Here is a 72,089-nt window from a genome sequence, read left to right as displayed (position 1 = left end):
TTTAAAATCTTCTTTTTAATAATCCTAGTTAAGCGCTTTCACCCGCAAAAATGTGGGCTTCATCAGAACATCTCAATACTGAAACTTTTGCAGTTTAAATACTGCATTTGGTGCCAATACAAAATGTATTTAAAGTGACAAGTGCGCCCAACAATTCCATACATAAAATAAAATAATATGATTCATACAATTCATTCAAACATCAGTTCAACTACATGTGTTCAATTCATTGTACAAATTGAACATCCTCTGTACTCATCAAAAAATATAAACATGTAAAAATAAAAAAATATATAAAAATATGTACAAACATTTAATGCTGGTAGAAATTACTATCATAACTGCATTCATATGATAGCTAACTTATAAATTATATAATCATTTAGAATCATCTCACAAACAGCAAAACTTTACCCCCCTGTAATATTCAACAAGCATTAAAAATTACTATATAAAACAACAACTATGTTAAACGAAGATAATCTTCCTGTGGCTGTGTGCAGAAAATTTGTAACAGCATCTATCCATTGGGCTCGCCATCTGTTGTTGGCGAAACCCTGTTAGTATTCAGTAATGGATGATGCAGTACCTATTTTATAGATAATAAAAGTTTGATGGTTATATAATCATTAAGCCCCGTTGTAGTTGAGGCATCAGTAAATAACTGCCACCATAATTCTTTGTAAGCCAAAGTGGCCTTAATATTACCCCCTCTGGGGTCAGAAACTATATTTTCAAAATGGCAAACTTGAAACAATGCCCTTCCCCATACTTTTCTATATGCCTATAAAGGGCATTGTTGGCATCCTTTCTCCTGATGCTATATAAATGTGCATAAATGCATTTTTTTAAATTTCTTTCAGTCTTCCCTATATAGTATCCTGGGCATGTCCACCATTTTGCCAAATATATAAATTTGGAATTACAATTGCTTTGTTTAAACCTTATCCTAATCCTATTAACATTATTCAAAATAATCCCTTCTTCTTCATTTATTGCCCGACATTGACTACAACTACTACATTTCTTAGTATGCTTCTTAGCACTGACAATTCCTTTAACTGCTGTCCATCTTTCCAGATACATCTTAACGTTACAGCCCATTTTATAGACAAATGAGGGTTTGGGACCCAATATTTTTGCTATGTCTTGGTCAGCCATCATGACATTCCAGTTGCTAATCAGAATATTCTTAATTTTATTTGTGTATGGACCATACTCTAATACACAAGCTGTGTTATAATTCCCATTTATGCCTGTGTAATTAGAACCATCCCGTTCCGTTATGTTATTAGTCCTTTCTTTAAAGTTTAAACCTAGTAGTGGGATGTATTTGTGTCCCCATTCCTTCATGACATAATTCCTCACATCCTTCATCATAGTCATATTATAACCCCTTTCTTTGAACAATTCAGTGATGAAATCCACTTCTTGTACCATCTCTGTGCATTGTGAGGTCATTCTTATAGCCTTAATACACTGTCCTTTATATATGTTGTATAACAATTTCCTGGGGTGGTTACTAGTGTATTCCAAATATCCGTTGGTGAATGTGCTTTTTCTATGTATTCGGAACTTAAAACATTTGTCCCCATTGGATATATAGGTGTTTAAATAGGCTATACCTTCATTGCTACTAGATGAAGTGAATTTGAGAAATTCACTTCTTTGGTTTAAATAATCCAAAAAATGATTCAGAATAGCCTGACTACCATCCCATAAGATATATATATCATCTAAAAAAACGGGAATAGTATCTGACATATTTATAATAGTCACTTTTGAACACAACTTTTTCTTTCGAATCTAGCATGACCAGATTAGCAAATATGGGGGTACATGCTGCCCCCATGGCTACTCCCTTGATTTGTCTGAAATGTTCACCCTCATATAGTATATAGTTGTGATCTAAAACTATAGACATCAAGTCAAGAATCAAACAGACCCTATCCCATTCTAGATCATTGTATTTTCTGATACTATTAGTGTAGGCTTCCATACCTTCCTCCTTGGGGATGCAAGAAAATAAATCAATAACGTCAATAGTAATGTATATAAGACCCTCTTTCCATATATCAACAGGAAAGTTCTTCAAAAACTCTCACGAGTCCTTAACCATGTGTGGGATCTTCCCATACATATGGTTCAACATGGTATCCACTGCAACTCCCAATGGGAAGGTTTTAGATTTACTGCCTGAAATTATAGGACGGAAGGGTGGGTTGTTTACATTTTTATGTACCTTGGGAATTCCCACTAAGGTAGCTAGTTTGGGCTATTCAACTTTCAAAAAATTATAGGTGCCTTCAGTAATTCTTCTATCTATAAGAAATTCCTCCACATGCATGTCTATGCATCTATACGCAATGTTGATTTTGTTAATATAAACAATTTCATAGTTACCTGACAGGTGTAAGATCTCATGCATTTTGGAAGTGTATTCCAAACTATCATATATTACCACTCCTCTTTCTCCTTTATGCGGCTTCATTACCCGAATGCTCCTGTCTTCTCTCAGGTCCTTCAAGATTTTGATCTCTTCCATGGGAAGGTTGCTTTTTAATATTTTACCCATTAAATTATTCTGCAGTTGGTACATCTGCTTAATTACTAATTTGTCATAGACTAATACATTCAGGTGCATAGGAGGCACATAACATCTTTTCTTTTCTTTTTAAGTGTTCCTATGCCCCTAGCCTTATGCTCAATACCTACATGAGTGTCCTTAAACATGATGGCTAAGTTAAGTTTTCTAATAAATAGTTTGAACTCACTTAAACAGTCAACTAATCTAAAGCAGGTTGTGGGAATGTATTTCATTCCTTTAGAAAGCAGATCAAAATGTGCTTTGTCTAGTAAGAGGTCTGTATAATTGTATATGTTAAAGTTGTTATAACTGTAAGTGATGCCTTCTTTAATAATACCCTGAACACTGTCTGAATGTAAAAATTTTGAAGACAAATTGTTGTTCTCCTCCAAGAATACCTCACTTCTCCCCCCTTCCCTGGTGTGTTCTTGTATCTTCCATACGTTTGATGTGGATGATGTTTCTTCCACTTCCCTTCCCTTTTCCAATATAAGTGCTGTTCCTGTTTCCAACCTCTTTGCAAATTTGATCTACCCTCCAGGTAATAAGTTTCCTCATACTCATATGTTCCATTGCTGTATCTGTAGTTATCCCTAGCATTACTGGATGTATGTTTGCAATCTCCCAACTGATAGGCATGCCCTTGCTGTACTGGTCGATATCTCTTTTTAACTTTTTGCATTTGTTGTTATAAACCTTCTGAGTTTTATTGTCAGCCATATCAAATTGTTGTACATATAATTTCTCCCATTGGGAGAACAGTAAGTCATTTAAAATCATCTCATTCAACCGTTCTACTTCATTCATACATTTACACAATTTTTCATTGTTGTACTTAATCAATAACTGCATATACTGTAGATGAAATTGATCAAATAATTGATTAAATTCATCTTTGATATTATCAGATAAGTCCACCCCCATAGGGTGCTTAAAAAAATGCAGCCCCACAGGGACAATTTTTAAATTGATACATTTGGTTAAGTATGCATTGTCTAATTTTAAGCTATTAATTACTTTTAATTTTTTCCCCAGTGCAAAAATAAAATCCCTTAATGTGCCCTTCGGTGCTGATGGGTTAGACTGCTCATCTACTAAATCACTATTCACTTGATCAAATACACAGTTATTGTCCAAAAAATTCTTTAAATGAGCATCTTTATTGCCCCTACGTCTTTCCCCATTATCTGTGGCACCACAATAGACACTAGGTTGAACAGTACCTTTGTCCACGGTATCCTTAACATAGACATTAAAATAAGTTATCATAAGCTGCGTTCTCTTAGGCTTGGTACCTGTTCGTGTTGCCTCTTCATCCAGTTCCCCAAAAGAAAAATCAAAAGTGAAGTCGGAAAAACCCAACTTACTACTATTTTGAGGCTCCACTTGAGACTGAGTCGATGGTAAATCAATAGCTGCTACACTTCTGTGTCCAGTACCCTGTCCATTGTGGATCCCCAGTGAAGAGATCACCACAATGGAATCATCATTGGGTTTAAAAGAACCTTCACTGTTGCCTACTTCATGTGAAGAGGCATGTCTGGTATCTACTTTGCCATTAAACAATAGCATCCCTTTGCCATTGTTAAAAAAAAGAAAGGAATTGACAGTGCTAAGAAGCATACTAAAAAATGTGGTAGTTGTAGTCAATGTCAGACAATAAATGAAGAAGAAGGGATTATTTTGAATAATGTTAATAGGACTAGCATAAGGTTTAAACAAGGCAACTGTAATTCCAAATTTATTATATATTTGGCAAAATGTTGGACATGCCCAGGATATTATATAGGGAAGACTGAAAGAAATTCCAAAAACACATTTATGCACATTTATATAGCATCAGGAGAAAGGATGCAAACAATGCCCTTTAATAGGCATATAGAAAAGTATGGGGAAGGGCATTGTTTCAAGTTTGCCATTTTGGAAAATATAGTTTCTGACCCCAGAGGGGGTAATATTAAGGCCACTTTGGCTTACAAAGAATTATGGTGGCAGTTATTTACTGATGCCTCAACTCCACTGGGGCTTAATTATTATATAACCATCAAACCGTTATTATCTATAAAATAGGTACTGCATCATCCATTTTGAATACTAACAGGGTTTTGCCAACAACAGATGCGAGCCCAATGCACACAGCCACAGGAAGATTATCTTCGTTTAACATAGTTGTTGTTTTATATAATAATTTTAAATGCTTGTTGAATATTACAGGGGTGTAAAGTTTTGCTGTTTGTGAGATGATTCTGAATGATTATAGAATTTATAAGTTAGCTATCATATGAATGCAGTTATAATAGTAATTTCTACCAGCATTAAATGTTTGTACATATTTTTATATATTTTTTTATTTTTACATGTTTATATTTTTTGATGAGTACAGAGGATGTTCGATTTGTACAATGAATTGAACACATGTAGTTGAACTAATGTTTGAATGACTTGTATGAATCATATTATTTTATTTTATGTATGGAATTGTTGGGCGCACTTGTCACTTTAAATGCATTTTGTATTGGCACCAAAGCAGTATTTCAACTGCAACAGTTTCAGTATTGAGATGTTCTGATGAAGCCCGCATTTTTGCGGGTGAAAGCGCTTAACTAGGATTATTAAAAAGAAGATTTTAAAGTTAACCAGGTGGTTGGTGTGCATTTATACAGTAATTGTATAGCCCAACTGCCAGTTGTCTGCTTTTTGTTGGTGATTCATCGGTGTCTCAGGAGTCCGTGGAAACAGTGTTCTCAAGCTTTTGGTTTGTTGTTATCAGTTGACAGAATGCTCTTTTGGTTCTGGAGTCGTTTGCCACAGAATAAAAACTGTGGTACATTTTGTTGAAAACTCATTGCATTGAAACTATATTTCATTGAAACACATTTTATCGGAAATTGTGTATGCTAAATATACCTCCAAAATTTTTTTTTACAGAGGGCAAAGCCGCCTATACCCTGCCACACCCCCCAAACACGAATATACTAACTCCACTGTCGCACAGCCATGGTGAAAAGAAAATGCTTTTCTCAAACTGTATCACTGCTGGCTCACATACATGAAGTTCGACAGATGGCGGCAGGGCACAAATACTGATCAACACTAATTTACATTCTAATTCCTATGCTCCAAACCACAGCACCAGACATTTTCTATACCAATAAAATGTTTTCAGTGAAATGTGTTTCAATAAAATATAGGTTCGATGAAATGAGTTTTAGACAAAATGAATGACAGATTTATTTTGTTTGTTTGTTTTTGTCAATGAAATGAGATGTTGATGACATGAATCAAACCCTCTGATAGTCTGTAGTGGATATGAAATTATCTATGATAGGATTTAAATGAAAAAAAATCTCCCTTGTTATGAATAAATGGTGCTATGGGGATGAGCAGCAGCCAAACCCTGTGTCTCTGGGCAGGTGGATGGGGTGCACATAGAGCATGTCTATTTTTGCATTGCACTGAGGGTGTAGGTTTTCTGAGATGTGTCAGCATTTTGTAAATGGTGGCCTTACAGCTTAGCAATGCAAACAGCCCTTGCTGTATAGTGTATGGCCAGATGAAAAAATCATCCAGAGCCAGAGACAGACTGTATGACTAAGGAAATGGGGTCATGTTTGGCAAGGGAATGTGTTTTATCTGCTGAATGGGGTGCAAGCCTTTTAGTGTAAGATCACATTTTATTAATAAATTATATTAACAGATTAAGCTACAGGTAACAAACAAGAATAAAATAAAAGGCATTGATTCTTAAAAAATAAAGTATTCGCCAGATAAAGACTGCAAAATTAAGAATAGAATAATATGTCTCAAATACTGAAATGCCTTAATTAGATTTTGTTAGTATATTAATTGGTTTTAAAAATCTTTTTAAAAAACATAATGTTCAAAATAAAAGAATTCACAATATATACTACATTGAAAATATTTAATTAAAATGGGGATGGAGGCATCATATATAACTTATTTGTTAAAAACATAAGTGATGGTGTTATATAACTAGTTTTGTTCATCTTAGGCAAAATAACATTCCACACATTTTTTTCATTCCCATCATGTTCTAAAGGTTTGAACAGCCATTTTCTAACTTTGATCTTTGCCTGCCCAATATAATCCATTGGACAAAGACAAAATAGAGCATAAATAAAGTGGGTAGTATGACAGGTATGAATAACACTAGTGACATATATGACCACTAATGTAGTATCATTCCTGTATGTAGTACAGCTTAACATGGTTCTAAAAACAGATGCCTACAAAGACACAAGTTTCAATTGGGTAGTCTCTTTAAGATAAGATCCTTAGCCTTCTAGCTGTGTTTCTCTCTTAGCATTGTTCCCAAATGAAACACAAGACATGTTTGCAAGTGTCACTAATTATTTATTGATAATCAAAACACATACTTAAAGTCTGTCAGAAATTGAATGTAAATATCAACATTGTAAATACCAGAACTTGAACTTTAAATCTTAATTGAACCTCTATAACCACAGGTCTATGTTTTTGGATGGTTCATAGGTACATAGGTTCATAGGTAAATACTAGGCTATCTGCCCTAGGGCATTTATAAGCCTAGCCAGAGTGTATTGGCTTCCGCCTCCCTATTAGATTAGACTACTGTGCCTCTGTAAAGTAGGTCACAGAAGGTACCCTTTTAAGATTAGTTTACTGTGCCACTGTCTAGCAGGGACACAGAAGAGATCCCAGGGGTGAATTTGCGATTTCCCATCCACGCGTCCAGATTTCGCTTGAAGAGGGTCAGGGGCAGGGCCGGCTCATGGTATCGGACTGCCGGACTGCAGCCCTCCCACCTACAAAAGAAAGAAAAAAAATCTGTTAAACTAAAAAACAAAAAAAAAAAACACGAGTCCAGACTGCAGTCCAGATAAAGAAACACAGGTACCCAGCAATCTTTGCTGCAAATGCACCCAGGAATCATTGCAGGAATGACTGCACAGAAGAGGAGGTCTGGACTGCATCGGCTGCAGGCAAATCCAATCAGGACTAAGAGGTGAGCTGCTCTCGCGGGATTTTCATTGCGCGGGCTCATTCAGGAGGTAGGTGTAGCAGGGTTTGGTCACTGGCTGGATTGCTCCATGTCGCGGGTGGATTTTGGTGCTTGGTCAAACATGATACATCATCAGGTAAGTAAGTATTGCTGCAGGTTGTTCTGGACGGATTTGCTGTTGTTTATGGTCGGTCGCTGCTGGAGGGATTTGCTGTTGTTTATGGTCGTTCGCTGCTGGAGGGATTTGCTGTTGTTTATGGTCCGTCGCTGCTGGAGGGATTTGCTGTTGTTTATGGTCGGTCGCTGTGGAGGGATTTGCTGTTGTTTATGGTCAGTCGCTGCTGGAGGGATTTGCTGTTGTTTATGGTCGGTCGCTGCTGGAGGGATTTGCTGTTGTTTATGGTCAGTCGCTGCTGGAGGGATTTGCTGCTGGAGGGATTTGCTGTTGTTTATGGTCGGTCGCTGCTGGAGGGATTTTATGTGTGTGTGTGTGTGTGTGTGTGTGTGTGTGTGTGTGTGTGTGTGTGTGTGTGTGTGTGTGTTTGCATGCCTGGGAAGTAAGAGTAGGGGAGTCAGTGAGGGAGTAGTTAGGAAGATGTGTGTATATGAGTGAATAAGTGTGTTTGAGTGAGATTGGGCAGGGATAGGGCAGCTTTGCGTGCACTTGTGTGTGTGTATGTGTGCCTGGGAGGTAACAGTGGGGGAGTCAGTGATGGAGTAGGTTTTGAAGATGTGTGTGTATATGAGTGAATAAGTGCATCTGGGAGTGTGATTGGGTGGAGATAGTGCAGCTTTGTGTGCGTGTGTGTACATGAGTGGGCTGGCGTTAATCTCAAACTTCCGCACACCCCTAGACTAATGAGCAGAGCCTGGAGCACTGGGTAGGAAAACCACTAGCCAGCATATCTTTTAAATGCATGGATGAGCAGCGCTTTAACAGAATAGGGATCTGGGGATGGAGTAACTGCTAGCTATAAGGCATAAGTCTATAGCTGTGCCTTAATGGCATACAGGGCTGGGGAAGAAACTAGGATTTACTGTGCACTTTGTGTCTGAGCTGCAGTTAAACACAGTGTGAGTTGGGAGGGAAACCCTAGATGCTAGGGATAACATTCAAAAAAAAAAATAAAAAATTCGATAAAAAAAAAAAAAAAAAACAGTACGAAAGGGAAGAAAGGGATTTTAAGTGTGTAACTTTGATAAAAGAAACACCAGAATTAACTCACTGCAGTCATAAGTTTGGGCAAAATGTTATTTTTGTTCTATATATATTGAGACTTTCAGGCATTATGCAATTCCTACAACAGTTTGTGACCAATAAGGGATAAAGGGAACACTAAGCATACATCTCAACCTCAAAGGAAAGCATAGATAGTCACTTGAATAATAGCTTTTCCCTTGCATGTATTTACTGAATGATCTGAAGTGTTAGACTCAAATATCTGCCAAGGACTGATTGTAATCACTTGTGAATTACCAAGGCAGAGTTGTGGGGACAATGTGACAACTGGCACAGGTATGGGGTATCAAGTATGTGTCTCTCTTACAGTGTGCTTGTGTGTGGGAGAGTGAATGGGGGTGCCTGTGCTAACATGGTGTGGTGTAACTATTACAGGAAAGTGCTGATCTGCACTTGCAGTATTTAATGGTGATTCATAGACATGCAGATTAGCTGATAATGAGATCTTTCCTCATTACATGTAATGAGTCTGTAAATCGCAAAATACCACACCACAGAAGCAGGGACTTTACTGCAGCTGTTAAAATGAGTGGTAGGGTTCTTAATGAATCCTCAGGTTTATCTATCACTGAACTTACCCTGCCTAGATGTTGTGTTTTGCAGTCATATTAAAAGAGTAGCATTACACATGTATACTTCTGTCACACAAATATTATACTGTTATTTATAACACAGTGATAAAAAAGGTGAGCAGTTAGAATACAGAACTGTCAAAAGTGTTTTTTTTCCCCTTAACAATCCTTTCTGTCTACTTTGAAATATCTTTGCAGCACAAAAGATAAGTAAGACATTCTAGTAGCATAGCTGTCAACTTCTTTGCTCAAGAATCATGGAAAAAGTAAAAAATAAAGATGGGCAAAGGCCCCAAAACAGGGACAAATATTAATCTTACTCTAACTAACTCAAAAAGATAAGAGTGACACATTTTATATCAGCATGCATTTTCTGAAGAATAAGTAGTTTGAAACTCTACTGGCATTATTGACTGACTGTAATCCTCAGTGACTTATCAGAAAATTAAAAATGTTGTATGAGGAGCAGTGCACAAATAAGAGGCAAAATCAGGGACTGTTGAGAATTATGGACTACAGGCTGAACCTGCTTAGTAACCTTTTCTTCTTAATATATTTTTTCATTTATCAGGAATGCCCACTGTTGACTTTAACTAACATTTCATATCTACAGTAGTCCTAACATTTTGTCTCACTGAAGACTTGAGAAAGAACTCAATATGCGATATGACTGAATTTTTCAGTTATTTCTCCTCTTTTTCTTCAGAATTCCTCATCAAATCTTTTTCAATTTGGTTGGGAGTTTTTTAATGACTTTTGGTATTTTTTTATATATTTTGCACTAACCAAAAGAAATTTGAAACTTAACACTGTGGTAAACAGAACAGATTACGATATGTTTTTTGTTTAGGCCTCTTTAGTCTTGGATCAATACACCATATCAAACAGTATTTTCATTTTTTTGTTTTGTTATGTTTAGATATAACACTGGTACTCACTGCTGCACATTCACACACATATTCAACAACTTTAGCTTAATAAAAAAGTTCCTTATGATGGTTTCCAGGGAGAAAAATTCAAGTATCACCATTATTCTGGGCATGATAGAAACTCTAAAGTGAAGTCCTCATACCTGTTAATCTCTTAGCACAGGAATTCTGGACAATGCCAAAAATAATGTGTGGGATGCAAGGGCCTAAAATCAGGGACAGATTTTAAATATTGTTATAAACTTGGAAAATTGCAAGAATAATAAGTTTTGCATTTTCTGAAGGATGTGAAACCTGAAACTCTAATGTCTGCCATTATTAAATGACTTCAGTTCTCAATAATTTAAGATGCAAGTAAGCTTTAATAGGCATACTGTTAAAGAATTTATCAACACTGAAAGCCTTTTTGTTGTTGCCATGCAGAAAATATTTACATAACTAGATAATGTATAAGTCTTAGGTATTGAAGTGCACATGACATTATTGTAATAAAGGGCAGGATTACAGTATTTTCAGAAGCTCATTACATTTGTTGGAGACTTGGAGTCATTATTCCAGGCTTTACCCATAAACTAAACAGAATGTCAATCTATCATGTGTGGTCCATAACCTGTGCAGTAATCCTTTAAGCAACTTATCTTGAGCTTGTTTCTTGTTTTCTGTTCATTTTTTATTTTGATCATGTTTTCCCCATGAAACAAGTAGATAGCTGTTGTCAGGTAGCAGGTCTTTTTTGGGTAGTCAGGCAGCAGGTCTTTTTGGGTAGTCAAGCAGCAGGTCTTTTTTGGGTAGTCAGGAAGCATGTCTTTTTTGGGTAAGAAACATTTTTACAAGTGGGGGTATCACAGAGATTGCTACTTTTAGCATGTTACTTGGTACTTTTGTAAAGCTGAATATAAATTATAATTAGAACTGCAGTGCAAAGAGAAGTGGTTTGAGTTGAGTGCTGCTTGTTTTTTTATACTTGATTTTGACTGCATTCCAGTAATGTATTTAAAAAGTAATTTATTTTTTCATGCCTCACAACCTTTTTGTTTCCATCTAGATATTAAGTAAGCTGCCATGTAGCCAATGCATTGAAATATTTTTTTTCTTCTCCACTTAATTTTGTCTTGATTAGACTCTCATAATGACTGTTTAAATACACTGCCCTGGGTGCCAAAGTCCCAGTTTTTGTGGCTTTGAGCATGGCTCTGCCCCTTTCTAGTTGACCACACCCCTTCCCACTGGCCCCACCCATTCAGCTGTCTCCTGCAGCCCCCCTTTGATTTGAAGTCACTAGCCGCCACTGGTCAGGGGCTATGTCTAACATGAATTGGGATTCTATTCCAGAGTGAGGGGAGCCTCTGGGAAATTAATCTGTCCCTCCAGCATGTCCTATTTATTTTTGTGCTGAGGTTTAGGTCCCTGGAGCATGTAGCTCTAAGGGACTTGGATTTTTTGAGGTGGAACATGTCCATTAATTCTGGGTTTGACATGGCTTTGTACGTCAGGTGTTAGATAAAGTCCTCCTGATGGCCTTTAATTGCATTTGATTAAAAAAAATCACTCAAGTCCTGCCATTGCAACTTGGGCCCCATTGCCAATTGAATTCTTTGGTTATAATATTCTAAACAAGAGGGAAGGGGGGGAGTATAAACAAAGGGGGGATGGGACCATAAAGACCACCTAAATGGCAGATATTCACCTGTTCATATTTTTGTTTTTTGTTTTTTTGTTTTTTGAAAAAAAAAAGCCTGTTTAAGCATACAAGCTTCACTAAAAACTTAAATGTGCACCTCACAACTGAATACCTATGAATATTATTCTTAAAATTATTATTTTTTTAATTTAGAATGGCAGTTTTATTCACTATTTAATGATGTACTGAAAGAATCCCAGTAATAAATTTAAATTAATCAATTCCAAGCCAGATTTAAATAAATCTTCTCCATCTTTCTTGAAGCAAGTTAAATCTTTGTTGCACAATTCCCAGTATTCAACTCCAGAAAAATCTAGTACAGCAGCTGCTCTGGTCATTCTGTGATTAACTAGTCTTATAGCTTTTTAGATGGCTGTGGAGCAATGCACACATTTCCAGATTAATCTGGGAATAATAGCTAAGCAGACTTAAAGCATACCAGAGTAAGTGTGTTAGCTGCTAAATCACAAATAATATAAAATATTAATAGCCTCTCGGGGTAAATTCACTGTCATTCCCCCCAACATGCAAAATAAATATGCAGTAAGAGCCTATTTGTTGAAAGTGTTGGGGAAGATGATGGAATAATTGACCCCATTTTAAGCCAGGAACTCCTCTCCAAATTATTTCATACTTGGTTTGATCTAAACTAAGGTTCATTCTATTTTCATGGATTCCAACTGTAACATAAGCTTGACAGATGAAAGAATGTCCAAAGGTGAGGATAATCTTTCTCCCTGAGGGCAAATAAAATGGATTAATTGTTCTAAAACTGTTGAATGTACCTTAAATAAAATTGATGTTCTAAAACTGTTGAATGTACCTTAAATAAAATTTGAAAGACCACCTACCTAGCCTTTTAAGAACTTCTGTGGACTACCCTTTAGCTACCAAGTCAGAAGTACGGCCATTCAAAAAGAATAGGAGGAATATGGTTTGAGGGAAATACCTTGCTGAAATAAAGCCCTTTTTAAGATAATTATTGTTATTGCACAGGAATCTCATTGGGATCTCAAACAAATTTGAGACACCAGCTTACCAAATCTTCTCTGAACAGCATGTGTGAACAATCTTTTATATGAATGGCAGTGACCAGAAAACATGACAGGAATTAACAAAAGAATAAAAAACTACAATGAAAATGCCTGGTTTAAAGGGCCTCAGCTAAGATATTGCTTATATAGAATCATTCTTTCTATCAAAGCATAATTGTCAATATAAATGAATATTTACATTGATTGGATTCTCTAAAAGGCAGATGTATATGAGCTGTAAGATGCAGCTCTTTGAACTGTCAGCCTGCTACTAGGATAGAATTAGCATGAAAGGGTCATAACAGACTGGAACAAAGGGTCACATACACTGACACATAATTTGATGCATTGTAACAACAGTGAATGACTTTTCTATTAGAAGTCTCATAAAAATGTATTAATCAATAACCTTCTATCAGAAACATTCTTAAAACATATAGGTAGAGAATAAAGCAAATGTAAATACATATATATATATATATATATATATATATATATATATATATATATATATATACACACACACACACACACATATATATATATATATATATATATATATATATATATATATATATATATATACATATATATATATATATATATATATATATATATGCTTTTATTCCACATGTTGTCTAAAGAATGAATGACAAGACCATATTTTCTGTCTTGTATATATGTGCTCCACAGCAGACTTGATTATATGAAGTTCTTTTTATTATCTTTTGTATTACTTTGTATGTTGCAAACTCTCATTAATTCTTAATCACTGGATAGTAATAACCAGATATCAAATGCAGTTGTAGTAACAACAGACTTTCTTATTAGCAAGATTAGAGACATTATGTCATGATAAAGCTGAGCAAGAAATGCTTGTGTCTCAAGACTTTACAAAAATATATTGTCTCAGCAGTGTTTTTGAAAATAAGTCTATGACCATATTAGAAAGCAGTGTAGTAACACATTCTTCCAATTCATGGAAGGAAAGATAAAATTATTTTGTGCTTGACAGCATTATGTAAAGAAGAAGGGCAGGACTGTATCCTTTAAGACAGTGTAAATACCTTGTGTCCAGTTGCATTCCTTGTCAGATACTTGGAAAATAAATTGTACTGATGCAACTGTTGTACTTCACTTGCTTGCTTGTTATTCTGTTTGTCATTTTTCCTCATACATTCAGTGCTTCTACAATTATGAAGATCATAACTGGTAATCTCGTAACCAGCATGTGCAATGAAAACTGGTTACCTTAGATCTGATGTTGAAGTTAGATTCCTTAATGCTTTATGCCTATCTACAGGGCATCTATAGAGGGCCATTACGTTTTTGTAAAGAAACTTGATAACCAAGGCTTAACTGGTTTGTATTTGATCTGGAAATCCATATTAGAACAGAATCCTGGGTACAAACTCTTCATATCATTTGAGGAATCTATCAATTCACTAACTCTAAATGCACCAAAATATAGCTATGTGAATAATAAGGCTCAAAGGCAATAGTTGTAATGTGAGTCAGATATGGAATGTAAACCTTGCAAAATAAAGTTCAATAATTTCACACCCATGGGGCAATTTCTGTCATGATTAGGGCCCTTCTCTATAGTCCAGCCTTTAAGTACCCTAACCACTATCCAGTGTTTTGTGAAATCAGGAATATAAAATATTTTAGAAAATAAACTTAATGCTGCTAGAGTAACTCTGACAGATGCTAGAGAAAGGCCTGCCTGATTGCAATGTTATATGTACCACAGCAAAATATGAAATGATCCTTGCTGTACCTGAATTTATAGTCTGTGAAAACAATTGATTCAAATATTTTATTGAAGAAGTCTACACCTTCCTGGTGCTGATAGACCATGATTTCCAAAAACAAGTGGCTCTTCTTCTTCTTCTCCATTCATCCAAACTCTTCATGGAGTAAGAGTAGGGAGTTTGGCTACTTGTGGAGCCATGATTTTTGAACCTGTACTTGAGAAAGCAGATGACCTTTGGTACATCAACGTGTTCTGATGTGAAAAAAGACATACTGGTCTTTAGATATACTGATCTTTAGTGTGACGAGAGCTAGTAATCTTAGTACAGAGCTGACCAAATAAAATTTTAGATGATTTTTTTTGTTAGCATATCAACTACAGCCTATTGGTTTAATCTAAAAATTAAGCATGTATTCTTCAGATATTCCTGCTATATGAGTACTGAAGCCCTGACTGGCATAATCTCTAATAATTTAATGTCACACCTCCTTTGCTCAAACCGATTATTGGGCCAAGGAGCAAAAACCAATGGCCATTGAAACAACTTCCCAGGCCAAATTTACCAGAAGCATCCATGTTCAGCTCTATTGTTTCATTTTCCTCAGTTTTCTTGACAGAAGGATGAACCATTGAACTCCCTCTGTGATCCTCCTGTTAATCTTTGCTCTGTGATGTTTTTGGTGACCTCCTTATAAAAGGTCCATTATTAACCTAATGAATGTTTTACCAGAGAATATAGCTCTGCACGCATAGATAAGTAGCCCTAACAACTCCATACCCTTACCTTTTTGACTAAATAAAATTACTTACTGCAGTCAAAAGTTTTATATTTTTTTCTGCTTGTAAGCAGAAAAAGATTTCAACTGTGTACATCTCCATGCCCAAAAATGTTAGAAGCTTTACAAGTCCTTCTATTTTATCCTGTGCTAAGGGGCCTCCTAGTGAGTCACATAAATCAGTGAAAGACTGGAAGCACTTTTTCTTACTCTAGATTCACTGTCTCCAGTGATTAAACAATCATTGAGATATTAACCACCCCTCTCCCCAATGTGATGGGTTTTGTTGTTTCCAGCACGATAAAAGTACACTGCTGAAGCATTCAAAGACAAAACAGGTGGAAGAGCACCCCAATGGCATAGCAGTGTCAAAAATACATCCTGTTGCATTTCATTCCAAGCAATTTCCAATATTGTGGGCAGATGGGTAACACAGAGAATGCATATTACATGTCCACATGTGGATCTGTAATTTCTTTTATGATAGATACTGCATCATCAAAAGAAGAATAATGAACTTTTGATTTTTCATATTTATACCATCATTCACTGATTTGTCTTTTGGATGTGATAAATTGGTATGAGATGTTATTCACCTGGTTCCTACTTTGGAACCCAGCCTAGCAGGGAAACAGCAAATGATTCAAATTGAGGAAAATTAAATGGGCCATTTATTTAGCTTTTTGGCATTCTTTTGAAAGAAGAGTTTGTAGTATAGATTCTTTGCCTTTCATTGATGATACATTTTTGCATGTTGTAAGAATGCTTTAGGTATTGGATTTATTGAAAAAAAAATTAGTAAAACCTTCAGTGAGTAAATTATCCCCTGCTTGACCTGAATAAGCTTTTAAAAGGTCTTTGAAAACTTCTACTTTAATAGAGGAATGGTTCCATGCGTGGTGGTTTATTTAAATCTGTGAAAGTAGCAGGATCTATTGGAGCCATGAAAAAGTGTCTGCCCTGATCTGATGATGGCTGTAAATTATTTTACACTCTACATTGAAGGTGGCTGGAATTTCACTGCCTATTTTTCTTGTCTTTAAACCAGCATTTCACTGCAGAGTTCCTCATGCCAAACACATTACAAATTTTAGGAATTCTGCATGAGGGCTAACCACAATTTCTGGAACTGAAAGCAGCAGGATTTGTCTTTGCCAACCATATATTCTTTTTGGTGACCATAGTCAGTTTTTGATTTCATCATAACACTAAGCCAAGTGTCAGCATGTCTACCATCCCGTTTTAGCTGTTTGTCCTTTGCTTTTAGTTTTCTAAATTGTTGATAATACTAATACCAAGATATACCACCTTTTAAAACTTAAGCTTTTCTTATGATAAGAAAATAAGCTAAGAGGGGAATAGCCCTAGAAGGGTATTTTTCTATGAATACCGTCATGTAATGTACAAACCCTAAAACCCAATTGTCCCAGTATTTATTTTTAAATTTTTTGTTAGACATCTTCTCAGTGCCACGAGAGCTTCAAATAAGTCTTTGGAACCACATAAACTGCAGTCCATAATTCTTTGGACACCTTCTGCATCAGTAAGGTCAAAATAACAACATAATCTTTTTTTACAAATCTTTCCTTTCGCTGCTTGCGATATGTAGGCAGTAATGTCTAACCCATTTAAATTAATTTAATTTTGGTAGTATTTGATACTTGAGTTAAAATCGTTATGGTTTCCCGAGGCTGCAATTGGTAATTTGTCAAGGGAAACTTCTGGCAATAATGGAAATGAAGGGCTATTAGAAACATCTGTTGATGCTACACTAGTAATACGGCTCCACTCATTCCCCCTTAAAGTATGCTCTAACAGGTTATTTTTAGTATTGCCCATAATTTGAGCAAGCCTAGACCTTCCTTCTTCAAAAAAGTACATCAATAAAAGCACACAAATACTCATCTCTTTGCCCCGCTTGAATATCCCCTTGTCTTACAGTAGCTCCTGACATTTCCATACTTGATGAAATATGTTGGATGTCATTATTGGGATCTTGGACTGGTCCTTCTTTCCTGACTTTCCTTTTGGATCTTTTCAATGCTGCGCCTTCATTGAGAATATCTGTGTCAGTTAGTTGTGTAGTGGATATCTCCAAATTCAGCTTGTGAAGTTTCAGATGTTTGTTTGTTTTCATCAATTCTTCAAAGAATAATTGGCTTCTTCCAAAATTGGGTTGCACCTCTTCTTGAGGACTTGTATTAGAGCCATGCTGAAATTTCTATTAAAAAAAACAAATAGTTAATTCTAAAAATATAGTATTTTTGTATTAAACTACTCACTTAAATGTAAGTCTCTCTCTCTCTCTCTCGATTAGCCAAGAAAATATAAGGAGGTTATAACTTAATGCAGTACTGTTGTTGTAAAATAATTTGTTGTAAAATTAAATTTTTTATTCTAAGATAAAAGAAGTACAAATGTTATTTGTTAAAAGTATTAACTTAAATTGTTATTAAAGCTCTATAGGTGATTTGAACCCTGTGTCTGTGAAATGATAGTACAATTACAAATTCACAGAGCAGATTAGCCAGTAATACACATTCTTTGAAACTAAATGTTTAAAATAAATGTGTGATATGACTTTAAATAGGGAGAGTTACTTAAAGTGTGGAAGTTTATTTTACTAATTTTGCTAATATCTAACCTGAAATATTGGATTGTTTTTATTAAATACCGTAGTGTGAAAGTTGGAGGGCAATGCTCAGGAAGCATGCTTTGTGTAAATTAGGATGGAGGATTATCGAACTGAATTGTTTAGGAATGAAAACAGGAACTGCTGGTAAGGGTAATGACATATTTATTTATTTATTTATTTTATTATTATTTTTTTTTACATATGTGGCTAACAGTGATGGAGGAGGGTTGAATAATTAAACTGGGGATTAATATTTACAATGCCCCACCGTGACTGAGGAACAGTGAGGAAAAATATCTGCAGAAAGCCCAGCAACTATTATGGCTGAAGTAGGGCTAGAAAAAAAAATATGACTGACTGAGATGATGTTCACAAAAGTGAAAAGAAAATCCATTGTATGTCAGCTCCCTGCACTGATGACTCATTTGAAATTTATTCAGAAAACTTCAGGAGAAGTTAACCTGCGATGTTTAACTTGTTTTGCAGTTTACAGTTTTAAAATCGGCAAGGTGTGAAGTAAAAGCTATGCAAGGAAAAAAAGTTGTTGGTTTGGAATGGGTGAACTTTTTTACAAAAGTAAGTGTGAGGATACTACTGTACATGTGTGTTAATGCCATCCCTACATTAATTACATATGACAGAGTATGTGATGTAAATTGTTGTATGAAGCTGATTTGGGAATTTGTATGGGGGACTGCAATCATCATTTGAACATAGTTGTTACATTATGAAAATACAAACCCTTACTTCCCAAAAAAAAAAAAAAAAAACATGAACGGGAACCAGATTTCTCTCTTGAAGATATTATGTTTACTTTTATTTATTTATTTTTTGTTTGTATGGGCTGGAAAGAGATTTAGGGCTGATGAAAAAAGAACCAGAAGGAGCCTTGATTGGAAGGAAGCTCCAAAGGAGACACAATTAAATAAAAAAAAAACACTCACATAGGCTGACCAAATACTTATTATATTAGACTGGAATTATTATTGGATTGACTGAATCTAGTGAATAATAAAAACTTACTGAAAGTAATTATCATCCACAGCCAATGAACAGAAACGCTGACTTCTTCTGTGTAAAAGCTTCTTGTCAAAGTCAGTGTTGCAGTTAAGGGAAAATAATTTATTTAGGAAACTCAAACTCCCTTAAAACTGGGAATGAAGTGAGACAAACTTTCTTGTATCCATTACTGTCATTGTTGGAAATGAGTGAAGGAAGGAAGAAGAGCTGCATTTCATTATGAATGATTTTGGGGATAGAATGAATAAACATGTTCATTTCTGTATGTCTGTTAAACTATTTCAAGCCAAATAATATGAGGGAGAGATCTGGACAAGAGGTATGAATGACAATACAAATAGAAGATTGCAATTTATTCATTAAGTATCATGTTTGAGCAATATTTCTCAAGTGGAGAGACTAGGTTTATTGAAGAGGCTGGGGCTTGTTTTGGGGGAGGAGGTACAGGAAAGTGAAAATGTGTTCTTAAAATATCACCTGTTGGGGTATTCTGTGGGAGCTCTGGCTAAACAGTGAGGGATGACACTCAGTGAATATGTGCATCTCGGTATGAATTAGCAATACAATTATAATGTACTCAGCCAAATCTTGCTTACTGTTTTGTATGCGAGAATATATGGGTGGGTATTGGTTGACAGGGGTTTGGCCTGCTTTAGCACACAGTACAACATAACTTTTCATTAGGTAATGGAGAATGAGATACTTTTCTCTGGTTTGAAGGAGGTTTATTATTACAGAAACCAAAAACTTATTTGCCAGGCCATCAGTAAAGGTCCTGTTAACTGTGGCTGATGAAGGGTTTGTTTGACCTGAAAGCTCTGTTTTATTAAACCCTTGTTCAGTATTAGCGTTGCTTGGTTTATTTTATATTCTATTCAACTGTGGCTGTGTAACAGGAGCCAAAATAAAATGAAGTCAATGAAACTCACTTCTTTACTAAATAGTTCAGAAAGTGCAGCCTTCCCAGTAGAAAAGTGATCTGAATATGATGACACAGGTACATATATGAGTGATCTGGATATGATGGCACAGGTACATATGTACGTGATCTGAATATGATGGCACAGGTACATATATGAGTGATCTGAATATGATGGCACAGGTACATATGTACGTGATCTGAATATGATAGCACAGGTACATATATGAGTGATCTTAATATGATGATACAGGTACATATGTACGTGATCTGAATATGACGGCACAGGTACATACTATATGAGCATAAAACTATACAGTTCAGTACTTTGGTGGTAGCGAATTTACAATTATGTCACCTGTTAGGTTGGCTTCTCAAACAAAGCTATAGAATGCTTATGTTTGATCCATTTAATACAAATAAGACAGTGCAAGCATTTGGGTCTGTATGATATATAGCCTGGTACATAATATTCACCACTATATGAGGCAAGTGATCACGGGAGCCATAAGATAAGCCTTATACACCTTTAAATAGAAACTCTTAAAAAAGTTATTTCTACTCTTTTCAAACACTTAACAGTGCCCACCTCCCAAATCAAGCATGGCCATGCATGATAACCCTGGTGTAAATTTATGTCAGTCCACCAGCGTTAAAGGCAAGGCTGTGCCTTGCTGGACTAGTGGTGATAACTTAATAAATCTTTTCCAGGTGTTAACCTGTGTTGATATAGTTAGAACGTCTTACCTAATTGTGAATGCAGGAAAGAAAAACAAACAGATAACAAATCTCATTTCAGATAAGGGTTTAAGCAAAGGGAAATATATCTAAGACGTTCAGGGAAAAGAGTGGTGGAAAGTAATAGTCTTGTTTTGCTGTTGAACGCACAAGATTAAGGTTTGTTTCCCTCAGACTCCATTTTCATACCTTGTGGCTGAATTAGTGACTTAACTAGACAGTAGTCCCATGTCACATTTAAAAGAAGTCATTGTGTCTATTGGATTTATCTGGTCATCTGGCCTTAAGTTGGTTGAACATTTATCTTGCTATGAAGTCATAGTGAAGGGTTATGCAGTTATGGGTAAGGAGACATCCATTTCTATTTCTATTAAGCATAATTTTAATTCATCTACAAAGAGAACATAAAATTAAATGCAACTCCATTTACTGGTGACACTAGTGCAAGATCCTTAATGTATCATTCTCATGAATTGCATTAAAACATTAACTCTGTGTTTTGAGGCTTTCTCCTTTCTCCAATATATAGTGACCTTTGTGTTAGAGGTCTACGGGTAGCAGCCACCATGTTTGGTAGTGTATAGGGGTAAAACCCATTGTACCAGGCAAAAAACAATTGCAATGACTTCAAAATTCACATTTTGAATACATTAAGAAATGTTGCTCTTTTTGTAATTGGTCTTATGAATGTCATTCCCAAGGATTCAAATTTCTGTTTTGGGGGTGGGGTAACACAGAGTGCTCTCTCTGTCTAATATCTATATATATATATATATATATATATATATATATATATATATATATATATATGGGTCTGCTTCATAACATTGAAATTTCATAATGTTGAATTTTATAACACTGAGACCATCGAAAATTCAAAACACTCAAACCCAAAACATTGAACACTCAGAACATTGAAAGTGTGCTTCATAACATTGAAAACTACATTGCACAAGTAAATAATATCACTTCCACCTACAACAACACCTCACTAACAAACACAGTTTATATGACGTTTCCACTGTAGTGTGATCTTGGAGTTGGTATATTTAATTTATGAGGGGGTGTGGGGGCAGAGCCCCCACATGGGGGGGTGCAGGGGGGAATAGTCGAAAATGTGTTGGTTAGTTATGTGTTGTTGTAGGTGGAGAGGATGTTATTTACATATGAATTGCAGTTTTCTATGTTATGAAGCACACTTTCAATGTTCTGAGTTTTCAGTGTTTTGGGATTTAGATGTTTTGGTCTCAATGTTATGAAATTCAACATTATGAAATTTGAATGTTATGAAGGGGATCCACATATATATATATATATATATATATATATAGTTCCCCTTCAGAAGACTGAAATATTACAATCTTGAAATTCATAAGACTGAAGACCAAAATCCTTCTTCTTCTTCTTCTTCTGGCTTTTTCCCGGTTAGAGGTTGCCACAGCAGATCACCTGTCTGCTCATGATTGGCAGTGGAGTTTTATGGTGTTGTGTTGCCAGCCCGGCACTCAACCTTCCACAGAAGGCACACACATGCACACACTCACACCTAGGGCCAATTTAGAGTGTCCAATCCACCTACAGCATGTCTTTGGGATGTGGAAGGAAATCGGAGCACCCGAAGGAAACCCACGCGACCACAGGGAGGACATGCAGACTCCACACAGAAGGCACCCCAGCCGAGGATTGAACCGGAGAACCTCTTGCTGTGAGGTGGCAATGCTAACCGCTGCACCACTGTGGCCACCCCTGAAGACCAAAATCCTGAAAACTCAAAATCCTGAAACTCAAAATACTGAAAACACCCAGCATACATGTACTGACTTTAAACAACATAAACCATATTATTTTCCACCATGTATAAGCACGGCAATCTCGGAGTTGCTATATTTAAGTAGCAGGGGGCATGTGGGGGTACAGTGGGGCTTGCATACTTGATGACAACTGCTATGCTTTGTTTTCTATGTGTTTCTGTGTGTATCATTATTTGTATTCTGTGTGTTTTCAGTATTTTGAGTTTTCAGGATTTTGAGTTTTCAAGATTTTGGTCTTCAGTCTTATGAATTTCTGAATTACTTTAGCATACATTTGTTAACTGGAACACTGATCAACATAGACCAGTTTCAGGATCAGCATAGGTGCATAGTTTCATAGAAAAAAATTACACTGAACAACAAAGAAGAAATAGCAAATTTAATCAAAGTGTAAGTAGTAAGAAATCTACAATACAACACAATCTGATTAAAAGACAGTGCATACTTGATTTTATAAAGAAATACGTGGGTAAGCTTTGCTAATACGGATATACTGGCAATAGAAAAAAGTGAGTTAACAAACAGGGATAAGCTAGGTTACTCTGCTGCTACAGGGAGGAAAGCTTAGAACTATATCATGTAGGATCTTGAATGGATGAAGCAGAGGGTGTGTGGAGGTATCTATTTTGTGTTGTACATCTGGTTTAAGTCACATTTCCTCAGTTGTGACTTCCGCATTTTGCTTGCTTAAACAGAAAGAGTTTTAGTCTTTGTATGAAAGTGAAGTAATGTTAGTATAGACTCCCAAATTATATAATATTATAATAATATAATGATTTTATAATAATAATAATAATAAAAATAAAAGAATGATAGAGCTCTCATCATTGAAATAAACAACTCAGGTGTTTAATAAAATAGCATCTAGCTTAGTACTTACTTATAAACCTATGACTCTGTTTTGTAATACAGTATAATATATACAACATAATTAAAGCTCGTAGGCTCAAATACTATAAGATATCCAAAGCCAATAGAGGAGGGTGAAGACTTTAACATTGTTTTACACACACAGCCTGAGATTAATAGAGAAGTGCTGTTTGCAGGTACAAGGCTTGAGCCATACAATGACAAGCACTGCAAAAAAGGATACATGAATAGGCAAATGCCAACAAACTGTGCATCTCAGCAATTAGCTGTGCTCTAATGCAAAACAAGGAGCAATGCTAAAATGCAACAAACCAGCCACAAATCAATAAGCCGGTTATATAGCAACATAGTGGCCATGTGCTAGCTAGTGCAGAACTCTTAAGTTTAGATAGCAGCAGATGGCGTGATTAGCATAAGCTATAGAGCAGTTGGCTAGTAATTACTTTTAGAGCAGTGTAAAAAATGCTGTTTGGTATCCAGTCACTTAGATACTTATTGATTCCATCATTTTTTTCTGTTTCATGAAATCTGCTTGGCAAGTTTTTTTTTTTTTTTTTGTTCCATGTGGCAGATAGACACTTAAATTTCCCAGGCTGACATTTCATGTGCTTTCTATGTGGCAGATAGAAACTTAAATTACCCAGGCTGCACATTTCATATGTCTTTTTTTCCATTAGTTAATTAATTTTTGAGTGATACTTAAATAGACAGAGTATATCTGTGGCCGTGTCTTTTCTGATAAGATTTAAAGCCTGCAAAAACTACAGGCAGTGTTGGTGACGCCCTTCTTGTTGCTTTTCCTTCACACCCTTGCATTCGTTTATGTTTTTTTTAAACTAGGTTATTTTTAAGCTTCCCTACCTTACTGTAAATTGGGCTTTAAAAGCTTCTCCCTTTCTACACTGCTAAAATCTTGAATTGCTTATGTGCCTTTCCTTGTGATTATTTTTTAAAAAATGCATTTTGCCTTTCATTGTCTGTTCTACTGATTTACTTGCTCTGAATTCATTATCTAGATAGCTGTTGGATACAGCAGTGTATTTCTACACTCTAGCAAGCTCTTTTCTTTGATTTTCATCAAGAAGAGAGGATTTATCATCTAGTGGTAGTGGGTGGTAGCCAGGTCTGTATAGGTTGGGAAAACACACTAGAGACTCCTGTGCATAGATGTTTTATTGGTTGGTGTGCTTATTAATCTGCATACCTTGTTTTTAATGCCTTTATAAATTCTGCACAGTTGAGTGGCTCATGGCTCATTTCTACAAAGTGAAGTACTTTTACTGAATAACCACACTTTTATAAGCTGTTTAAAGTACACTGCTATCTTAAATTACTTTTTACATTTCCTTACGTTTAAGTTTGCTTATGGTAGCATTTCACTCCAGACACTCTTTTACTGTGCTTTTACATTAAGAGGACTGGTGGCAGTAGATGTTTACCTGGTCTATCTGAGGTGGGAAACACAGAAAATGGCTCTAAGTGTAGTCATTTTATTAGACAAAAGCTCAGTAGTCAGTTTTCAGTATTTCTAGTGCTGGCATAAATCTGGTACAGTGCTACTCACTGACACAAACATCTAGAATCATTGCTTATTTTCATTATATTGTGAAACTTTACTGTGCCATTTATTTATTGTTTTTTGTACTTCTTTAAAATTTAAAGTTGCATTTTCAAACTGCTGTAAGGGCTACTGTTCTGCATTGAAGTACATTGTATGTAGATGTTTCTTAGCTAGTGTTAGGCATCTGTTTTTGGTTTCTTAACACATCGGCTCCATACAAGTCATTTTACATTAAGAGAGCCAGAGTTTGCACCCTTTTGGCAGGAGAGGGCTAATTTCATATACCTGAGCTGGGAATTGCTGGTGGAAAGCTCATTGTGTGCTTTCTTGATTGTCTTTAAGGCATAGTTATTATAAAACTTTTTGCTGATCACATAAGCCTCACATTTGCATGAAGCTGCTCTTTGCAATCACCAAAAGTTGAAATGTCCCTATTGACACCTTGGAACTTTACCTCAGGCTTGTGTTACTCATGGGATTACTATTTGGCATGGTGGGCAGTACTTACAGATTTAGTTAGGACTATTTAGGTCTACCTTACCTTTTTATAGCACCCAAGACTGTCACTGCTCAGAGAGCATTTGTTTTGGGTGCTGGGCAGCATTACTGGTTAGATTAGTTGCAAATTACATCAAGTAAGTGTTATTTCCTCATCCAGATACAATTACCATCCATTCCTATCCCTTCCAAGTACACATTAGGATCTGCAACAATAGATGGGCACTTTTGTGCTATCTCTCCATCCAGCTTGGTGGACATGGGTATCCTGAGGCAATGTAGCAATTGCCTAATGTACACTGACAACCACTGACTTCTCAAACATGTAAACACAGTGTGTGAGAGATGTTGTCACACATTCACACTGGATGCTAGACTCTCATAAACAGACCCAAAAAGCAACAAACAGGTTGTTATCAATGCACACACATCACTCACCACACTTACTCAGGACCACACATATAGACCCACATATGCAGAGGTCCTCACATTTACTTACTCAAACCACAAAGGCCTCTCAAGTGCAGTTCTCAGAAACTCCATGTGCACACAAACAAGACAATTTCTCTCATTCACATAAAGCCACATTTTATTGTGTATCATCTACCAAGCTCATAAGGCAAAACACTCCACAAACCAATATACTGGTCATAGAAGACTCCATTGTGAGACACACTAATGTCCTTCTTACCAGGCTGGATAAGAAAATGGTTACAGTTAGTTGCCTGCCAGGGACCAAGATCCAACAAATCATGCAAGCCCTCAGGTGACTCACCCCTCAGTACCATATGACTCAGTCATAGTCCCTGTGGGCGTGAATGACCTGAGGCATACCTTCTTAAGCTATATGAAGCCAGACATGATTGAGCTCTCAGAATATGTGTCACAGGCAAGTATGAGCCTAGCACTGAGCTGCATTCTACCTCTCCAAGGGTTATGCTGCAATACCAGCAGAAACATGATCAATTTTAGCAATTGGTTTAGCTACTGGTGTTATTCCAAAGGAGTCCAATACCTGTCAGTCAGGGAGGACATGGCTGACTGGCCATGCTACTTTTCCAGGGATGGTCTTTACCTGTCACCTCTAGGCATTTGGATATTAGCCAAAACATTATCCGCCCCATAGTGCCTTTTTTAGGCATTGCCAAATTGACAAATCTTCCAACATAACAAAAGATACACAGGGCAAGCTAAAGGAGATACTGCTCAATGCTAGGACCCTCAACAAGAAACTGCACTCCCTATAAGCTCTTCTCACCCTGGAGAACATTGACGTCTGTACAGTTTCTGAAACATGATCAAAGTCATGGAAAGCACTCTAGCAGCGCATGGCTCACTGAACATGAAAGAGCAAAAGGTGTACGTGTACATATCAACATAAAGGATATGCACACCTCAAGGCTGGTCAAACAATATGACATGCTTGAGCTACTCCATATCCAACTAACTATGGGAAAATCCATTACCATATTCTTGCTAGCTACAGGTCCCCCACCATGACCCAGGAAATCCATACATCATACCTAAAGTTACTAGAATCACTCACCATACAGCCCAATACCATACTGATGTGTGATTTTAACATTAAATGGGGAGCATACACAACCACTAGCATGCAAGCCCAAAGATTTCATTACCTTGTAAATTCAAATGCCGTAGAGGAACTAGTCTACAGTTCCATTATGAAGGACTCACAACTGTGGGAGTGTGTTGAAGCCCCCCAGCATACCTCTCAACCATACTGAATTCTTCAGCATTTACAGGTTTTGAGGTCCAAATAATGGGATGCCATGAATTCCCAAGTGGCCCCCTTTATTTCTGAATTTCTCAGCTTTTTTCTGGATTTTTTTCCTTCAGCAAATTTCTGCTGATATGAACATGTGCAGAGGTTTGCGCATGATGACATCAGCATCATGAGTAGCCTGTCAGAATTCGGCTGAGGGCTACATGTTTAAGTTTAGAGTTAACAGTCGGCAGTAGCAGCAGGTTCTTCCAGGTAAGGGACTACTTAAGAATGGAGAAACTTCTGCTGTTTTTCCATTTAAGTGTGTGCATCAGGTTCAGGTTATGTCTGTTGGTTGTGCTTTTCATTCAAGAATACTGACTGCCAGGTTATGTCCATTGTGCTTGGTTCAGCTGAATTTCATTTAAGAATGGAGAAACTTCCATTGTGCTTCGTTCAGTTTAATTTAATTTAAGAATGGAGAAATGTGCATTGTGCTTGGTTCAGTTGAATTTCATTTAAGAACGGAAACTTGGTTTAGTTGAATTACATTTAAGAATGGAGAAACTTCTGCTGCGTTTTTCATTCAAAGTCCATTGTGCTTTTCATTCAAGAATGCTTTTGTGTCTGTTGTGCTCTTTTCATTCAAGAATGCTTCATGTGTGTGTGTGTGTGTGTGTGTGTGTGTGTGTGTGTGTGTGTGTGTGTGTGTGTGTTTGTAAAAATGCCCCACTTACGTGTAGCTAGTGGTTAGGGTTAACCAGGCTCAAACCCTGTACCTTGGGTATAAGGGGCAACAGCCTGAATTCTCTACCTATACCACCACTTGTGACTTGCGGTTCAAGGAGTTAAATTCATAGCTCTTAACTAGAGTATCTGAAATGTTTGGCTCATACTTTTGGTCTGTGTTTCTCTTAAAAGTTGTGTTTTTTTTTTTTTGGCAAACCAGTGAGAACTGAATTCACTAAATAATTAAAACCATTTAAGTTTCAGTCTTCCTATCTTTCAGGAAATGCATGGTAACACCAAAACATTTAATTCTAGCAATTTTCTAAGATTATACAAGTAATGTTTCATATGTGTCCAACTCCCTAGTTTTGAGCCTTTGTCCCCCCACCCCCAATTACATTTTGGCTTTTTCCAGATTTATTGTGCTGCAAAGTTCTTCAGGGGAAGAGAAGTTTAGTGCTGTTTATGTCAAATTGGTTTACATTGCACAGCAGGTAGTATACTTACTCTTGATGCAGAAGGCTGTGAGTTCTACACCCACAGCATGTGGATGGAGTGCTGATATTGTAATGTGTTGAACTTTTAAAGGGGGTGAATGCTGCAGTCCTTAGAATGTCCTCTATGACAGAGATACCTAGTAACTTGAACCTGTTGTCAGTTTGCCATCCATTCCCTATTGCAATATTACTAGTTTATCATCTTTTTAATGTAACGTAGGCAATTTATTCCTCGAGGACAACAGGCACTTTATTTATAGATGAAACAATGAAATATAAAGTTGTTTGCTGGCAGCAACCTCTTCATTAGTTACAGATCACTTTAATGTGGAATTATTTAGATGACTTTTATTTCTGCAGAGATTGTGCATATTTATTGATAAAGGTGGATTGTAGAAGTTTGAGTAGACTTATGATGGAAATGTTCTGAATTGGGCAGTTTTGTTATTATTGGTTCATGCATTTTGTTTCATTGCTTACTGGAAAAATGTTCAAAACTAATTTAAAACATCTTGTACCTAGTGTGCTGTATTGTACAAGGAATATAATTTAATACAGTCAGGGAGGTGTATCAAAGAACACATGTATGTTTTGTGTGCAAGGGGCCTATGATTTGAACACAGCCCAAAGGTAATCTTTATCTGCCACTGGCCAGATGCATTTTCTTTGAATGCAGTTTTCAATGCTGTTTCAATTAATGTGAGTTTCAAGGACAAAAAAGTTTTAATGCTAAGTCTATTTGCATTGAGAGACTGTATTGATTTGTTTAGCAAATGTCTTAGTGTTTGTGCTATAAAATGTAAAATAAAGGTTTTAAATGAAATCCAAATAATCATTGTAGAAGTAAAGCAGTATGCACATTATAATGTTTATGGTAAGTGAGGTGAAATAGCCAAGTAATGGAACATTGGAATGGCTGCACAGGGGCAGAGCTGTGTATGAGGGGCCCCATTCGACCATGATTTTGTGAGGGGGGAGGGGATAAACTCAAAGACAGCCCCGGACGGCACAAACTCTTGCTACGCCACTGATCAGTAGGCCTGGGAGAATGACTTTTGGAGGTCCTACCAAGCTATAATAATCTTTTGCTAAAATTAGAATATTGCCTACCATTAAATGCCCTACTTTTACCACAAAACTCACATACTGGAAGTCACCAAAAACAAATTCCTAAGGTTCATCATTTTCTCCCTTCCCAGTGAACATCATCACTGGTCATTTAAAAAAAATGGTTACTATTTACTACAGGGTCTGGGGCCATATTTTGGTTGTCTGTTCTTCAGTTTGCCTTTGAAAGTTGGTATCCCGTAATTCCCTTGAAGTGGGTGGGGTTCCATGATTATGTATGTAAATTTTATGTTAATCAGCGTACAGATTTGTACCTATTTTTCATGGCCCTTTGTCCAGATTCAGGTTGAGAGGTATGCCCCCCAGTGTGATGTCCTCACTGGTAAGATCTGATCACAAAGTTATCTCCCTTGAAATAAAGGTAACATTAGTCCCCCCCAGCCAACCCCAAAAAGTTTAAGAACTTCTCCAAGGTAAATTACTGCCTATCAATGGGGTGGCATAGCAAGTTTCCTAGCTCCCCCAAACTAAGAAAACACAGAAACCTATGCAGAGGCATACACAAAAACCCTATATGACCATATAAACAACTGCATAGAAATGGCAGTACCAGACTGAAATAAACCCAAGTCAACCACAAAAACAAGCCATCCTCGTAGATTCCTGCTATTAATTAGTTGCACAACAAAAGAGAGAAAATACTGTCAAGATGAAGAGGGAATATGTACAACAGAGCAGGAAGACCTTCATTACTTTAAACAAGTGAATCAGGGAAATAGTCAAGTTTCTGAAAGTAGACTTTAAGGTAAAAACAGCCTTCAAAGTGAAGGATAACCATAAGGCATATTTCAGTTATGTCCCCAATCTTAAGGGCAACCCCCAACAATTTGCAGAATTAGTTGGAGATGGCATCACCTATACTCAGCCAGAAGATATAGCAAATATACTGGCTGACAAATTCAGCTCCAATTTCACCTCCCCATCACCCTCAGTTCTCCAGGAAGAAATACCCTCCAACACTCCACCTTCAATTATCAGGTTGTCACTGCACTTTATAAAGCAAAAAACATAGCTTCAGTGGGCCTGATAATATACCCGATTGCCTCTTAAACAGGTTAAATCTTATCTGTCCCATTAGGATCTCGATTTGTCCTGAAAGGGTGGAGGACAACAACAGTCATCCCTCTGCATAAAGGGGGACCATCTACTGACCCAAGAAATTACAGACCCATAAGTCTGATTAGTCATATATGTAAGGCCATGGAAAGATTAATCATGGACCAGATAAAAAATGACACAGGAAACCTTCAAACACTAGACCCAGACTAATTCAGCTTGTCAAGGGCAGGTAATGCCTACTGAATCACATGGGGGTAAAGCAGTACATACTGCCTGCTTTGACGTGGCCAAATCATTTGACACAATTCATCACTCAATAAACTCACAAAACTGGGCATAAATCCCTATGTCACCAGATGGATAGCCAATTTGTCTCATAGCTAGGACATGTGTGGTTAAAGTGGGTGAATCCAGATACAACAAGAGGCCAGTGACTAGTAGTGTGCCATAGGGCTCAGTTCTGGGACCACTATTGTTTGGAATATATTTCTCCAAAGTTAAGACTAATGTGGAAGGGCTCTGGATGACATTTGCTCTGGAAGCTGGGTGCAATCATTGACTAATGTGCATATCCTTCAGGAGGGTCTAGATCAGACAAATGATTGGTACCAGAACCTTGGCCTATTACTAAGTACAAAATAATGCATTAGCATAGCCCTAAGAGTAGAATGAGAGGTGACAGCTCTAGGCACACAGACAGATAGTAGGCTGAACCTTGACTACAATGTGTCCACAGTGGTGAGGAAGTCCTTTGGTGTGGCACAACTTATAAGCAAAGGCATGGCATCCAGATCCAAGAAAATTATAGACTCGCTGTACTCAGCCCTCATTAGACCAATAATTAAGTACAATTTGCTATTTGGATTGTATTTGACTAGGCACTTACAGCAGCTGGAGTGACCTCAGAGGTTCTTCGCAAACTAAATACGGGGTGTAAACAGCATGTCCTATGTAGATAGACTACAAGCCCTATCTCTTTAATCTGTCTCCTATGACTATTATAGGGTTGACATATCCCTGACCTACAAGGCATTCACAAATCTAGCCCTGATGGAGCTGATACACATCCACAAGTCAAACAGCATGAGGGTCACCCAATCTAGGGATCAAAACTTCTTAGGCAACAACTGAAACAAAGCATGCTGAAGAGATAAATATGTGTCTTGGTGATTGCCTCTTCTTTGTAAAAGGTGTACTATTCGCATTAAGCAGAGTCCTTCCCTTGACCTCTTCAAACACAGTTTGGATCAATGGATGGGGAATTGCAAATTCACTCCTGAAGTAGCATCTATGTCCATGGGCAGGGAAAATCTGTAAAATACTCAATGCATAGACACAAACTCATGCCATCCTCTTGCGCATGGGGGCCATATATTGGGTAAAATCAGGTTGTATTGGCTAAGCTTGTAAGGGCTCTTAAGCTATTAGCCTAGTAATCTCCTATGAACTTAAGAACCTATGAAATGACCAGGTTTTTGGATTGATATGCCTACTTTTCAAAAGCTTTTTGTACCAGTTTTCAATGTCTGAACATTTAGAGGTATGGTAGCAATTCATTACTCATATGTGAAACCTGCCCTCATCTGAAGAAATACAATACAGACTGCTATATACACTTGATGTACAAAAGTATAAGAAAGCCAGATATAATAAGTCAAACAAAAAAGGGCAAAAGTATAAAATCAGTTGAAATAGCTACACCCATTGATTATAGCATCCTGAGCATTAAAAGACAAAACGTCATAAATAAATTACAAGGATATGCAAACAGAAACTAAAGCAATGTGGGATAAATACACCTATAAAGTTCTAATAGTAGTATGAGCAGCAGAGCCAATAAAAATAATTTTCAGGTTTACTTGAATATGTTACCAATACATGTAATTCCATATGAACTGAAGAAGGAAACAGTTCTGGGAACACTGTGGGTGCTGAGAAGAGCACTCTTGTCAAACATTGAAGACTAAAGCAATACTAATTTGTTGAACTCTGATCATACCCTGACTCTGGAATGGGGTCCATTCTTGCGACAGACCCAAAACAATTGAAACTGAAAAAAGGAGAGGGGTTCACTGTTGACCATCATGATGAGATCGTGCTTGGGACACAGTGGTTGATAACATCAGCACTGCTGGTGGGCAGAATTGCACAGGGCAGCAGTGTTGGAGGTCTGTCACTGACATAATTGTGTGGGACTACAAGAAGGCACATGGAGTCCTACTTATAAAATCCTATCTGACTCTGTCAAATCCTAATAGAGTAATTGTGTTAATTAGGAGGCTATATGAAAGAATGGTAACAAGAGGGTTCCCCTCTGACACGATGTGTTGGAACTGAGAAACTAGGCAGGGGTGCCCTCATTTCCCTTTATAATTTACTTTACATTTAGAGCTATTAACAGAGAAAATGAGAGACTCGGATTCTAAGATACCAGTTATACACGACTCACAGATTCAAAGATATAACTGGTAAGTAATCAAGAAAAGTCAGCTTTATTTGCATATGATATTATTTTGTATTTGATAAACCTGGAAAAAGGCATTTCAAGTCTTTTGGGGATATAAAATTAATAAAGATAAAATAAGGGCTATACCAGTAAACTATGTACCCACACATGAACTAGTTCAGCAATACTTACGTTTATGAGGTTATGATAGGATGAAGTATTTAGATGCATGGATTAAAATCTGTTATGCCATCTAAGGATATGTGTAGAAGATGAAACAAAAGATAATATAAAACCTGAGAAACTGGAAGCTCTTGATTACAGACATAGATAGTGCAGTGAAAATGTTTTAGTTCCTTCAGTTTTATATGCAGGTGAGGTGTATTTTTATTAACTGAAGGAGAAAAGAGTTGAAGAAATTTTATTTATGAGGAGAAGAGTGCAATATTTAAGTTATATTAGTTGATCCTCGACATAAAACAAGAAGGTTTAGGATTACTTGAATTGAAGATATAATTTAGAGTTGCACATCTAAGGGTCATATACATAACAGAAGCAGAAATCAAAGCTGAAATGGATGATGGAGAAATGGGGAAAGTTCAAGAAATAAAGAGAGAGAAGGATTTTGGATGCAAGCCCTTAAGAATAGCAACAACTACACAGAATATTATATTCATAAAGCTGCAAAAATATTGTAAAACTAAGCTAACATGGGAATGTAGAAATAAGATTTTATCAATAGGGATGACTGCAAGTCAGGGTATAAAAAATAGACAAGAGGAAGTTGGAATTTAATAGAGAATATTGGCAAAGGAACCACAGTATTGAAAGCAAATAACTAAAGAGGAAAATGTAATAGTGTAGAATAAGGCCAAGCAAAAGTTTGCACTGCAGTTTAGAGACTTATTTTCCCACCAGGGATTGATATCACAGTATAAATGAAGAGAAAGGGATAGGGGGGTTATTAGAGAAAGACCTGCTTGGGTTAAACTTTTTAGTTGACTCTAGAACAGGAGCTGTGGTTAAAATGGATAATTAGTAGGGCATACAAAATATTGCTTGATAATTATAAAAATATCAATCAGGGAGATTAGAAAGGAGTGCAAAGAGAGAGAGAGAGAGAGAGAGAGAGAGAGAGAGAGAGAGAGAGAGAGAGAGACTGGAAAAGCAGGTTACTAGGCAACAATGGGAAACAAATCTATATGGCTCCCAAGTATGCAAGAAAGTCCAAGTTTATGATTTTTGCTTGCAAGTGTTTTCATATGCATTTTTATAGTCCAAGCAGACTTCAGAGAAGTTTTTCCTCAGACAGCAAATGCTGGAGGTGTCATGGGAAAGAGAGACTTAATAGAGGACATACTTTTTGGCAGTGCAATGAGTTAGCCATTTAAAAAAAATCCCTACATCTGCCAAAAATGCTGCAAGGTTGTAACTTAGGAAATGATTGTTTTGAGCTGGGACACAGGATCTGAATTGCCTGAAAATAGTAAGGCCTTACTAAGTTTAATCCAAATGGCTGCCAATAAAGAGATTGCTAGAAAATGGAAAGCAAAATCTAAATCAACTGTAACTGAAGTTCTAAATATTGTAACGGAGATAAAATAACTGGAAATGAAATCTTTAAAAAAAGGAAGAAGGAAATTACATAAAATATATGGAATTTATGTGAAAAATACATGCAGAATAATGTTCAAGAGGACGAAAAGTAAAAGGAGTTTAAGGAAAAGCAAAACATTTGCAAATTATTTAATGTCATAAATAATGATAATTAAAGAAAGAAAAAAATATATATGCAATGTATAACATATGAACATTAAAAAATGTTAATATGGTGTGTTTTCTTTCCTATTAATGTATTTCCTCCCCCATGTCTTAAGTGAGAATGTAATAAAGGCAACCAATGGATGGGGTCCACTGATAAACTTCCCAGTGACTCCGCATGGATATAGTGAAGACATAGGTTCTGGGAGTGGCCAACCCTCACATGTCTCAGAGGAAGATATACCAGGTTTCTAACCAAAATTAATATGTATGCAACAGCAGTGCATATACAGGACACAGACAGGCCACATATACCAATGCATATATTTATAACAGCTATATCAGGTATACAGGCACAGCAGAATGACAGTCGAGGAATGTATCTGCTCTAAATCAGCATATTCTATATCACTGTTTGCAAGCACTACACAAGGTCTCATGGCTAGCATGGGTATTCAGTGTCAGTCCATTCTGTCTTGCATTGTATAGTCACAGGCTGGACAAGTGCTATATTACATCTGTACAGACTGAATTGGCCAAGAAGTGTCCAACATAGCCTTTATCTAACATCTGATATCAGCAGGATCTGACAATGATGCTGAGACACAAATCGAGTCACAGTCAGATGACACACTGGCTCTTGCTGTGCTGGTCTTCCATCAATTGTTCAGGGTGAAAGTAGTCTCCCCATACTGAGCTAGGGGCCATACCGCAAGGCCACTCACCATTCCCAGTACAGGGCTCTCCCAAAACTAAGAGCACCAGCAGAGGAGTGCAGTGCATTTAATGAGGTCATGCCAGCCACACAGCAGCCTAGCAGGGGTCCCTATCACCATCACATGTCACAGCTGGTCCTTGATATGAAGGTGCCAATAGGGCTCCATCAGCAAAGATATGGCACTATCTCCCAGGCACAATCTGCTGTAATCCATAGCAGCATAGACATGACTGGAGTGGTCCACGGCTCCCATGAAGATGTCACCCAGAACTGCCACTGCCTTGGTAAAACCATGTAGTCTAGGCATAATACCATGACAGGTCTCATGAGAGCTCTGAAGGCACATGCTGTTGTCATATCCACCTCCATGAGGAAGATGAGAAGTATCATTATCACTTCTATGTCTCTGTCCAGCGGTGTTGTCCATGGTTAGGAGTGGGTAGCTATATAAGGTAATCTTCACAGGATGCAATGTCTGCTTTTGCAGGTCCAGCAGTGTCTCTGTATACCATCATACATTATGGCCAGTCATAACTTACAACTTCCACAGTAGGACACCTCAGTAGTAGACTCTGTACAGGTCTAGCTCCTCCAGGAGTAATACATCCCTATCACATTGGGCCTATAGTCCAACAGCAGCAAGCCACTGCAGTGGCTCCAGGTCACTCTCACACTGGGCACCTACTCCAGTCATAGTGTTATATTGCTACCTTCATCCCTATCAATGCAAGACATTATCTTTTACACAGATCACCCCATGCAAGAGGGCCTCTGTGTTCACCACTTGTGACATGTTCACTAAACTAGGTTGTAATGTAAGCCACATGGCATTGTGTCCCTTGGTCCCTATATAGATAATGAAGTCTGTAACCCACTTCACTTTGCCTCATGTATGGTGTATGTGGAAATATCTGATGAAAAACTGAATTGGCCAAGAAGTTCCCAACATAGCCTTTATCTAACACTACAGGCATCACCTTTGCCTTTATGGCACCAATCCAGTACTGTGTGCTCACCATATGCTTATGCATCTGGACTAGATGCCACCACTTCACCAGCACTGTCTGAGGAATGTGGTTTGACTGCTGATCACTGTCTCTCAACATTAATGCTGTCACTGGCTGAGGTTGCATGTGCTGGTTATGACACAGACTACTATAGTGTGTTCTGAAGGTCCAGGGATGGGTGGATGGCTAGCATATTTTCTAATAATCATATTATGTAGCATGCACCATGCTTGAAACACCTTACAGGTTGTAGCAGGGGCATACTGCAATGCCCTCCAGACATTTCTAAATAGCAGAACTGGGTCTTCAATAGGCTGAACATACACTCTTTAGTGATTTTAATCTGTGAGTGAATGGTGTTATGCTGCAGTTTATTTATTTATTTAGTTAATTATTTGTCTTGTTTTACCAGGAAAGTTGACTAGATAATACCCAATTTCAGTAGAGGCCTGGGGAGAAAAGCTCCATATGTTTACTTGCATAATACCAGGTTCCATTTAAAAACAGAGTAGTTACCATTTTATTTACATTTACATGCATACAATAGTTACATTTACACAGTCTAAGCTTTTACAGAGGTAGAAGTTACTAAAGAGAAAAGCCTCATGCACCTTAGCAGATTGTGCAGGAAGCAGTTATGTATAAAATTGTTTTGTCATTTCAGTGAAAGGTTGAGAGTATTCGGTTTAAGTAGAGTATTTGGAGACTGTCAGTATTCAGTTTAAGTAGAGTATTTGAAGACTATCAGTTCAGCCATGCTATGTGTGTTATCTGTGAGTGTCATCGACTAGGGCTCCACTGGATATTCGGCATCACCTAAAACAGAGTAGGAACATATGGGAAGGTGAGATATTTCTACAAACCATGTTTGGCTCTTAATAAGTTTGATCATTACAGTGCTCACACTTACCATCTAGGTGGTTCTGTGGTAATTCACTATGCAGGAAGAGGTAATATATAGGTTCATAGGTTCATAGGTAGGTACTAGGCTATTGGTCCTAGGGCCTATATAAGCCTAGCCAAAAAATGTACCCTGGCTTTCGCCACCCAAGAAAATTATTTTCCTGTGCCCCTGTCGAGCAGAGCCACAGAAGTGATCCCTGGGGTGAATTTCCCATCCAATCATCAAGAAGAGTGCTAATGAGGAGCTCTGTTTGACATAGATAGGTAGTCTGTTCCAGAGTATGGGAAGTCTCTGGGACAGGAATCTATCCCTCCAGCATGTTCTGTTTATTGTGGTGACAAGGTTTAGGTCCCTAGAGCATGTAGCTCAGAGGGATTGGGATTTCTTTAAGTGGACCATGTCCAACAGCTCTGGGTTTGACATAGCTTTGTATGTTAGGCAGAGATCGCCCCTGAGTAGGCGATATGCGATGGAGTAAAGCTGTAGTTTGTTGAGACGGTCTGCGTAGGGCATCTGTTTGAGGCCAGTAATCCTCTTTGTGAGGTATTTCTGTGGTCTTTCCAGTTGTTGTAGATGTCTTGTGAGGTACATACCAAAAGGGGTGTTGTACTCTATAATGGGTCTAATGAGTGATGAGTAGAGGGGAACAATGACCTCTTTTTTTCTGGGTGAGAATCCTTTTGTGATGAGATGAGCCACATAGAATGATTTCCTGACCACTGTGGCGATGTGATTATCAAAGGAGAGACTATGGCTTGTATACCAGATGTGGGTAACAAGGACACTGTCAGGCTATTGTGAGGGTATGTTGATTATCAGCCCCTGTGCATTGCACATTAAATGGCAGTTGCTAGAATGGGAGTCAGAATGGCATATTACAGCCCTGTACACCACGCTGGGCCTTCATTGCTTATTGATAGTACGCCCATTGATCCCTACGTAGATAAACCATGGCCTCCTGTCAGGGGCACTCATTTGTATCTCATTAAACAGTTAGTACAATGCATTCCTTCATTTCCATCTCATCAAATGGCCATCTGCATTCACCTATTCCAGCAAAGTTTCCTTTGCTGCTTAATACCACTAAGCAATACTATGAATCACAATCTGCCTGCATGTGGCACCTTCCCAAACAGCAGCACGCTGCATACTACACAACTTGACTATGAGTGCAGGCCAGGATAAAATGCCATTGGAAACAATGAATGAAAATGGACAAGGAAAATCTGAACTTGTTGACCAATACACTCCCATATAGTTTGTAATCATAATGAGAAACTTTACATGGACCACATCAGCTGCATGGAGTTGGGACTTGGAACAGCCTCTAAGATGGTAATAGTGGATGTAGCTGGTCAAGGAAGGGAAAGGAAAGAAAAGGAAATGGTCTCCAGTATCCTGCATGCTGAAATCCATCATTGCATTTATGGAATGAGTATTGATGTATTGAGCTAGTGTGACATTTTAGCCAGGAAACTAACAATTTTTTTAAGAGAAGGAATTCAGGCTTAAGTTGAAAGTGCATAGGAGGCTGTAAGGCAATAATTATTCTGGTAAATTAGTTTTAAGCTGCAAAAATAGAACAAAAGTTGCATCACTAGGTATATGGAGGTGTGTAGGGGATTTATAGTGGTTTGTATCACTGTCCTTGGTGTGTGTATATGTGTTATGTGTAGCTGTGTGTGTGTGTGCTTGTATATGTGTCTATGTACGTGTGCATTTTTGTGTGTGTGTCTGTCTGTCCATCTATATATGTATACATAGTATAAGTAAGTGTGTGTGTGTGTGTGTGTGTGTGTGTGTGTGTGTGTGTGTGTGTGTGTGCGAGCCCGTGCGCGCGCGTGTATTTTGTGACTGAGTGTGTGTGTGTGTGTGTGTGTGTGTGTGTGTGTGTGTGTGTGTGTGTGTGTGTGTGTTATAAATACCAGTAAGAAGGTTCACATGTCCCTAAAGTTTAAGTTTTCTTGAGTCTTATTAACTTGGTGTATAGCTGTTGTTGTCTTATTGTCTTTCATAGAATTCTGCATAATGACTAGTGAGAGATACACATGAATTACTTTGCAGCTGTATTATATTACAGTTATATGTAATTACACTGAGACTGATGTTGCCACAACTGTCTAGCAAAGAATCTATGTAAGCTGTTATAATGGCAAAAATACAAGACATCAGAGAACATCTACTAGCTTCAAGAAAATGACTCAGTCAAAGTCAAAGTAAACTTTATTGTCATTCATATCAACAAATTCAGTGTATCACTGGATGAAATTTCATTGCTTCAGGGTCATGTGCATTGAAAAACAGTTTTCACAAGAGGGTGAAGGAAGCATATAATGGAAGAAATTCTAGATGGTACAGATATAAATACACGCATAGATAACTTACCCACCACCATTTTTAAGACAGGATAGCAGCATAGCATAATTCACAGTTCCTGTACTTGTGCAAGTAATATTTTTAGTTCAGATTGCTTAACTTAAAGACAATAAATTATTTCTATGACAGTAAAGATAATAATATTGCACTTATGGTGCTCTTACAAACTGAGGGAGTGTAGACATTGTTAACGTTAGTTGTTTAACAGTCTGATTGCTTGTGGAAAGAAACTATTCCTGAATCTTGATGTTCTACATCTGATGCTTCTGCATCGCTTCCCTGAGGATAGGAGGTAGAATAGTCCATGTGAGGGAAGATACCTGTCCCTTATTAGTTTTATGACCCTGCCATACCATCTGCAAGAGTAAAGGTCCTGTAAGAACTGGGGGTTTGAGCCTATGATTTTCCTGGCCTGCTTTACAGCCTTCTCTAATGCCTTGCAATCTGCATATGAGCAGTTTTCATACCAGACTGTGATGTTGCTAGTCAGTATGCTTTCAGTCGTGGTCCTGTAGAACGTCATGAGGATATGGGAGGGGAGATTTGCTCTGCATAGTCTCCAGTGGAAGTGGAGACATTGTTGGTATCTCTTTACAAGGCTGGAGGTGTTTGTTGCCCAACTTAGGTCAGCAAACAGCACAAAGAAGTCCTGTCAGGTTCCAAGGCAAAAACATAAAGGTAATAAAAATGGTCAACAAATGCCATTCATAAGGGACACCAGCAGCAATACACTCATCATTCCAGTGGACAACAAGGGCAGATGGAAGGAGTCCTTTACAAAAATTCTGAGTAAATAAAACCCCACAGAAACTGTACTGTTGCTTTGACAAGCTACAGACAAAGAGGGAGAAGAGCCCTATCTAGAAGAAGTGCAAAGTCCATTAAAAAATAAAAGCAGGGGAAGGTGTCAGGCTAAGATGAAATCACAGTAGATATGATCAAGATGTTGTGTGCTTTGACAGAAATGGCTTGTGACATGATGGTATGGAGAGACAGTTGCATCCCAAATGACTGGAGAATAAGCATTCTTGTGCAAGTCTATAGGAATCATGGGAAAATTCACAACGGCAGGCAGTGCAGAGGACAACCTTCTATTAGACTGCATGAAAATGCTGGAGAAGATGAATGTCTGTGGAGTAGTAGAAAATAAGATAGAAAATGAACAGCTCAAATTAGGTCAAGATGCAGTACAACTGACCTAATGTTTGCAGAGTGACAGTGAAGAAGACGTGGAAGATGAAGAAATATTCCATCTGGGCATTCTAAGGCATGAAAAATGCTGATTTAGGCAATCTTGCCATGGGCCTAAATCCAAGAAACATTTGTAAGAGTTAATACAAGCTAGCCACCCAGCAGTGTGAGTACTGGTTCTTGATGAAAGTCACTGTCAAAGTGACACCCAGACCCCCATGTGCAAAAAGGGGAAAAAGTGATTGTGGATGGTTGAATGTACAATGACTTGATGACGCAAGTGAGAGCAGTGTTTCGAATTACAGAGGGGCTCCTAATGGGATTAGGTGTGCACAGGGGTTCAACTGTCTGTTCACTCTTGTCCAGATTGGTGATAATCTACATCATCAAACAGGTCAGAGCTGACAGATCAACAAAACTGTTCTGTGTAGACAATATGACAGTACACAGTCTGACAGGAATGTCAGCAAATCATAGGAGACTGGAATGCAAAGCTGAAAGCACAAGCGATGAAACTGAGTGCAGACAAGACAATGGCCATGGCAGTATTAGGAATCAAAAGGAAGATACTTACTTAGCCAGGTATGCACTATGTATAGCAGGTGTATTTCAAATTGGGAAGAAAACGTGGAACATTGTTTTAAGTAATATAGTCTTTGTTGATTCTTAATAAATATCCCAAGGTATCAAATTAAAATTTCCCTTCTCTTATGCACCACCTTGTACATCAGCAATGTTTCCCAACTAAATATATGACCAATCTATACATTTTTGTAAATGTTGGGATACAATTCTCGTAGACAATATTAAGGGACATAATGTTATTCTTTCAAAACTTGTAATTGCCATCAGATGAGAGTGATGTATGAGCTTAGGTGGTCTTGTTTTAGGTATTCTGTAGGACAAACATATAGACAGATTAAAGTTATAGTGCTAGAAAATATTTGCGATATCATTAATAAATTGGGCAACCACATTTTTCAGATGTTATATAACTCTACTTTGACATGATTAAAATAGCTTTTTTCATTCATATAGGCTTCTGACTGGGGCCAGATTAAAGGGGGGGGGCTGATGGAGCCACACCTCCTGGTCCATGTGTCAGAAATAGGCCCGGCTGGCTGCCTCCTCTCCCAATTTAGTCTAAAAACTATCATACCAACTAAATAAGCCCTTTGCAATGATCATTCCATGCCCATGATGCCCATAATCCACCATTACTTCCAGATGTAAATTTACATCTCTATTCTGGTTTATGTCTCTAGCAAAGAGAGACATGGTTCATTTTAATTCTGGAAATGTTATCTCACAGGACTGAATGATGAGTTAAGCCTAGATAATTACTATAAGTGCTTACTGTTGTATTAGTGATTTTATGCAAGATATTTGTGTCTTCAAGAATGAGTGTTCTCAGCAAAGTTTAAGGTGTGAGGGGACAAATGCTGGAGATATAATAATAGGAAAGAGAGAAGACTTTTTATTTCTGTTGTTGGGGAAAATGTAACAAGTTGGCAGACTTTAAAAATTCCCTTCATTGTACTTTGTCAGAAATATGGGGGAGACCAAATGAGTGTAACAAACAACATTATTATTTTGTGCTGGGATATAGAATCTGAATTGTTTAGTCACAGTACGTTTAATGCTACTGACTGCTGAGAAGCAGTTTTTTAGAAAATGGAAATCAAAATCCAAACCAGACATATATCTGAAGTAATGAATACTGTAAACAAAATAAAAGTACTGGAGGTGGGATCTTTATGAATAGAAGAAGCAAATTGCATAGACATAAATAATAACGTTCAAGAGAATGAGTGAAACTTAAAAGGTGGCAGGAATCATGCAATTAATGTAATGTTGCAGTGAATAAACATTGTTAAAAAACATGTATGTATATGTATATATATATATATATATATATATATATATATATATGTATATATATGTATGTATATGTATATATATATATATTGCATGAAAATTGTAATGGAACCGTTACGGTTTGTTTTCTTTTCCATATTTTTTAAAAAATATCATGTTTAACAAATATTTTTTTAAATCAGTCAGAGTTCTTATATGTTCATTTTTATGTGGTGTCTTTTTCTAACTGACTAATCTGTTTCAGCTTATAAATATTTATTTTATGTATTTAAACTTTAATAAACTTGAAGCCTTTTAGTTGTGGTGCAAGTTCTCTTTTAAATGTTATAGTAAAAGCAATGTTTTAAATAAGTTCATTTGACTTCTATAGTAATTTTATTAAGTTAAACATCTATATGTTGGGAGTTTATTGGTGGGAAGAGTTTGTATTTTGTTAATTTATGTTTAGCCACGAAGTAAACATTGTTTGTTGATATAGGTTGGAGTTTTGATGGTTATGAATTTGCCTATATTTGTGGAAGGAAAAAGTAGCAAGCAGTTTTAAGAAGGTAAGTTTATGTACAGAAAGTTTTTTACGTAAATATTCTTTTATGCTGAGTCTAAAGGGATAGTTAGTTTTATAACTTTGGATGTCTTATTAAGCCATTAGAAACAGCTGAACTGTTGAGGTAGGAATTATACTGGTGATTTTGCTGAACTTTGTTTAATGGCTATTTAAGGGGTCTTTAAGTTTTTTAAGTCATCAGTACAGTTTGTATGAAAGTGCGGGTAGATCATTAGGAATATGTGAAAAAAGGGTGGTATGGCTGAGGAATGTGGGGTTGATAGTATATTAGGATAGCTAAAGCTGCCAGGGCTAGAATGTTAGTATTTTTATAAAACTTGAGTATGACATACTTTCTAATGGGGAGATATCTAAGATTATTCCTAAGTATGACATACTATATTATTATATGAAATATTTTTAAATGCTTATATTAGTAATGTTCTGGCAATGGATGGCTTGGTCTCCAAACCACTGATTCCTACTATTTTCTATAAACATAAAATTCATAAAAATCTTAAGAGTAGCTGTTCACAGACATGTCGTGAACACTCAAGGATTGATAACGGAATCCCTATGCATACAAAGCATCTTGTACAAAAGCTATATGGAAAGGATACTGGTGATTTTTGGACCATTGTTTAAACTAATGCAAAGAGTTGATATACTTATAAAAAACATTATATTTATTAAAGCTGATGTGGTATTGTCATACCTCAAGAGGAAAACACAAATGTAGTGAACTGGCCATCATAAATGAGTATTAATAGTAATAGTTTGATTAATAATTTCTGTGACATGCTCGGTATTATTCAGAACAAAACATATACTTGTATTTGATAAAAATATTTCTCAACAAATTAAGGGTGTGGATGGCAATGGGGATAAACAATAGCCACCAATTATGCATATGTAAATATGGAAAAAATAATATATCTTTGATACTGAATATACTTATTGCTGACATTTATTTTATTTCTGGAAAGCACAAGAGGTGAAACTGAATACATTAATGCATTTATGAAGATTTCTGGTAGCATGCTGAAATTTACCTCTGATATTTATGCAGAATTTATTAATTTTCTTGATATGAATGTTTATAAGGAAAATAATGCTTTACATATTTAAATATATGACAGAGATGGAAAAAAAGGACCTTTAAGCAATAAGTGTATACACAAATCTTATGAAGAAGAATGTTATTAGACCCCAAATAGTTAGGGCCTCCTGATTGACAACTGGGAATAAAGAAATACATTATAGATTGTTTTATAAAAATGTGGTAGTATAATAAATCAATAAATAAATACATTGTGTTTTAAATGACAGAAAGGAAATGTGGAACCAACTTCTCTATTGCTAATTTAGAATGATGCATTGAGCATGCTGAAAGATAAGATGCATCTAAAACCTTAATGTGTATTAGATTACCATATAAATTTGCATCAAGTTAGAAGTGTTATTAAAAACAAGAGAATATTATGTAGTGACCAGCAATTATCATTGCTGATTGGTGTGACCTCTTCCTTTGCCTATAATATAAGGCAAATGCTACAACTGTATTGCAAAAACTACTTACAAACAGTGATACCAAATATAATACAAATAAGTAAGGGGCACATAAATGTCAGTCCTTCACATATTATATCTATATAAACCAAAGAAATGAGTTTGTCCACCCAGTTAATGGAGAAGTATATCATTTCAAACTACATGCCGACTGTAACAACCACTTCTTAGTATAGCTGCCTTCCAGGTGAAATGTATTGCATATACTCAAAACCATAAATAGGGGATATATAAACATATTTAAGCTATATATAAGATTTTGAAAATAAGTATATTGTGTAAATGCTCTATTGATAACCATGGTTATACAAAATTTCAATTTTTGATAAGTGATACAGTTCAGCCCAATATTAAAACTGGAAATATAAATACTAATAGAAATAAGAGGATCTTTGGCAATTAATACTGCATGCTGGATGTCTCAATGGTATAAATGGGAAGCTTAATTAGAATAACACACTGAAGGATAGGTCTGTTATGTATCAACTGATTGGTTACAAATGATTAAGAAGTCTTTCTGTAGCAGAGGACATGGGTCTGGAAATCACACAAAAGATGTTCTTATAAAAGAAAGCCCTCACTTCTCATATATGATTTACTTATTTACAAATATATTTGTTTTGGTACGACAGTATTGAAATAATTAGCTAGAAGTTTAAGTGTATTACATTTTGTTTACTTATATTTTATTAGGTTTTAACTGATTGGGTTAAAAATGGTTAATTGTGTCATTATTTGGATAGATAAAATCCACAATAAGGATTGTGTTTTTTTCCTGGATTTTGCATCCTAAAGTCATGAAATCTTCATGCATTGTGGAGGAACATAATGTACACAGATTCCAGTAATATTACAGTAAGTACAATTGTTAGTAATTATTTAAGCTCAGATTTAGTTAAGTGATTTATTACAACAAATGTTAAAATAACATTACTGAATAGTAATACGGTGGAATGGAATGCTATTTAAAGTTGACTGCTTTCTGAAAAAATATCTTTTTCTTTTGCCCGCTCCCATTAGGGGTCACTACAGTGGATCATCTATCTGTTTCCATTTCTTTCAGTTCTATGCATCTTGCTCTGTCACACAAACAACCTGCATGTCCTCTCTCACCACATCCATAAACCTTATCTTAGGCCTTCCGCTTTTCCTCTTACCTGACAGCTCCATCCTTAGCATCCTTTTCCCAATATACCCAGCATCCCTCCTCAGCACATATTCAAACCAACACAATCTCACCTATATGGCTTTGTTTCCATACTGTCCACCCTGTCCTGACTCTGATATACTGATTCCTAATCCTGTCCATCCCTATCATAAGCAATGCAAATCTTAACATCTTTAACTCTGCCACCTCATGCTCCAAATCCTGTCTTTTCATCAGTGCCATTGTCTCCAATCCAGATAACATAGCTAAACTTACGACCATCTTGTAGAATTTCCTTTCAGTCTTACTGGTACTTGTCTGTCACAAATCACTCCTGACACTGTTTCCTAACCACTCCTCCCTCCACTCTCTTTTTTCATCTCTCTTCCACACACACTGTTACTCTGAACTGTTGATCCCAAGCATTTAAACTCATCCACCTTCACCAACTCTACTCCCTGCATCCTCACCATTCATCTATCCTTCCTCTCATTCACACATATATATTCTGTCTTAGTCCTGCTGACCTTCATTCCTCTTCTCTCTAGAGTATATCTCCATCTCTCCAGGGTCCCTCAACCTATTCCCTGCTCTCACTACATATCACAATGTCATCTGCAAACATCATAGTCCACGGGGACTCCTGTCTGATCTCGTCTGTCAACCTGTCCATCACCACTGCAAATAAAAAAGGGCTCAGAGCTGATCCTTGATGTAATCCCACCTCCACTTTAAACGCATCCATCACTCCCACCGCAGACCTCACTGATGTCACACAACCCTCGTACATATCCTATATCACTCTTACATACTTCTCTGCCACTCCTGACTTCCTCATACAATACCACAACTCCTCTCTAGGCATCCTGTCATATGCTTTCTCTAAGTCCACAAAGACACAACACAACTCCTTCGGACCTTCTCTGTACTTCTCCATCAACACTCTCAGAGCAAACATCACATCTGTAGTGCTCTTTCCTGGCATAAAACCATACTGCTGATCACTAATGATCACCTCCCTTCTTAACCTAGCTTCCACGACTCTCTCCCATAACTTCATGCTGTGACTGATCAGTTTAATCCCTCTGTAGTTACTACAGCTCTGCACATCACCCTTATTCTTAAAAATCTGTATCAATACACTTCTTCTCCATCCTCTCACTTTCCAAGATTTCATTAAACAATCTGGTTAAAAACTCCATTGCTATCTCTCCTAAACACCTCCATGCTTTCAAAAGTATGTCATCTGGACCAACAGCCTTTCCATTCTTCATCCTCTTCATAGCTGTCATTACTTCCTCCTTGCTAACCCACTGCACTTCATGATTCACTATCCCCACATCATCCACCCTTTTGTTTCTCTTATTCTCTTCATTCATCAGCCCCTCAAAGTACTCTTTCCATCTGCTCAACTCACTCTCCTCGCTTGCGTGTACATTTCCCTCATTATCTCTTATCACCCTTACCTGCTGCACATCTTTCCCAGCTCGGTCCCTCTGTCTAGCCAGTTGGTGCAGGTCCTTTTCTCCCTCCTTAGTGTCCATCCTTTCATACAACTCCCCATATGCCTTACCCTTAGCCTTTGCCACCTCTCTTTTCACCACACACCTCATCTTCTTGTACTCCTTTTTACTTTCTTCATCTCTCTGACAGTACCACTTCTTCTTTGATACCCTCTTCCTCTGTATACTCACCTGTACTTCCTCATTCCACCACCAGGTCTCCTTGTCCTCCTTCCTCTGTCCAGATGTCACACCAAGCACCTTTCTAACTGTCTCCCTTACCATCTCTGCTGTGGCTGCCCAGCTATCTGGTAACTCTTCATTGCCATCATCCACATGACATTTCTGAAACATAATATAATAACAATAAATAAGTTAGTCTGTAACATTTAATCTTATGATCTAAGGTAATTATATTCAGACTTAAAAAAATTCTGACAATGCAATTGTTTTGAATATTGTAAGTCCTGCTTTCAATTCCCGTGTTTGGTTAACACTCTGCTTTATATAATCCCTCCAAAAGCACAAAATACTTGAATATACAAGCTGCAAGAGTTAAAATACTGCACATTGATAACTAACTCAAATACCAGCAAATCTCAGCCTGAACAGCAACAGTTTAGACCTGTATTGAATTATTCAAACAGGCTGGCTTCTTCAATGCAAAACCAGAATACCAAAAAGGTACAGAAATACCAGTTCAAAGACAAAGTGGCTAGTCTTCCTCTGGTCAGCAGCAGGAAGGGCCAAACTGACTCGTACCAAACTGAAGCAGATAAAAGGTTGATCACAATAACAGTTAAAAGGCTTAGAACCCTGTTGCAATTTAAAAGACAAACTTGTAACCATGACATTTCTCCATTTGTACCATCCTCCTCATGACATTTAGAATACCCAGAAAATAAATCATGTGGCTACTTATTTCCTAATTGTTGCAGTGACCGATGGTACAGCAGTTTGTAACACCAAGACTTCCAGTGTATTATCCCATAAGATGAAATTCACAGGCATCCAGACAAAAAAAATAAGAAACTTGAAGCCTTGTGATCTAGCATTGTGGCACAGACTGATGAACCCTTGACAATGGCACAGATGAACCAAGTATGATTAGCTGTTATGTAGGAGAGTGTGTAAAATAATGGCAATTTTTGAATCAGCCACTTCATGAAAGAGCGACTGCCTGAAATATGTCACTCCCCAGGTGATGTAACTCAGTGCTCTAATGTGTTACAGAATATAGCATGAGGGCCTAGAGCTGCTGACATTGTTTGAGGTGTTTAATATAATGTCAGTATGTCCAGCCAGGGATGATACACTGAATGACTTTGTGCTATGTGGCTGGGGCATCCTGATCTCATTAATGATTTCCTAACCTGGCACTTACATTTAGATGTTTTCCCTGTTCCCCTCCTGGGAGACTCCAAGGCAAAAAGGCAAGTTGGATAGGTGCTGAGAGGGTGTAGAGTGGAAGACTGAAAGAGAACTCTGGGAGAAGGCTGATACCTGACATTTGCAACAGGGGAAAGGGAATAAATAAATAAGAAAACTGAAGTCTTTACAAGTTATTTGAGTCCTGAGTTGCTTTTTGTTTTTGGTTTCTAGGTTACATGGGATCTTTTACAAGTATAGTGGGACATGCCCCATTAATGCCATCATTTCTGTAGCGATATAAGTAGTTACAGACTGGCAATTGTAGCATCATGTTAGTTATATCAGTTTTGGCAGTGGTACAGACTGCAGAAATGTTCAAGCAAAGAGATTCCAAATCACCATTGTGTATTTTTTTTCTGAAATGGGTCGTTGGGCCCAGTGGACTTTCCCGGTCAACAAATGTCAATAAATAAATAAATAGTTATAAAATGCCAGTTAGAAGACTATTTTTGGTGCGTTTTGGAACTGGAAATGAAAGATTTGCTTCATGCTTTCTATAAATTTGTCCTTTTCCAATAGTCGCAGCAGTAATTTTTCTGAAGAAGTAGCAAATGATTTGTTTATTTTTTCCTGACGGACATCTACTAATTCAGCCCTATTCTTTCCTGGGAAAGGTTGGGTCCTTAACAGCAAAAATTTATATTAAACTGTGGCTGAAGCAGCTGCTTAAAGATGGCACCCAGAGAGGCATTCAAGCAGTTCCTAACATGACACCCTACCCTGCCTACAGTTTGAGCCAAGCTATATCACTTTTTTCTTCTTAACAGATTCATCCTGAGCACATTGGGCTAAAGATCCCATTTATTAAACTGCTGCCTTTGTCATTAGGAAGGCCATTCAGAGTAATGTTTTTTATTAATCCATTTGGAAGTTTGATTGTAAAACAGCAGGTTCAGGCAGTAGGTTTTTAAACAAAACAGTGGGCTCTTACTGGACCCAATAAATTGCCCAGGATTCTATGGAGTGGGTGGTTGGGAATCATGATCCAAGGAAAGTTCTGAGAAAATATCCTGAAAAGAGTCAAGAGGAAGAACTTCTGGTACCTTGAATTCCAAAAGTTTCATCACTTCAACCTGCCTAACCTTGGGGAGTGACATTTAAAAATATTATTTGATGGGGTTTATGTGTCACCAGAAGAAAGATCTGCTAGAGGATAAAAGTATCATGAACATCAGAACTTGTATTGGAAGTAATAGACGATGGTGCCCCCCACACCCCCCTAACTATATATTCTAACTCCAGGGTCACACTACAGTGGGGAAGGAGACATATTCCATTTACTTGCCAATAATACTTGTCAGTCAAATGAAGTGTCAGGCAAATGAAGTGCAGGTCAAATTAAATTTCAGTCATTTGGTCTCGGGCAAATGGGTGTCAGTCAATTGGAAGTTAGGGCAAATGAAGTAGACCCATGCTTTGATATACCTGTGAACACATTTCAGATTATTTTGCATCTCTCCATTAGAGTATTTAAATATGGTATCTTTTGTTTTTACTTTTTTAATTTATTCTAAGTTACTTTGCCCAGTTCTAAATAGAGAACATATTTTTACTTATGAGAAATGTAATTTAGCTTTCATATCTATGCTTATTGAATTATACATATCAATAACAGCCTCATTCATTGGGGATAGGAACAGCCTTGTGTTTGTATATTAAATTTCTATAGGTTACGCATATAATTCATTACAAGTTTGAATAATTTTTAATACAACATGAGTACCCCACTCTGCTTCATGAGCTTTAAAATTAAGTCATAGAGCACCAGCTAGGATTTTGATTTATTGAGTCAAAAGTCTCCTTAAATCAAAACATTCAGAAGTACTTAGCCTGTCTCTGTAATATAGGGACATGAAGCCCTGTAGGTCTATATTGCCATGTCAAAAGACAAGTTCTCCGAACACATCTTAATCAACATGGAAATATCGACCTTTTAAAATCGTGTACGGCCGCCTCACTGAATGTTTTCCCTAGGGAGAAAAAAAATGCTTAGTCGTCATCGGGGATTTTCCCTTTTCCCCACTGTAGTGTGATCTCAGAGTTGGTATATGGTGGGGGGGCATAGCCGCCCACATCGGGGGTGTCAGGGCTGAAGCTTACCACTATATAGGGTTTGAAAGTTTTTGGGTGTTTTGTTTGTGTACGGCCAAGCGATTTTTTTCCCCTGGAAAAAAATTCACTGAAGTAGCCATTCAGGATTTTTAAAGGTCGAGATTTCCCTGTCAATTAAGACGTGTTCAGCAAACTCATCTTTCACCATGATAATATAGATCCAGCCCTGTCTATGGCCCAGGTGATCAATGTTAGCTTAGTGAAATGTGTGTCTGGATTATCATTTGGGGTAGGAAGGGACTGAATGGCCAATGCTAACTCACTCATTCTGCGGGGAGGGAGGCTACTAGGTCTATAGCATTGGTGACTCCAGTGGTGGCTGAGTGGCTGAGTGCCTGTGTAGCTGTGTGTATCATCCAGATGCAGAGGCCATGTGAGTTTGTACTGCATCTTACATCTGGTAGGCAATTCCCTGCTAATCCAAGGATAAAGAAGTTGTATGTGGAGAATGTATGCCTCTTCTCCCTGACTATGAAACTGTTGTAAATCTATGAGGAACTTAGGGAAGGGAAGTGTAGGCACTCTGTAAGATTTGCAGCTGACCCACTCACTACTATCTGACTTTCACTAGTGGGAAAACAAACAGGCAAACTGGGCCTCTTAGGCATGAATAAGCATGCCATAGGGTTCTCACTAATCCTAGGAATACCTGACTCCCACCTCCCCCAGAACAAATGAATAAGTTGGATCCAGGGAATGGAGCCATTGAGCAGGGATCCTGCAGAGGTGGTTCAGTGCAGATTAAAAAAATAACAATAATAATTAAAGTGCTTCTATTTTTTCTTGTTTTATTGTGAATATCATATAACAGCAAACAAATGAAATTCTTAGATGCTGGCTTTTTTAGATGCTACCACTAACTCAGATGACTACTGATTCCACATGTAGGACATACACATCCTTAGAGGTGTGACAACATCATAAGTGATCCTTCCTTGTGGATGTCTATTCACTATACTGCATATAAACTAAATAAAAGCAAAAAGCCATGTAAGTGGCAAAAGTAACCATAATAACTGCTATAAAAAATAAAAACATGTTAAATGTAATGCCAAAGAACATAATTTGTTATATACTTCAGCACTTTCATTTTCAAAACATGAAACAGCATTTCCTCAGAACTAGCTTCAATTTAAAACACAAACTAACTATTGTGGTGAAACAACAAAGATCATAGATGCCCTGTATATACATTACCTTTGTTGTTTCATTTTGGCCATTTGATTTTTTTTACAATTGTTAATTACATCAGCTAACATCAATGTGAATATTCAGTGTAGCGCAGTTTTAAGAACTTATTCCACATTATAACATCAGCATAAGCTCCTCAATATATAATTCCATTAGCAAATACTCCTATCAAAGTAACCATCTCTCACAGAAATTGGTTTCAGAATCTCATGCAGGTAAACAGAGACTGCATTTGTGAAACCTGTGAAACGTGCTCAAATGGATTTCAATATAAAGGTGTCCTTGAGTAACTTGCTGCCATATCTAGTTGTTTACTTTACAAACACAGCAAAAATGCTCTGGTTGCTAAACAACATTGTGTTCTGAGCTTGTAAACTGTCTATCTTCTGCATTACTAATTGGTTTTATTAGGTGCAATGCTTCAGTAATTTAATTTGCTGTACTTTTTCTCAAAGAAAGACAACATCCTTTGCTCATGAATTGTCTCTGCATCAGCTATTAAGATTAAAACTTTTAGGAATTATGCCTCTACATTTTTGAATGCATTCAACAGATCTTGTGTATATGCATGTGTGTGTGTGTGTGTGTGTGTGTGTGTGTGTGTGTGTGTGTGTGTGTGTGTGTGTGTGTGTGTGTGTGTGTGTGTGTGTGTGTGTGTGTGTGTGTGTGTGTGTGTGTGTGTGATTAAATGCCTCCATTAATTTCTAACTTGTTACTTATATCTTTTTATGAACAAAAAATAAATAAATAAATATACACATATTACAAATGTTATGCTTTGCTGGTAAATAGACTGATCTTCTTATTTTCCCATTTCTTGGAAATCTGTGTATCAGAAATTGTTTTATGCATTTATTATTTTAACTAGGATAGTTCCACTGGCATAAAGCCAATTTCTACTGGAGACCAAATATGGCTTATATATTGGCCAAGGAATATTGTACCAGAGAATCAAGAAAAATCTTTTATTCTTTTTGATAAGTGGTATGGGATCTTTTACTTCCACATGAGCTACTACCAAACATGGCAGAATGGGCATTGATTTAATGTCTCACCTGAAGGCTAGCCTGCACCATATTAATGCTATAATGTACTGTCAGTACTGAAAATAAATAAATAAATACATACATAAATCAAAGTACATGGTGTGGGGACATAACTGACAGTTTTCTGACCTTTCAGTTCTGCCGTTTTGTTTCTCTATATTATTCTTGTCAGTGAGTAGAGATGATATGGGTATATCTCTGAACATAATCACATTCTGTTGTTAGCTTTGCACAAAACTAGACAGATCACAATACTGAAGCTATTAGTTCATTTGTTTAAATAACATCATTTATCATCATCATCCCCCTTTTCCCATTTTCTACATGGGGGTCAGCGTGTTTCATCAACTGTCACCACCTCTCTCTATTTAATGCCAGTCTCCTAACTTCTTCAACAGTCATGCCTGGATCTTGCAGGTCTTCTCTCACACAGTTCGGCCATCTCTTTGCTGTACTCCCTTATTTCTTCTTGCCTTATTCCTGTCTGTCCCAAACTGTATCCACCAGACGGCCTTCTGCCTTCCTTCTTATGTGCCCAAACTACCACAATCTGTTCTTTTTGACCATCTCTGTAATTGGAGCTATTTGGGCTTCAGCTCAGATGTCCTCATTTCTTTGTTTGTCCCACCCATCTCAGGCACTTCATCTCTATCACATCTGGCTTCCTCATCTGCTCTGCCTTCACTGCCCATGTTTCTGCACCATAGAGCAGTGTTGATGATACCACTCATTTGTACACCAGTCTTCAGCTTCTTTCACATTCTTATGTCACACACTTTCATGGCATTCATTTGTCTCCAGCCACTCGGATTCTAGCTTTCTCCTCCACACTGAGAATTCTCAACCACCCCTCCCAGATACTTGAACCTGTCAGCCTGTATTTTCCTTTCTATCTCAGTTTTCAGCTTATCTATATTCAGTTTTGTTGCAGTTGTCTTCAGTTTTGCATTCCATTCCCCTGTCACTGGGTGACGTTTTTGTTCAGTTTGCCTGTAATGCCACATCATCTGAAAACAGCAATTTTGTTAATCGGTTCCCTTCAGACTGTTTCCTAATGTAGTCCATCGCCAGTATAAACAGCAGTGGTCTCAAAGCTGAACCCTGATGCACATCCACTCCCACTGGGAACCCCTCTGTGAGTCCAAATGCTGTCTGTACTTCTGTCATTGAGTCAATATACACATCCTCCACTATTCCTACCAATGTTTCTGGGACTACAAACTATCACAGGACTGTAAAATCAGCTTTCTTGAGACCCTATTATTTGGTTTCTCCAAGTCTAATGAATGTCCACTTGAATGCTTTCTTCATCTCTAGCTTCTTGTCAATGATCTGTCTCACTGCAAACATCACGCTGGTTGCATTGCATCCTGATCTGAAAATGAGCAGCTCACCTCCCATCTTACTTTTTACTACTCTGGGTATTCATTTAGCAATCACTCTCTCCAGCACTTTCATAAATTATGACAGGAGTTTGATACCTCTGTGCTGTCCACAGTTGTGAATGCCCCCTTTGTTCTTGTACACTGGAACTATAATGCTTATTCTCATCTGGGATAAGCATTTTTCTCCATGCTGTTATGAGTACCCTCTGAAGCTATTTCTCTATTGACTCACCCAATATCTTGATCATATCTGCTATTATCTCATTTGAGCCGGTTGCTTTTCCTGACTTTATTTTCCTTATTGCTTATTTTACTTCTTCTTGGGTGGGCTACTCTTCTTTTGTTTTAGGCTGTGGGGCAGTACAGCTTCTGTTTGCCTTTCTTCATTCAGAATCTGCTGGAGGAATTCCTTCTAGCTGCCTTTGATTCCCTGTGGACTGGTGAGCAGGTAGTTGCTCCCATCCCTATTGTCTTTATCTTTCTGCTTTTAATACCCCGTGGACTGGCGAGGAGGTCATTGCTCCCATCCCTGTTGTCTTTATCTTTATATCTTTGCCTTACAACTTGATAGAGTTTATTTCTGCCATTTACAGTGTCACTTTCTAGAAGCTGGTGGAGTGCCTATGATGCCTCGTTGTTTACTATTGCAACTGTTCTCTTAAGCTGTTTATTAGCAAACCAGTATTCCTACTTAGCTTGGCCCATGTTTTCCACCACCCATATTTTCTGGCTGTTCTTCTTTCTTTTGATAACTTCCTGAACGTTTGCATTCCACCACCACTTGTTATTATGTACCTTATTTCTTTACCTGACTCAGCTGCATATCTGTTTTGAGGCACTGGCATTCTTCATCAGCTCCACCTATTTTCTCTTCTTCCTGCAGTGCTAGAACTCTGAGTAGTTCTATAAACACTTGTGCTTTCTCTCCAGTTAACTTCCAGGTCTTCAGCCTTGTCTATGCTGACCTTAGAGCCTTCTGTGACCACTGCTTGCAGTTGATTATGATAACCAGTTGTTTATGCTGTGAGTCAATGGTATCACTGGGAGGATTTTGCAATTGCAGATTCTTCCCGAGAGCCTTTTCCTTATTAGTAGGACTTTTGCTTGAGATGCATGTTGGTCACTCTTGCATGTGATCTTGTGGCTCTCCTGCTGCACCATGTATTAGACAGCATCAAGCTATTTGCCAGACTGAAGTCTAGAATGGCCTCTTTTTCTTTATTCCTTTTATCCCACCCATGTGGACCCAGGCAGTCCTCACATCTGCCTACTCTGACATGTGCATTCAGGTTACTTATTATTAGCACCAACTCAAGTTGTCCTGCTTTATCTATTAGTTCCTACATCTGCTGCCTGAAATCACTCTTTTTCTCACTATCACAAACTTGCTGTGGGTTACAATTGGAGATTATGAATGTTGCCCTATCCTTTCACTGAAATCTGATTGCCATTCATTTGCACTAATTCCTCACTTTCTTCTAAAAAATCCCCACACTATTTCTGTTCTGTCCTTCCCTGAATAGTAGACCCTGGACCCCAATCCAAGTGGCTTTGTTGTACTGCCCTTGCATCTTGTCTCCTGGATATAGAGGATGTACAGCCTCCTCCTTACCATCACCACTTCCAAGCTCCATCCTGGCAGTGAACTTACATTGACTATTGTGATCCTTAGTCCATGTTTGGCAGGTTGATTGGTTTTACACCCAGATTTTCCTCAACAGAGCTATCTCAGTTAACCCAAATTGGGCATCTGGCCAATAGCTAGCCAACAGCTTATTGACCCAGTACTGTTGAGCTTTATTGTGGGCAACCATTAGCCAATAGAGGCACATAGACTCCCCCTAACATGGGTCACTGGTGTAGGTCAGGTCCTCAACCCACTTATCATCAGCAAATACCCAGGCCCATTTATGATGACATTAGTCAATGTGGCCAAATCTCCAAGAGTCAGTTTTTGCAACATTGAGTCACTAGCCCTGACACAGCATGTAATCTGTGAACTGTGTTTCCTATCTACAGTTACTATGCACCACAGTTGTTCCCAAAGTGGTTGTTCTATAAAACACTTCACCCGATGACACCACCTGGAGTGTGGAGTCTGTGGGCTGACAAGTACTCCATTCTTAGGTGATTTGGGAGTGGAAAATTCCAGCATGTTTTTGAGGAGAGAGGAACCTCACAGAGAGACAGGGAGAACATGCAACTCTACACAGGCACTGGCCAGAATTCAAATTCAAAACCTGTATCTTGGGCATGACAGGTTCAGACCTTAACCATTATAACAACATAAACAACAATGATCAAATGAATGAATTCATATGGCTGAAACTTCATTTAGCTGAACGCTCCTTTGGTCAAAATGCATTTATGAAATGTGGCATAGTTAAACACAGTTCCATTACAGAGAAGAAGACTCATGTAGAAATTGATGAAGATGCTTCGTCTGGAGATCTGTGTTATCTCTACATAATCACTGCTGCCATGCTTTCTCTTTGTATACCAGCAACAACTCCCTGTGTGTGATCGTTTCTCTTTTCTCCATGGATGTCCAGACATGGAGTTAGTATAGGTTCATAAGTTCATAGGAAAGTACCATGCTAGCTTCCCTTGTGGGCCATTTTAAGCCTAACCAATTTCCTTTTTGGTGCTCAAATTAACCTATCCCATTCGATGTTAGATTGGCCTTATCCATCCCATGTTGATAACTATATATTAACATTAATAAAAATAACTAGTATCATCTCAATGATAATTTAAGGGGGTACATGCATGGAATAAAGGCAGTCCTGGGGCAAATTTTCAGTTTCCCATCCATAGATACAACTTGTCATTGAATTTGGACAGGGATTAGCTTTGTTTTACCTTGAAGGGTAGTCTGCTCCAGAGCAGCTATATCTTCTGCAACATATACCTGTCCATCCAAACCATTCTTTTGATGTTGCAGAAGAGGTTTAAATCTGTAAACCAAGTATTTCTGATGATATTTGGCTTAATGATGTACAGTAAATCCATCAGTGATGGGTTGGAGGATGCCTTGTATGCCAGACACAGGTCACCTCTTAGCAGTCTGCAGGATACTGTGTATGGGGACAGGGATTTGAGTCTGTCCATGTAGAGCATATTGTTTAGACCTTCTATCCTTATGGTAAGGTATCTCTATGGCAGTTCCAGTTGTTTTATCTATCTGAACAGATATATGCCAAAGAAGGCATTTTATTCAATGACTGGCCTAGAGAAGGCTAAGTAGAGGAAGACAATGACATCCCTAGATCTAGAGTCAATCTTATTGTTTATAAGCTGTGCAATACAGAAGGACTTTCTTATGAAAATGGATACATCCTGGTTGAAAATTAGGTCACTGACAACATAACTTCCCAACTCCCAAAAAACTGGTCACCTCTTAGGGGGTATATTGTCAGTGTGGTAGTATATTTAAGCAAAAGGGGGTGGGGCCAAAACATTCCACATGGGCAGTCAAGAGACATGGAGTACAGCATGATCGCCACCTGGAGTACACGTTTTACAACAGACACTACTCTTTATACCTTTTTCTTTGAGTGTCTTTTAGCATTTGATACGTCCTAAACTAAATTGGTATTTAGCAAATGGGCTTGTAATAATTTATGATTAGCAATAAAACATTGTAGTACTACTACTCAATTTAAAATGGCATCATTCAAATGGGCAGTTCTTCCAATATACTCTGTAGTCCCAAAGGTCTATGTTTGGAGTGGTCTTTCAGGGATAAATACATTTCTCAAAAATACAAATCTGGATTCAGTCATTTGGAATTCAACCAAACTGAGCATCCAATGAAACACTGTATACTCGTAAGACAAGCCAATGAGAAAAGAAAACGTACAAGTGCACATTCTTATTTAATTTGTTTATCGATTTATTTACTTCAACTATGCACTGTAAATCATAGTTTAGGAGTCCAGCCCTAAAAAATGAGTGCTTCAGCTAGGACTAGAACCTAGACACTCCAAATCTATTACAAAGCATCACGTCACCTTCGTATACATATGTGATATATGCAGACAAACATATGGGAACAGAGTAAGTGGAGCTAAATGTATATTTACTTATTAAATTAGGTAGTTAGGTAGTTAGTTAAATAGTTAGTTAGTCGGTCAGTTAGATTAACTATATTAACTATATTTCTGCTCCTAAAACGTCAAATTGCTATAGTAAAACTCAAAAAACATCCGGTACAAGAAAAGTGAGTTGCGAACTGAAAATACGTTAAGCTGCTTTTTTATTAACACAAACTTTTCGTCCACCCACGAGGTAAATATAGTTCAGCAACATTTAAGAAGCCAGATAGAAGAGCTCTTTATCGAAAGGAGATTAGATGTGACTGAGTATAATTATCTATTAATGCCTTTCCCTCAAATGCCTATATTGTTCGGCATTCCTAAGATCCATAAGGATTTATCCAACCCACCAATGAGACCATTGATTCATGCCCAAAACTCGATCACTCACACTTGTGCTAAGCTGGTTGACATGATCTTAAAGAAATACTTAGTGAATGAAAACAGATCTGTAAGGATTCATGCTCATTCTTACAAAAAATTGATCAACTTCAATATAACAATGGCCATGCATTCCTCACAGTAGATGTTAAAGATCTATATACATCGATCCCACACGAACAAGGGATTGATTGGATTAGATTTATGTTGATCAAACATGGGGCAACACCTAGTGAGATCGAACTAGTAACTGAGCTGTTGGATATGATCCTAACGAATAATTATTTCATTTTCAACCAAGAATACTATTTGCAGAAAATAGGGGTGGCTATGGGCTCTCCTTGTGGTGCCAATGTGGTGAATTTGGTTATGGCACATTGAAAAACTGAATATATCTTTAAGGAGGAGAGAATTATGAAAGATATTATTTTTTACACTAGGTTCTTGGATGATATCTTTATCATTACTGAGGGTGACTTGGGAGAAGCTATGAGTTTAGTTGATTATTTTAACAGTACAGCCAACTTCTTGAAATTCACCTTCAGTTTTAATAAGGGAGAGATTAATTATCTTGACATTTCTTTGAAGAAGAATATCTCTTACCAGGGCTATGTGTCAAAGATATATAGAAAGAGTACTTACTCTAATTCTTTAAGACTGAGGTGGTGGTGCTGGAGTAGCATTGTCACCTCACAGTAAGACGTTGTCCTGTTCGATTCTCAGCTGGAGCGCCTTCTGTGTGGAGACATGCATGAATGGGCGTACCTTCGTTGAAGGTTGTGCGTCACGGCCAGCAACTCGGCATGTAAAAATCTACTGCCAATCATTAGCGGACCGGAGTTCCACTGTGGCGACCCCTAACCGGGAAAAAGCTGAAAGACACAACAACTTACTCTAATTTTTTCCTCCATTTCACCAGTAGCCACCCCTATTATCAAAAATGATCGGTCGTAAAAGGCCAATTGGTTAGGGCCACCAGGATAGTAAGCCTCAAAGAAGACTTCCAAATGGAAAGTATGACCTTAAAGGTCATGTTCCTGGTTCGATGTTATCCTGAGGAATTGATCGATACTTTGGTCGATGAAGTAAGAGAAAAAAGGCAGAAAGGGGTCTTTCCACCTATTCTAGGGGGTCTTATTCCAAAGTATTCCATCATTCATAATGACACATCTTTTGAGATCATGGAAACTATCAATGAACCAATAAGGATCCCCCTGAATTTAATAACTCCATTCAATGCTGATAGTGACTTGGTGAGGTTTATCTTGAATAAGAATTGGGATGTAATCAATAGTGATAATGAATTATCCCAGAAAGTAAGATGTATACCAAAGATCATCTTTAAGAGAGGATTTAACCTAAAGAACCTACTAGAATCTAATATGGTTAGGAGACTCAAACAACAGGGCATGTTTAAGTGTGAATCATGCACATACTGTAAATATGTGGAAATGACAAATTCATTTACCATTGAGAATGTAACTTGTAGAATTTTGAACAAATTCAATTGTAACTCGAAATACATGGTTTATTTAGCTAAATGTCAACAATGCCCAGCGTATTATATAGGCAAGATGGAACGTAGGTCCCGTGAGCGCATATACGAGTATCAATATGCGATTAGCAAGGGCAAAATAGATAATGTTCTAGCAAAACACGTATCAATAGAATCTAATCACACATTTAAATATTTTGTGACTGATCAGGTTTTGCATGACATTAGAGGGGGGCCAGTAGAATTGAAGCTAGAGGAACTCGAACTATTGTGGCAACTTAAGCTGAATGCATTTAGACCCCCTGGGTTGAATGATTTATGTTCCACCAAATGTATTCTCAAGCTTAAAAGCCTGACTAGATCATTTAGATTTTTTTAATGTATTATATATTCACCTCATGGTAATTTGGATAGGAATTTCTGACTTTAAGAGGCCTTTATAACACATGAGTCGATGATTAGACAACCTAGATTTATTTTAAGTACTATGCATTGGTCTCATGGTACTCTTAGTGGGGTTCCTTTGACTTGGAGTTTTAATCAATTTTTGAGTCCTTCAGCAATGTGGTCCCTCATGTGTATGGTTAATTCAAGGTCTAAGTATATTTTGTTATCAATAATGGACCCCCCCTCTCGTCTTTTATTAGTAAGCTTCCTTTCATTAGTTAGCTCTTTTTGGATGTACATTAAAAACCCGTAGGTTTGATTATTGACCCAAGTATGTTTCATTTTGGTTTATGCACCTTTTGCCCTCTACCTTTAGAAAGACTTAGTTTTTAAATTTCCTCACCTTGACTACTTCCTTAATATTGGGTTTTATACTCAACACTCATCCTCTGGTGTTTATCCCTAATTCCCATTTTTAAAATTTGTAATTGAAGTGTGCATTGATCATAATAACTGGGGACTGCATAATCCATTCAGTAGTCCGGCTGTGTGGGTATGAACGATGTTGGTACACACACCTTGGTGAGGCTTGTCAGTTATGGTTTAGTACCTTTGCATCCATCAAGGAGGACTATATCAACGAACTCAATCTAGAGGGTAGTATTATGCATTTCATTGTGATTTGCTAACAGAAATTAATATACTTATCAAATCTAATATGTATTCTTTTGCACCCTATTTCCTTGGAATGCATGGATTTTACATTATTTCTGATTAGTTAGCACAATCTTAGTTATTATGATTCAGATTTGTGGGCTTCCGTATTTTAGGTAACTACCCCATGCTTACCAGAAGGGATGGTGTGTCCCGTTTTGTTTCCATTTGCATTAGTGAACGAAGTATTCATTTTGTGTTTACATAGAACAAATTGTTCACCAGGTATTTTTTCTTCTTTTAGACAGGATTATAAGCCTCTCGGGTGAATTTAGCGTACCCTTTCTAGTTTGATATTGGTACATCACTATTTTAGGTATTTTTTCTTCTTTTAGACAGGATTATAAGCCTCTCGGGTGAATTTAGCATACCCTTTCTAGTTTGATATTGGTACATCACTATTTTAGGTATTTTTTCTTCTTTTAGGCAGGATTATAAGCCTCTCATGTGAATTTAGCGTACCCTTTCTAGTTTGATATTGGTACATCACTATTTTAGGTGTTTTTTCTTCTTTTAGGCAGGTTTATAAGCCTCTCGGGTGAATTTAGCGTACCCTTTCTAGTTTGATATTGGTACATCACTATTTTATGTGTTTTTTCTTCTTTTAGGCAGGATTAAAAGCCTCTCGGGTGATTTAGCGTACCCTTTCTAGTTTGATATTGGTACATCACTATTTTAGGTGTTTTTTCTTCTTTTAGGCAGGATTATAAGCCTCTCGGGTGAATTTAGCATACCCTTTCTAGTTTGATATTGGTACATAACTATTTTAGGTGTTTTTTCTTCTTTTAGGCAGGATTATAAGCCTCTTGGGTGAATTTAGCGTACCCTTTCTAATAAAAGCCTCTCGGGTGAATTTAGCGTACCCTTTCTAGTTTGATATTGGTACATCACTATTTTAGGTATTTTTTCTTCTTTTAGGCAGGATTATAAGCCTCTCGGGTGAATTTAGCGTACCCTTTCTAGTTTGATATTGGCACATCACTATTTTAGGTGTTTTTTCTTCTTTTAGGCAGGATTATAAGCCTCTTGGGTGAATTTAGCGTACCCTTTCTAGTTTGATATTGGTACATCACTATTTTAGGTGTTTTTTCTTCTTTTAGGCAGGATTAAAAGCCTCTCGGGTGAATTTAGTGTACCCTTTCTAGTTTGATATTGGTGCATCACTATTTTAGTCTTTATCTTTCTACGTTTCAATGATTGTGGTGCAAGGAACCTTTGAATGGTCGGTATCTGTCTGCTGCTAATAGTCTTTCTGGTTCTTTATTTAACCGACCGTTACATGATGGATATACCAAACATTGAACTTGATTATAATCCAACAGGTGTATCTGGAACCGATAGTTGGAATTGTCTCTTCTATCAAAAAGAAAATCCGTTGCTGAATCTAGATGTTAAAGGTGATGTACCTATGGCAAATACTAATAGTGATGATAACCTGCATGACTTTTTTGGCCGATTGAGGGGTCTAGAAAATGACCTATACCGACTGCACAGGCTTGTTTGGCAGAAAAGACATCTGCAAGCCTGTCTACATTTCAAAGTTATCCCGCGCGGCATGCGCGTCTTGTGTATGCCGAGCTATGGTGATAGTCAGCCGGAGTTATTGCGGAAGTGGCAAGAGCTTAACATTGAATTTGGTTATAAATACATACACCTTCTACTGGAACATTTTGCTCCCATTGAGGCTGAACTTCTCAATAAGGTAGAGGAACAATATAATTTCATTACTGTGAATTATAAAAATGATTTCTGTACATCTAAGATTCATAACATGAATAAACAGCTGGCCATTTATAGCAACAAATTGGAACAGTTAAAACTTAGGAAACTTAGGCGTGACCACCAGGATTTTCAGTTGGGTCGCGTCTTTGTCTGGCCAAAAGTGAACCAACAAGAAGGACGTGAACATGTTGCCGCATCAGAGACCTCGCATATGATGAATAGTGTACCCGATGTGTCGTCAGTTTCTTTGGTTGCCTGTCCGATGAGTAACAGCCATACTGCGGGCACTCCTGAACGAGAGCCTAACTCATCCAGTTCATCCTTACCTTGCAATCAACAGGGTTTAGTTGGTATGGATAAATTGGGTGCAAGACCTTAAGATAACAATTCCAAAAATGTTTTTTCTGTACCTTTGTCTTTAAACTTCCCCCTTCCGCAAAGAGCTTAGCGCATGCGCTCAACCAGCCGGGGAAGAGGAAAAAGAAAAATGTCAGGAGAAACCTTTGAGTCGAGAAGGAAAACAAAGAATTGAACTGCCTATTTTTTAATTTGACCTCAAGGACATTCTCTATGGATGAACAGTTCATTCTGAACTTAGGTCTATCTTTTATTCCTTCAAAAAGAAGTACGTCATCTGATACGCTTATAGGCTTGCGCCTTTTCACCCGAAAATTGTCCTTAAAGGTACTGTTCAAAGATAATTCCTGTGACAAAGTTAATTGTAATTACAATGTACAATTATGCAAAAGAAAAAGCTGTTACATTCCTCCAACACCACACTCTGTTGAGTGCTTTATGCGTGCATGTGAGCATGAATTCTATTTATATTTTGAGGATAAGAAACACAAAGGTATTTTTGTTAATTTAAATCATGCACAACAGCTTGCCCTTGACCATCTTTGTTGTGATGCAGCTACGGTTTTTCGACCAGCTGATAAAGGAGGGGGGATTGTTGCATTAGACACCTGTCAATATAAGGCATTAATGCTTAATATGCTTAGTGATGATAAGGCCTATAGGGTGATAGATAGGTCGAGAATAACATCAATTGTTAAATATGTGCATGATACCATCTATGATTTGCTTATGACTCGGTCTATTGATAAAACACTATATGACTTTTTAGTTATAAATGATCCCCTGATCCCTTTAATTAAGGGACTGCCTAAGTTGCACAAAAATGAAAACCCTCCCCCTCTACGCCCAATAGTATCCGGCGATCATTGGGTTACCCAAAATGCTTCACTATATGTCCAGTCTAAATTAGGTGGCATGGTTGATGCCATTCCCACTTTTCTGAAGAATTCCTATGATCTGCTGTTAGACCTTAAACTTGACTCACTATGCAGTGAAGTTAATGCCAATACGTTGTTAGTTACACTTGACATAAAAAGCCTCTTTACTAGCATCCCTAATGACTATGGTCTGGATGCTATAAGGGCTCATCTTACTGAATCTGGTAAACTTGACAATATTGAATGTATGAACATCTGTTGTCTACTGGACCTAATTTTGAATAATAATGTTTTCCTCTTCGATGATAGGGTATATGCACAGACATGGGGAGTGGCGATGGGCACTCCCTGTGCCAATGCCTATGCCAATATAGTGGTCTATCAATGGGAGAAGGATTTCATTTTTAAGGACCCTAGATTTAAATATGTCATTCTATATAGGCGGTTCGTAGACGACGTCCTGATTTTTTGGAATGGTGGACCAAAGTTGTTACATGAATTCATTTCCTATATGAATTCCACTACATCATTTTTTAGTTTTACTTATGAGTGTTCCAGTACAAAGGCGAATTTCCTAGATGTCTCCATCATAAAAGAGATAGATAATAACCTGACTACCACTCTCTATAAAAATATCATGCTGGAAAAATAGCATCCTGCACTATGATAGTCTACACCCACGTTATGTTTTCCGGAACATCATAAAGGGACAAATGATCAGGGTATTGAGATTATGTAGTGATAAACATGATGCGTTGGAGCTAATGAAACAACAAGCTAAACATTTTTTAGATAGAGGTTATCCTCCTGACTTGGTTGGGAAGACTATAAATGATTTGGTTGAAATACCTTCAGGTAAAAGTAAGGAATATTATACGCCATGTTTGAAGAATAGTGGAAAGGGTTTGGCATATGATATTAAGTATACTAATGATGTAGATCAGTTAACTAAGATTATTAGAGGTAATTGGAAAATATTGCTTTCGGATCCCTTATTATCACAAATAGTTGGTAAGCGTCCTTCCTTTAGATTCAGTAACTGTTTGAACATTAAGAGGTTGCTTTGTAAAGAGAAACTAGAAGTCTCCCCTGTTGATATAAGAACCAATTTTAAGACAGGTACCTATCCATGCAGTAGATGCTCTTTGTGTAAATATATTAATAGAACTCAAGAATTCAACATACCTGGCATTAATATAGTTTTTAAACCCACCTTTTATGCTACATGTGATACCCAGAATGTCATTTATTTGGCAATGTGCAATCAATGCGATGCCTACTATGTGGGGATGACATCACGCAGACTGAGGGACCGCATGTACAATCATACATATGATATAAAAAAGGGTAATGTTAGTAATGCTCTAGCGATGCATTGTCAAGATTGTGCTCAACATGGTTTTAGTTTTTTAGTATTGCAAGTTATTAATTTAAATAAATGGGATGGGGACCTCGTAGGCACCATTGAGATGTTTGAACTAAGATGGATACTTAGGCTTAAAGCGCATATAAAACCTGGACTAAATACCATAGTCAATATTCGGCCTGTCTTAACAGGATCTTTTTGATGTAGTAAACATTATTTGTCTAATCCATTTAGTTAAGCCATTGTCAAAACTTCTCTATACCTGCCTTGTTTGATCCACTTTTTTGGCTATGTCATGCTTATTACGTTAGGCCAGCCACTACGGTGGGTTTTGGCTTTCTTTTTCTTGAGTTTGATCGTACGACATTAGTACATTATATCCTCTATTGTTGTTGGATAACCTTTAGTCCCTGTTTAACTATATTCTATGTAGTCTCCATTGACATTCATAGTATTAGATAAAACATCATATTAACACATAGCCATTATAATTTCCCTTATGACATATCCTACATTACCATTTGGGCTTAATCAGCCCACCTTTTGGCTGTAAATATTTTACTAACATGTTTTTGGTTTCTATGGTAGATTGTAGGTATTATTACCAACATACTGGATTGTGAGCTCGTTTGTTTCATTTATTTACACACATACATATTTTTATATGAACAACGAGCCAACACTTGGTGTTGGCTGCTAGTTGCGATACCAATATGGTTATGGAAATTACTTAGATTTGTTTTGTATTTAGGGAGATTTTTACTTCCTTTTTATGATGCTTAGATTTATAGATGCAATCATGTGATTCAATCTTTGGTGTTATCCCATGTCATATATTTTTACTCCATGAGTAGATATATGCCAACTGTGTATGAATCACGAGCGCTATTAGTGCATCATGGTTCTGTTTTAGGACCGATACTTGGATATGCAACAAGTCCCTAATCAGTATCGTCCCTGTTTTTTTTATGTTAGATTTTAATTGTTTTTATTTTATTTTTAAGTCTGTGTATGAATTATGTAGAAGTTCTAATGGTTTTGAATATACCGTTTTAGTATTGTATTATTTAACTGTTATTTAAGGGCAAGTTTGAAGATTTGAAACTTGATACGGTTGGTTATTAGAATGAACCCTATGCTTTAAGAAAGGTTTTCTTATGTGTTATACCTTTAAATCTGTTCAATTACTGCCTTGATTGATTAATTGAGAATTTTACCATTGTATAAAAGCTAGCGATGTTTTTTGATTCAGTTGTAACCTGATGAAGTGCACCTGAGTGTGCGTGAAAGCGCTCATTTCTCATTAAATTTCACATTTTTTATTTCATGGTGGTTCGTTGCAGTCTTTATCTTTCTGCATCACTATTTTAGGTGTTTTTTCTTCTTTTAGGCAGGATTAAAAGCCTCTCGGGTGAATTTAGCGTACCCTTTCTAGTTTGATATTGGTACATCACTATTTTTGGTATTTTTTCTTCTTTTAGGCAGGATTATAAGCCTCTCATGTGAATTTAGCGTAACCTTTCTAGTTTGATATTGGTACATCACTATTTTTGGTGTTTTTTCTTCTTTTAGGCAGGATTATAAGCCTCTCGGCCTAGTTTGATATTGGTACATCACTATTTTAGGTGTTTTTTCTTCTTTTAGGCAGGATTAAAAGCCTCTCGGGTGAATTTAGCGTACCCTTTCTAGTTTGATATTGGTACATCACTATTTTAGGTGTTTTTTCTTCTTTTAGGCAGGATTAAAAGCCTCTTGGGTGAATTTAGCGTACCCTTTCTAGTTTGATATTGGTACATCACTATTTTAGGTGTTTTTTCTTCTTTTAGGCAGGATTATAAGCCTCTCGGGTGAATTTAGCGTACCCTTTCTAGTTTGATATTGGTACATCACTATTTTAGGTGTTTTTTCTTCTTTTAGACAGGATTATAACCTCTCGGGTGAATTTAGCGTACCCTTTCTAGTTTGATATTGGTACATCACTATTTTAGGTGTTTTTTCTTCTTTTAGTCAGGATTATAAGCCTCTCGGGTTAATTTAGCGTACCCTTTCTAGTTTGATATTGGTACATCACTATTTTAGGTGTTTTTTTCTTCTTTTAGACAGGATTATAAGCCTCTCTGGTGAATTTAGCGTACCCTTTCTAGTTTGATATTGGTACATCACTATTTTAGGTGTTTTTTCTTCTTTTAGACAGGATTATAACCTCTTGGGTGAATTTAGCGTACCCTTTCTAGTTTGATATTGGTACATCATTATTTTAGGTAGATTTTCTTCTTTTAGGCAGGATTATAAGCCTCTCGGGTGAATTTAGCGTACCCTTTCTAGTTTGATATTGGTACATCACTATTTTAGGTGTTTTTTCTTCTTTTAGGCAGGATTAAAGGGTGGAGGAATAGCAGTCTTATTCAAAAACTCCTTGAACATTACCAGACATCCCCATCAACCTCCAATTCTCCGTAACCAAGAATTGATTGCCCTAAAACTCAGCCTAAATAACCAAAAAAGTATTAATCTCATAGTCACCTACTTACCCCCAGGGAGCAACACTGAAATCCTTGAACAAACCCTCAACTGGCTTTCTACCTTCTACCCACAAGAAACAATAATTCTAGGAGACGTTAACATTGACTGGTCTCTATACTCCCCTCATCCCAACCCTCTCCCTATTAACTTACATGGTTTTTCCCAACTTATTCTTTCCCCCACTAGAATTGGCTATCCCCTACAAAAAGATAGTACCATAGACTGGATACTTACAAACAAAGACCCTTCCAACTATTCCGTGGGGACCCTCCCCAACGACCTTAGTGACCACCTCATTACCTTTATAACAAAACATAAATGCCCAAATACTTACCCCCCCCTAACCAGACTTGTCAGGAACAGCAAGAATTTCATCCCGGATCAATTTCTTGCTGACCTTAAAGCATGCAACTGGTCTATCCTAAAAACCCTTCCCTTAGAAGAAAGTGTATCCCATTTTAATGACACTTTCCTCAAAATACTGGACTCCCACGCTCCAAAACGACTCATTAGAACCAGGTATCGTATCGCACCTTGGCTATCTAATGACACAAAAAATAAAATTAAACTCAGAAACCTGGCATGGAACAAATGGAGAACCACTAAAACCCCCCTAGACCGTAACAAATGCCTTCAGCTTAGAAATTCAACTAAAGCAGCTGTTACATCCGATAAAAAGCAATATTTCTATCACCTCCAAGATAAGCATCAACACAACCCTAAAAAATTTTGGGCTGGCTTCAACCAACTTCTCCATCCAGGTAAATCTTCCACCCCCACACCTGCAACACTTATGGATAAAGATCCAAGTGAGATAGCAAACTCCTTCAATTCTTTCTTTACTGAGACTATCCAGTCCCTCGCTAGTCAGCTTACCTCCTCCCCCTCGGTCGCAACCACCCCCAAGGTTCATAATCAACCTGCCTTCAACTTAGCACCCTCCTCTACCTCCTATATCCGTACCCTTCTAAAAAAACTTAAACCAACCACCCTAGCGGCTGACCTACTTCCGGCAAAATACTTGCAAATAGCAGCTGATGCCATTGCTTACCCTGTATCTATCTTTATTAACCGCTCAATCTCTGAAGCCTCGATCCCCTCTATCTGGAAAACCTCCTTTATTATTCCTCTCCACAAAGGAGGTCCCTCCACTGATCCATCTAATTATCGACCCATTGCAATCCTGTCCCTCTATCCAAAATTATGGAACGCTGCATTCACAAGCAACTTATCACCCACCTTACCCAAAACAAACTCCTATCTAATTCCCAACACGGCTTTTAACCACATCACAGCACCACCACTGCTCTTCTCTCCTTTGTTGACTCAATCAACTGCAACCGAACAACAAATTAATTTCCTCTGCGCTCTTTCTTGACCTATCAAAAGCCTTTGATATGGTTAACCATAAACAACTTCTCCTCACACTTGAAACCTTCAACCTTAGCAATTCCGCCATAAATTGGTTCAACGATACGTCTCTGGTAGAAAACAAGCAGTACAGTGGCATAATAGGATTTCAGACCTTCTTCCCACTTATATCGGTGTCCCTCAAGGATCTATCCTAGGTCCCCTTCTTTTCTCTCTCTTTATTAACGATTTACACTCAGTCCTTCCCAATACCACCTGCATCCAATATGCAGATGACTCTACCCTTATTTGTTCTGACGTCTCTCACCAACCTTCAAGCTACTACCCAAATCTGCTTCTCATTAGTAGAAAAATGGTTCTCAGACCTAAAACTCCTACTCAATCCAACCAAAACCAAATTACTTTTATTCTTCCCTTCTCCAGCAATACCTCCCAGTCTACAATTTCCCAGCACCCAAACTCCTACCTTTGTTGTCTCTGCTAACAATGGCACCAAAATCTATCCAGTCTCCCACACCAAACTACTTGGGGTGACAATAGACCACAAACTTAGATTTGACATGCACGTGAATCTGACCACTAAAACACTGAACAAGAAACTCGGATCCATGTACAGGATAAAGAAATTCCTAACCCCTCACACCAAGCTAACCATTGCCAGAACTCACCTCCTCTCCACCCTCCTATATGCCTCCCCTATATTCTCCTTTCTTCACAAAAAAGAGCTTAATAAACTATCCTCTGCCTATCACCACATAGCTAGATTTATCACCGTATGCCCTACCGTACTCACCATTGCCTAAACCTTAGAACACTAGGATGGTTAGAATTGCCTAATGTTCTGAAACTTAACCAGCTTACTGAGGCATTCAAAATCATTAAACACCCTGACAAAACTCCCTCTCTAAACAACATTCTCACCTCCTATTCAAATCTATCATCCCTTAGGTCATCCAAAATTAGTCAAGTCTTGACCATCAAACCTAACAACTCAGGAGGGGATGTTTCTATGCCAATTCCATTGGCAAGTTATGGAATGCCCTTCCAAGCAACCTTAGACAATTGACCACTCTGGACCAATTTAAAATTCACCTCCGAGCGTTTAAAACCCAATGGTTATGCATGCCCTAACCCTGATTAATATACCATGCCCATGACCCCATACGTCCTAGACTAGCCACTATGTAACCCAACGCAAATGGGTCACCTTATAACCTTTACAATCTATCTTACCAACTCCTTTCTTCCTAGGATTCCATCTTTTCTACTTACTTATTGTTCTAATCCAATATTAGAAGCGTACCAACTTACTGTACTAAATGTCTATTTTCTGTTGTATTGCTTAAATATTTGCTCTTGTACCACTATTCTTTGGAACTTTTCCAATATCTTAAGAGTATTTAATGTAGTCTACTAAATGTTTCAATTTCCATTGTAATATTTGTAATATGTGCTCTTGTACCTCTGTTCCTTGGAGCTTTTCTCCCCGGGCCTCCACTGAAAATGGATATGTATCCAGCTGGACTATCCCGGTCAACAAATGTAAAATAAAATAAATAAAATAAAATAAAATATTAAAAGCCTCTCGGGTGAATTTAGCGTACCCTTTCTAGTTTGATATTGGTACATCACTATTTTAGGTGTTTTTTATTCTTTTAGACAGGGTTATAACCTCTCTGGTGAATTTAGCGTACCCTTTCTAGTTTGATATTGGTACATCACTATTTTAGGTGTTTTTTCTTCTTTTAGACAGGATTATAACCTCTCGGGTGAATTTAGCGTACCCTTTCTAGTTTGATATTGGTACATCACTATTTTAGGTGTT

Source organism: Protopterus annectens, chromosome 4.part1, assembly GCF_019279795.1.
Source record: "Protopterus annectens isolate FY-2018-M chromosome 4.part1, PAN1.0, whole genome shotgun sequence".
Taxonomy (NCBI): Eukaryota; Metazoa; Chordata; order Ceratodontiformes; family Protopteridae; genus Protopterus; species Protopterus annectens.
Note: the sequence above shows the minus strand (reverse complement) of the source record.